The following is a 58,880-nucleotide window of genomic DNA, read 5'->3' on the forward strand; positions in this document are numbered from 1 at the left end:
GGGTGGGGGTCCTGAAAACGTGGGGAACCCCCCAGGGCAGCCTCCCACTGCGCAAGAAAGGGCCTCGTTGCCCCCCAGGAGCTCTCTCCAGGGCAGGGGCAGAGCGCAGTGCAGCTCTGAACCCACAGGGACCCAGGCTGGGCATGAAGGCCCTCGTGAATATAAGCTCGGGCGTGCGCACGTGCGCACGTGTAGTACAGTTCATGCAAGAGTGCACAGCGTTGGCGAGAACAGCGTGAGCGGAGTGAGTAAGGAGGGGGTGCTGCGGGAGCCACCGCCTCGCTCCAGACCCTGGGGCCCCAGCCCCGCTGGCCAGGGCTGCCATGGTTACAAGGTGGGGCTCGGGGGAAGAGGAGAAGGTCTGGAGCCCCCAGCTCTGTGAGCTTAAGTACGGACGCAATCCAGAGGACGATGAAGAAAGCACTGGAAAATAAAAATACGGTAACAGCAATAAAACTCAGGAGAAGGGTTGGAAGCCAAAGTCCAGAAGGTCTCACAGAAAGTAGAGGAAAGACACCGGGAGGAGGAAACAATGGCAGGACTAGAACAGCAAGTTCAATGTCCGAACACTAGGAGTTCCAAGGCAAGAGAACAGGCGAACTCAGAGTGAGGAGATAATAAAAATAAAAACAACAACAACAACGCCAGAGCCGAGGACTAGGGACCTCCCATGCCCAGCACAATACAGGCAGGCAGGGGCAGGATTCACGTGTCCAGCCAGAAGCACATTGGCATGACGGCTCAGCAGGAACCCCGGGAAGCCAAGAGACAAGCAAAGTCTGCAAAACTCTGAGGGAAATGACTCCTTACCGGGAACTCTGCACCCGCCCGGCCCGTCACCATCACGGAGCACAAAAGTGCCATGAAGACAAACATGCTGACCTTTGATTTCTTCCCTTTCTCAAAGCTCCTGGCAGATGGGCTCCCCCCAAGCAAGGAACTGAACCAAGGAAGAAGAGGCTGTGGGAGGAAGGAAACGGGACCCCAGCCCAGAAGGGGGTAAAGGGCATCTCTGGCTGGTGGTGAGAGAAGGTTTAGGGATCCTACGGGGTGCAGAGGGGAGCAGGCACTCAGAGCATGCTACAGGGAGGCCCTCGGGAAAGAGCAAGGGAGGGAGGGTAGGAAAGAAGAAAATAAATGATTTACTGTATTTGAACACATTAAGAAAGATTTTAAACTTCAAAGGTTTAAACATCAAAGAGCATAGAGTTACTCACAATTACATAGAAAACTAGGCAAATTTTTTAAACGAGGTAATTATTTTTTTAAAAAAAATTCAAAAGCTGAACCAGAAGATATCGGAGTACAATCGCGGCGAACATAGTACGCCAGCGTGGGGTGGGAAAACAGAGGGCAGGAGACTCCTGTGTTTCTCAACAAGCTTCATAATTACTATTTGACCTTTTAAATTATATACGTGTTTAAATTTCAGTTTTCAAAAAATGATTTGTTTAATTTAGACACGTAGATAAAAGGAAAAATATACTTCTGAATAATCGCAGAGAAAATCCCAACGGGAATTACAAGGAAAGCAACTGGACTGCTATACTTCAGCACACTCCTGGTCTTAGTCAAAGGGGCTCCAAAGGATATTTAAATCCTCACACATACATAGTAGAAAACAAGGAGTAAAGACTAAAGAAGCCCGACTTAGCAAAATGTATGAGCAAATGTTGCCTTGGCCAAGGGGTGGGTCCTTGGCCAGAGCGGCAGGGTGTCTTCCCAACCCCGCTCTGGCCCGGGGCAGATTCGAGTGAGATTCTGCCTGCAGTTAAGGGAAGGCTGGTGGGTGAGTCTCAGGGCAGGAGAGAAGTTACCCAGAGAGTTCCCTGTAAAGGGACTGAGCTGCCACCTAGGAGCCACTCCTGGAGGCAGACGCTCTGGGAGGCACTTCCGCTGCCCCCAGGCCTTCGGGGAAGTCGTGTGTCGGTGTGAGGTACTGCCCCTGGACGCAGGTGATGGAGAACCACCCGCCCCACCCTGAGCACCTGGCACATCTGAGCCCCCCGAGGGATCCGACGTCACGGGATGGCCGTGAATCCTCCGGCAAAGGCCTAGCTGCAAATGAGGGCCTGAGAGTATATCTGTGAACCGTGGCATGCCTTGGGGACAGCCAGAACTGTCCCCCGGAAAGGAATGCGGTGGGAGCATGCCAGCAGTCCACAGTGGAGGCCTGAGCTACTACTGTCCTTGGGGTCACAAGGAGAAGGGGAAGACTTTCACTTTGGGCCAAGATAGAGTGACAGGGACCAGAGATTCACACTCCCACAAGAACCAACTTCAAAATGCACCAAATATATGAAAGAGCTATGCACAGACACTGGATACCAGGCGGGAGAGGAGAGAGGTCATATGAGCCAGGCAACAAAGGAGGGGAGCCCCGCAGTCACCCCAGCTTGTACAAGGCCCAGAGAGAGAGAGCTTATGGGCCCAGCACGGGGAGGCGGTGCCCCGGGGGGAGGTCTCAGGTATGGCTGGACAGAGACACGGTTGTGGTTGCCAGTCTGGGAAAGCCAAGATTGCTCGGGTCTGCAGTGTCAGAGAGAAGAAAATGTGGCTCTGGGATCTGCCAGGGCTCCCCCTGAATCCTCAGCTGAGTGCAGACGGATGCACGGATGCACGAAGGAAAGCAAACCCTCTGCCCCGCCCCCCCCCCCCAAGGCCAGAGAAGGAGCCACATGGAAGGAGATAAGGGAAAGCCGCCTGCATTTCAAACCACGCTGGGAGCTAAAACAGACATGCACACACAACACCCATGTACTTAGCTGCGTTGCTCCGGGGAGCCAAAAGGTGGAAGCAGCACCAAAGTCCACGGTTGGGTGAAGGGATAAACAAACTGTGGTCCACCTGTACACTGGAACATTTCTCAGCCATAAGAAAAAGGGGGCAAGAAATTCTGACACCTGTTGCAACATGCATGAACCTTAAGGACATTATACTAAGTGAAATAAGCCAGTCACAAAAGGACAAATAATGTACGGTTCCATTTGTATGAGGTACTTAGGGACATCACATCACATCAATAGAGACATGAAATAGAAAGGGGGCGCAGGGGGAGAGGGAGGGAAGTTTGTGTTTAATAGGGCAGAGTTTCAGTTAGGGAAGATGAAAAGAGTTGAGACGGGATGGTGGTGCTGGTGGCGCAACACTGAATGTACTTAACGCTACTGAACAGTACACTTAAAAATGGTTAAAATGATAAATTTTATGTTATGTATATTTTCCCAGAATTTATTTTATTTTCCCCCCAGAATTTACTGTAAAAATACATGCTGAGAATGGCGTGTGTTCCCATTCATCAGAAGGAATCAGCCTTCACAAGACATGGGGTACGTACTCCTTGTTGGGGAAAACTTTACCCTAGAATAAAGGTGGAACCAGTCCTAACAAAGCTAAAGCGATCCTCAACAGGATCAGACACAATCAGCTTAACCATGTCCCAGAACAAAGCTCACAAACACTTACAGGATACAGAGTTACATAGCACCCAATAATGTGAATAAAATTCACAGTGTGTGCCAACCACTCAAAAATTACCAGGCATACACAGAAGCAGAAAGTCACACAATGGGGAGAAAAACCAATCCATAAAAATAGATACAGAAATGACGCAGATGGTAACATTAACAGGCAAGAACATTAAAACTATTTTCGTATTTATATTCCAATATGTTCAGGAAGATCTAGGAATGCGCGGATACATTAAGTAGAGCCACAAAACTATACAACAGACCCAATCTAACTTCCACAGATGGAAAATATAATGTCCAGGATGGAAATTACTCTCATGGAATTCATCACAAATTGGCCACTGCAGAAGCAGCAAGCATCTAGGTAGAAACAGAAACTATCCAAAATGAAACAGAGAGAAAACAAAATACTATAAACCATGAACAAAGCTCAAGTGGCCTAACGCACGCCACCTTAAGAAACTAGAAAAGCCAAGCAAATAAACCCAAAGTGAGGAGAAGGGAAAAAACAGATCAGAGTTGAAATCAGTTAAATAGAACACACACACACACAAAAAAAATAAAATCAATCAAGCCAAAAGCTGGTTCTTTCAGAAGATCAGTGAATGAATGAATGAATGAATGAACGAACAAACAAACCTCTAACCAACGTGACCAGGACAAGGAGAGAGAAAACACAAGGCACCAATATTAGGAATGGGAGAGGAGGCAGTACCACAGACCCTACAGCTGTTAAAAGGATGATAACGGGGTATCATGCATAAGTTCATAATCTGATAATTTAAGTAAACAAATTCCTGGGGAGACACAGATGGTGGAAACTCACCTGAGCAGGAACAGATAACCTGAATAGTCTGATTCTATTAAAGATATTGAAATTGCCGTTGAAAATATCCCAACAAAGCAAGCTCCAGGGACAGGGAAGTAGGGAAGGGAGGAGGGAGTCCCAAGCGGCCAGACGAATGCTGATGGGTGGCCAATGTGCCCACTACCTTGACTATGGTGAGGGCTTCGTGGGTGCGCACACATGTCCAAAGTCGTCAGACTGTACCCTTTGAAAGCATACATCGGTTATACTTCTATAAATGGGGAAAAATGAAGAGAAGGATGACCCCCCCAAGATGGGAGGGCTGGCGGTGTGCCCTCCATCCCCACAGTGGAAGCCCAGCAAGCCCACGGCGGCTGGCCCCAGACCCATGGCAGCGAGGATAGATCTGTTTCCCATGGGACTCCCATGGGACTCCCCAAGTCGCCGAGGGTGCGGAGAAGGTAAGAAGCCATCATCTGTTCCCCCTTCTCTGCCGAGAGGAGCTGCACAGCTAGGTGGAGGTACACTTGAGGGGCCAGGCATAAGCCCCCAGCAGGTGGCCCATGGGATAGGAGCTGGGGCTCACAGGCAGGTCCTGTCTGGGGGCTCCCACTCCCCAGGGGTGTAGCGGCCCGGGGCAGCTCCAAAAGCCATAGGTTCAGGGTCTCTCTCCCCTTCTTCCACCCCATTTCCCTTGAGGAGGTCTCCTACTTAAGACGGTTGTTCTCAGCCTCGGGACTCCACCAGAATCACCAGGGACCTCAGCAGGGATGCTGACTCCTTGGCCCATCCTATATCCACTGAGCCCACGCCTTGGGGTTCTTCACCAGCCCTCTCGGTGATTCAGCCTCATGGTGAAGCTTGAACACCACTGACTCAGAATACTGGTTTAGCTACTTTAATAGAGACCAAAATAACCATGGCTTTAACGAGACAGGGGTTTATTTCTCCGTGGAAAAAGACAGGCTGGTCAGTGGTGCAAGGAGCTAGGGTGCTGTGCCTCCCGAGCTGGTCCCAGGTGGAGCAACCAACTGTCTCAGCTTGCTCAGATGGGGGCGGGGGGAGGGGGGTCTCCTAGGCCATGAGACTCTCAGTGCTAAAACCAGAAAGTCCCAGGCAAACCAGGATGATTCTGTGGGCATTGTCCAGGGAGGCACTGCCATCCCCATGGCGGCCCTCTGCATAGCTAGAGCGGGCTCAGCACTAGAGGCCCGGTTCTGCGAGGAAAGGGGACAGACGAAGTGGGGGCAGACAGTGCCTCGTCCGTCACCTCGCTCTGGGCAGAGCCTCCCGCTAACCGCCCAGGGGGCCAAGTGTTCAGCCTACACATGGGGCTTCCATTACCAAAGAGAATGAATACTGGGACCCAAAGTAGGAGCTGCCTGTGTTCTTGGAGGCCCTCGGGGGACTGGGGGAGCCCATTGCCACCCGTGGGCCCCCCATGCCAACCTGCCCATCGTGAGGGAATGCCAGTCCCGGGATAAGCCCTCGCTCAGTCCCACACCAGCACCCCGGCAGTCTGGCTGCATTGTCTTGTGGGCAAGTCCCATGAGCTTGGCACCACCACCCCTCTTGGCAGGAGGAAGAGATGAGCGCTCTGAGAGGCAGGGGGGCCGGTCAAGGTCACTTGCTGGTGGGCAGCAGAGCTGGGATTGAGCTGAAGAGCTGAAGCCACAGACCTGGGGACTCTCAGTCTGTGTCGGGATCTGGGAGCAGAGGAGGGTCCTCCATCACTCCAACCCCTCAGCCCTCCAACCTTGGCCCTGCCCATGGCCAGGACCTCCTGCCGGACACGGGTGGCAGCCAGAGGACCAGTACAGGGCGAGGCTGCAAGCAGGCCTCCTCTCCTCAACCTGGTTCCGAGAGGCAGGAGGGAGGGTGTGTGGCCCAGGGGCCTGGCTCAGGGAGGTGGGAGAGGGTTTGCTGGGTCCTGGAGGGGTCTCCCCTGCTAAGAGAAGGCTGGTGCCGGCAGTGGGGCTTGCTGGGAGACCACAGGGCCAGGGGCAGGGCTGAGGCTGGACGCAGGGCCCAGGGTCACCCCCACCCACAACCTGGCCACCCCCACCCTCAACCATCCTCATTTCCGTTCTTCTGGGATTGGAAGGAAGAGGGAGGGGCCAGCATGAGGTCTGCGGAAGAAAGGACAGGCAGCCCCGGGACACGGTGAAGCTTTGAACACACATTTATTTTCATCCGTCTGCTACGTATGTACTCCTACCGTACAAAATGATTCCGAGCTACAGAATAGGGAACGCCCCATAAGAGCCCCCCACGCCCCAGACTCAGCAGGCGAGCCCATCTCACTTGGGCCAAGCCGATGGCCCAGGGAGAACGCTGTAGAATTAAGTCCCCACCAACTGATTGCGGTGGTCGGGGCCGGGGGCGGGGGGGGCCGCATCGCTGCTAAGAGCCTCCGGACTCCTCAGAGCAGGGTGGCCCCGGCCCCGAGCAGCTGCACTACTGAGCCGTGGCCACAGAGCAGCCTGCTGGGCAAAAGCAGAAGGCGCTGGCTGGACGGTGGACCCCCCTCCCAGGAACACAACCTCCTCCTCGGACCAGACAGCCAGGGGTCCTGCAGTCCGGGCGGGGGCCACAGCCTCCTGCAGCCAGCAACCCTCCACCTCACCTCTCCTGTCCTCACATCGACCCTGTGAGGGGAGGGGAAGGGCAAACCCCCCACCCCCATGTGCAGGTGGGGCTCAGTGAGAGCAGGTGACTGCCCAAGGCCACCCAGCAGGGCATTGCCTGGTGGACCTCAAACCCAGACCCAGGCTGCCCTGTAGCTCCTCTAAACACTGGGTGGAGAAAGCAAGGACCTGAGGGACAGCCCTCCCCCCGCCCCCGCCGCCTTGTCTTCTCTCCAGAGGGTGAGGCCAGACCAGTGGACCCGACGGGCCCCCCAGCAGGTCAGCCTCACCTCCCTGGCAGGAGGTGGGACTGCAAAGACCCTCCGCTCAGTCCTTCCCAGGGCGAGGCGCTCCCAGAGCTCGCGCTGCGCTGCCAGGCGCTCCCGCCAGGCCTCCCCTCCCACCTGGCCCGGCGGCCCGAGGCCCCCATCCCGGGTCTGCGGTGATCTCCACCGCCTGGAGTGTGGCCTCTCAACTCCCTCCCCACCGAGGTTCTGTCGGGCAGGTCCTTCCTCCGACCACACGCTCCTCGAGGCCTCTGCGCTCCGTCTACGAAGCCCAAGCTCCCGCAGCGCAGGCCCCAGCGCTCCCAGCGAGCCCGCCCGGCTCCCCCGACCCCGCTCCGGGGAAGCCGAGGGCCAGGCGCGCTCCTTCAGCCCGCGGGCCCGCCGTCAGGTCCCGGTGGGAGTTCGGCGGACTTTCGAGAGGGTGGGGCCCTCGGGCGCAGGAGCTCGGCGCGGGCTTCTCGGGGTAGGCCCCGTGCCAGGAGCGTGGGTCGGCCGGCGCGCCCGCACCCCGCGGGTCCCAGCGCCCGGCGCCGCCACGCCCTCCACCGCCCGGCTGCCCGGCCCCGGCGAGCGGGCGCTGGGACCCGCGGGGCTCAGGCCGGCCCGGGGCGCACGCAGCCGGGCGGTGGGCTCCTCCCAGATGGTGTGCCCCTGCCCCTGTCCCCGGGCCGCGCGTGGGACATGCTGTCGCTGTCGCCGCCAGGCCCGCCGGGTCTAGTGGTCCTAAACATTTCACAATTGCGCTACAGAACTGTTGAACTGTTAAGAACCACTGGACCCAGCGCGCCGGGTGAAGTCCGCGGTGGCCGCGCTGTGGAGAGAAAGCCCGGCCGCCCGGCCGCCCGGCCGCCCTGCCCGCGCCCCGCAGCCCCGCAGTCCTGCCTGCGCCCCGCCGGCCCTTCGCCGCACCAGCCCCATCCGCCGAGCCCCGCGAGCCCGGGCGCCCCGGCTGCGCGTCCCCTCGGCCCGCGCCACGCGCGGCCCAGCGGCTGCGTCCGTGCGGCCGCGGCGCCTTTTAAGCCATGCGGCCGCCCTCCCCCGCCGCCGGAATGCGACCGCGCCGCGCTGGCCCGACCGGTTTTTCCGGGCCGGGCGGCTCCCGGGCCGGCGGGTCGCGCGGCGGGTCGTCCGCGGCCCGGGTACCTGCTCGGCGCGCCCGCGCGGGGGTGGCCCTGACTCACCGGCCTCCCGGCCCCGCCCGGCGTCCCCGCCTCCAGCGCCCGGCCGGGGCGCACCTGGCGTCCCGGGCTCCGCGCTCTAGGCCCGGCGACCACACCCGCTCCGTCGGGCCTGGGACCCAAGCACCCAGACTCACCGCGGGGGGCGGCGGGGGGGTGACACCGGCCGAGCTGGTCCGCCGGGCGGCAGGGACAGGTGCGGCCCAGAGCCGGCAGGAGCCCCAGCCCGGGTGCACTCCCCGGGGGGGGGGGGGGTTAGGACGCGGGCTGGACACGCCCATCCCTGCCCCTCTCACTTCAAAGGGAACTTCGTGGGAGGGGGGAACAAAGAGAAAGTGAAACTAGACAGAAGGCCAGAGGGAGGGAGAGACAGAGAACACGCCTAGCCGGTTTCTGGTTCTCAGACCCTGGCTCCTCTCAGAGGGTAAGGAGGGTGGCCCGGAACCCTCACCCACCCCCAGGGCCCACTCTGGGAGCCGCATGCTGCCCCCCATCCCCCACACAGGCCAACAGCCCATGCCGTGCCCAACCCCCACCCTCAGCATGCGTCAGCCGAGCCCCATCGGCTCCGGCCTGCCCACTTAGTCACCTGAAGATGTTGGGGCCCGACCAGCCGCGGCCTCCAGGGACTCTTCTCGGAGGCTGCCCACTGGGGCAAATGGGGGCTAATAGGGGTTTCAGCTTTAGGAAAGCGCAAGTTTGGAGAGAGGTGTCTCTAAAGTCCCCAGCCCCCCTTCTGAGCCACTGATGTGGCTGGTCACAATCATTCAGCTAGGTTCAGTGTGGTTACACACACACACACACTCTCACACACACTCACACCCAGCCCCAAGGAGACCAGCGTCATCTTAGTCCAGGAGCCCCCACCAGGAGCCCCCACCCCCGTTGATCCCAAGCCAGGACACAGCCACCAAGTTATGATGGACACGAGGCATTTTCACACGTGTGTGGTTCACCTGTCACCACCCTGCCACGTGAGTGGCAGAGGTTTTATTCTTTGCATTTTGTAGTTGGAGAAACAGGCTCACCGAGGGGCCGTCACTTCTCAGAGGCCGAAAGCTCTCCGTGGGGGGAGCCAGGACTCCACACCCCGCACCCCTGCTGAGTCCGCAGGCCTGAGCGTCTGAGCGTGGGGATGGGATGGGGGGCACAGAGAAACAGGAGCGGACCTTGGGCACTTCTTCCCATCACCACGGCCACTGCCATCACCACGCGGGCCGGAAGAGCCCGGCTCTCCCATCCCCAGCGCCCTGGCACAGCCCCCGGTGCCCTCTCCTCATCCAGAGGCGGGTCCCTGTGGCCCAGATCCGAGGGGGCTGGGGAAGGAAGGGTGACAAGGACTAGAAGCTGTGGCTCCCACCTGAGGGGTGCCCCGCCAGGGAACTTCCTGCCGTGAAGTCAGGTGGGCTGTGGCTGGGAGCAGAGTGGCCTGGGGGCCCGACTGAAAGTCTGACTTTATGATGGAAAACACTGGGTAAACACAGATAGTGGCCCAAGTGAGAGAGAGAGAGAGAGAGAGGTTTCCCAGAGATAAGCCTGGGCTCCCAGTGATCTGAGAGGGGCCGCTGGGAGCCAGCCCTCACTCGATGTGAAATCAGTGGCTGTGAGCAGTGCAACTCTCCAAGGAGTCTGAGCCCTCAGAGACCCCAGGGGCTCAGGGCGCCTCCCACGTCTACCCAGCACTTGCCCTGCCCAGCCTTGCTCCCGCATCTCACGCCAGGCCCCGTGCCATGTCCCCTGGTGGCACCTTCCAGAGGCGAGGGGGCCGCCCCAGTGCCAGGCCCATGTGCCGACATGCAACCCTGAGCACGGGACTGGGCCTTAGTTTCTTCAGCTGTGAAATGGGAAAGATGCAGCAGTGCGCTCTCGGGAGTGTGACGGGGACGCACGCAGCCAGCACATGGCCCGTGAGCCTCCCACCCTGTCCCCGTGTGGCTGTTCCTCACATGGTGTGTGGGGGGGGCCTAGGGGACTGGCTCTTTAACCCCGTTGCTAATCTGTGATTCTCGGAGGAGCTGATTTACAGATGAAGACTGGCCTCTTTCCAGGAATACAAAATGGCTCTGCGGAAGTTTCCGGACATGCGCCCGTGACTTTCCACAGCTGTCCGAGACACATGCCCCGTCCAGGAGCTGCTCCTTGGAGGGCTGTGTCCCACAAGGGGGTGCAGGGGGCCTCCCCCTACCGCGAGCCCTGGTGGGGAGCTCCCCCCCACCTGCCTGGCTGTGGAAGCTTCTCACCCACTGTCAATAACCCACTTGGGGGAAAGCCAGGTGAACATGTGCTCTCCGTGGGACACCCAGCACGCAGGGGGACTTCTACCCCGGCAGGCTGACACCTGCTCTGGGAGGGTGCTGCCATGTGGGCTGATGTGAGCCACCTGCAGCTTTCACAATCTGGGGCTCCTTGGGGTCTGAGAGAAGTGCTGAGTACTGAGTGGCCTCGAGCAATAGGCTCTACCCCAACCCCTGGCAAGCAGAGCCCAAGGGGTGGGTGCTTCCAGGGAGCTGCGGGGTGTTGGGGACAGAGAAGACATGGCGGGGCGGGGGACGGGGTGCTCCGCCGCCGAGGAACCTGAGAGGCAGCCTCCTCCCTCCTTGCCTCCACCAGGCTTCTGGTCCTGCCCCCTGCCCCCCGCCAGCAGCCACCCCGCTGGCAAGCCCTGAGCCCCCCTCCTCCCCCACACCCCCCACTCATGGGGCCTTCATCAGGGTGTGGGGCAAAGGCTCCTCGGGCCCAGCCGTGCTCATGCAGTGCTCCCTGGTTGTGCAAGGCCAGGCACACCCGTGTCTGGGCGAGAATCTGGAAGGCTGCCAGCCAAGGTGCCAGCCCAGGCCTGGGAACCAGGCGGAGAAGCCTGGGGCTGCGGGTGGAGCCACCCCCGGCCCGGCCCACCTGGGAGAGGTCCCAGCTGCATAGTGGGTGCCAAGGGCAGGCTCTTGGGGGTTACACTCATGCCCAACATCTGCAGGGCCCATGCCCTCAGGCTGGGCCCGGCTCTCCCAAGCCTCCAACCCAGGGGCCAGACAGACAGATGGACAGACGGATGGGAGTCCTCACGTGGGCAGTGAAAGAGGTTCAAGGTGGTGGAGAACCTGGACGGAGGTATCCCCCCAGCCCCCCATGCCCCCTCTCCCTTCCCCCACACTCCTCATGCTCAGCAAAGAGGGCTCAGGAACTGTGTTAGGGTGGGTGGGGGGTGGCGATCGGGAAGCCTCTGGCCAGGTCAGGCCAGGCCCAGAGTCACATGGTGGCAGGCCTGAGCCCCGTGGTGCCCTCGCCCCACTGGACTGCTTATAGTTTGGACAGAGAACCAGCCAGGCGTCCAAACACCTGATTTCAGCCCCAGCCAGGCCTCTGACAAGGCTCGGGGCCGTCCGCCCGCCCACCGGGGCTGTCGCAACTAGGCACCTAGGGCCGGCACAGGTCCCCCCACTCATGCCTCCCCAGGTAGGGGCCATGGGCACAAGGGGGCCGGACTGAACCCTGCCCAGCAGGCAGCTGGCAACTGGGAGAGGCCGGGAGGACTGGAGAGACGGGACGGTCCGGTCTGTACAGGGGGAGTCAGGCAGAGGCAGGTGTGCGGCGGCGGGCGGGGGGAGGCGCTGCCTGGAGGGGGCTTCAAGCTTCGAGAAGGAGAAGGAGAAGGAGCAGACCACAGGAGTTAGGGCAGAGGCTGTCTGGAGGAGGGAGCAGCTTGTCTGAGCAAACACGGGGAGGCAGGACCGCCAGGGAGGGCCGCCCGGCTCACACACCGCCCTCATGCTGTCCCAGGAAGGATTGGCTGGGTGTCCCTCACCCCCAGGGCGCCCTTGGACCCAGAGCCTGGGCGCAAGTCCCTGCACACATGCCCACAGTCCTGGGACTCAGAAGGACCCACTGGAGCTGGGCTTAGGGACCTAGGGAGGGGTCCCCAGAGAGATTTTATTGCCACTCTGCCCAACAAAACCTTCAGGCTGAGTCTCGGAAACAGAGGGAAGCAGTCCCAGCAGCGGGGGCACATCGCAGTCAGAGCCATGGGGTGCCTGCGGTCCCTCCATCAGGTCACATTTACGCTGCAGCAGGACGGCTTCAGGTTAGACACCAGGCAGCACTTCCTGAAAATAGGACGTCTCCCAAGAGACCTCTCTCCTGTGGCACTGGTGGTGTATGAGGGAAGGGCAGACAGGCAAGCCCGGGCACCTCACCAGTGGGGCCCAGCCTTTCCTAGGGAGGCACCCAAGGACCTGAGCAAATCCAGCCAGACTGGAGAGTCTTCTGGACAGCCAGATGATGGGAGTGGGGGAAGGAGATGTGAGCTGGGGACCTGGCCCACCTGCCCTGGGAGGCAGTGGGGGAGCACCCGGCCCAGTGGGTCCCCATGCGGGGAGCTGGCCCCGTGGGGTGGGGCAGCATGGGCAGGTACACGCAGGAGAGGGATCTGAGGGCCCCTCCAGGCTCAAGGAACCTCTTGGCCGTAGCTGGGGCCTTCCAGTGCTGTGAGGAGGTGTGTCACAGAGTGGCCTGATAGGACAGAGTGTGGCAGGTGTGAGGTTAACCCTTCCTAGGGGAAGCCCTCCCCGACGGCTCCCTTCAGGCACTTTGCTGCTCACCCTACACAGTGCGTGCCCCACCTACAGAAAGAACTCTGCAGGCCTAACTGACTTTGACCCATCCTAGCCTTCTCTGGCTCTGACCCCAGGACTGGCCCTTAGACACATTCCCTAAGCCAGGGTCCAGTGTTATGGGGAAGCCTTCAGTCCTGCGTGGAGCAGAGGGACTTACTGGGCCTGGGGCCTGCGCACCAGCCCCACCCTGGAGCTTCTGCAGAAAGGTCACCACTTCCAGGTTCCCAGCTGCTTCTGCCTGTGGGAGGGAGCATGTGACCAGCAGCCAGGCCCCTGACCCCCCTCCCAACCTCCACCCACCAGGATACCTTCCGTGGCTCTTCCCACCCATGCCTGTGACTCCTTGTCCCCACAGCTCTGGGCGCAGGGAGGGGCCTGGGATGGGAAGGGAGAGGAGTGTGGGCATTGGGGCTGGGGGCGGGGAGGTGGAGGAGGGGAAGCCAATGGAACTGTCAGGAGGCCTTCCTGGAGGAGGTGGCCTAGGAGAGGGCAGCGGGGGCCCTGGAGCACTCACAACAAGCAGGGCACTGCGCCCGTCGTAGCCCGGGCAGCCCAGGTCAGCCCCCGCCTGCCACCATGACTGAAGGCCATCAAGGTCTGCTCTGGACGCCAGCCTGGGAGAGGGAGCGGAGGAGAGGAGTAACCGTCGGGGCCCCGGGGACATGTCACAAAGCCAGCCCCATGCAGCGCCCAGCACCGGCCCCGGACAGCGGGGCCGGAGTGCGGGATCCACTGGGGTCTGGCCAGTGGCCTGGAGTCTGGGTTCACCCAGCAGGGGTGACCGTGACTCAGGCCAAGGGCACAAGCATGCACGCACTCACCCAAGCATGCACACGCACGTGTGCACACCCCACAAGGAGTGCCTCCCTCCAGCTTCGTATTTCACAACACAGCCCTCCCCGGGCGGGGTCGCCAGCAGCAGGAGGGAAGTCTGCGGCAGGAGATGTGGAGGGGGGGGGGGCGCTGGATTTAGCAGGTGGCGTGGCGGCATGGCCGGCCTTGCCCAGAGGACCGGGGCCCACCTGCTCTAGAGAGGGAGGAGGGGGGCCCCCCGCAGGGTCCTGCTCACTCTCCCGCCCCTCTCAGAGGAACCCACTCCCCACACAGGGGCCGAGCAGGGAAAGGGACCCACCAGCTGTGCCGACTGGGGCTGGGGGCACCGGTGAGGGGGCTATGACTCCCTCCTGGTCAGGAAACAGCAGCATGAGCCCCCACAGGGGCACACTGTGATTTCTAGGGTGAATCATGCCGGATGGCACTGCCAGCCTCCCAAGCACTGGCCTTGCAGAGGGGCCCCCAGAGCCAGCCAGGCAGCTTGGGGTGGCTGCACCCTACCCCAGGCAGGGTCCTGGACGCCGTGGGACCTGGCAACCACCGCCCCTCTCGGCCTGTTTCCCCACCTGTCCATGGAGCCAACGAGGCCCGCCCACCGGGGCCGCACGACCCTGAACCAAGCCCGGAAGTCCCTCGAGAGCCAACGCCAGTGGTTGTGAGCAGGCCCCGCCCTCGCTTTCGAGGCCCTAACACCTCATCACAGCTGAAAGCCCACCTTCGCCTGCCGCCTGGGAAGGGTGGGGGCTGGGCTGGCCAGCAGGGCTTGTCCGCCTGGGGACACTGAAGGTCAGGGCGGGAGGGACCCCGCCCCACATCAGGGACTGGGACCACTGAGGCATAGGGGTTGGGGAGACGCTGGCAGTGGGGACAAGAGAGCCAGAACTTCGGGGTCTTCTTGTGAGCAGACAGTTCACCCACCCCTCACTCCCGGCCAGTCATCACCCACTCCCCAGGCTCAGGGGCTCTGCCTTTTCAGGGCTGCGGACCTAGGCTGCCTCCAGCAACCCCCAACCCCTGCAACCCCCAGTGCCCCAGCCTCGCCTCCTGGACAAGCCTCTCCTACCCTCCACCTCTCTCCACTCCCCACCTCGGCTCTCGGCCCCAGCCTGGGGGCAGCCGACAGGTGGCACGGAGGGACCCCAGTCAGAGCAGGAGTGGGGGGGGCCAGCGGACAGAGGAGGGAGCTGAGCTCTGCAGCCCCGGGCCTGTCCCCCGCCCAGCCCACTGCCGGAGACCCCCCCAGGACGCTCGACTCCCCGGTACCCCAGGCTCCCCAGGCCTGCCTGGGTGTCACTCAGGGCACCTGTGAGGTCAGAGTCCTGCTAGCACCGGGCGATGGTGGGCCAGGGCAGGATGGCCGCTGACCATGGCTCTGTTTACCCCATGACAGGGACCAGGCCCCCACTACTGCGAGGCCTGCACTGGGGAGGACACTCAGGAGCCCTGTCACCTCGCCAGAACGGGGGTCAGCTCCCCTCCCCCAGCCACCCCAACCTCCAGGGCGGACTCCAGCGGCCAGGCTGGCACACGGTGGGCTCGCCTCCTCTGGAGTCCGCCGCCCGGCTGGCGGTCCCTTCCCGAAGCCCCATGCCCGCCTCCCGCATCCTGGAAGGGCAGGTGCGCCTGCAGCCTCACCTGCACAGCTCTGTCCCCACGTCCTCCAGCTCCCGGGGGGACAGGCAGGCCCCAGCTGCCCTCAGCAGCTCAATGACACCCCGATGCCTGTCACGAGAAAACACGTGCTGACCGCCTGCCCAGGCAGCTACAGCTCAACACGGGGGGGTGCCTAGCCCCCCGGCCCCCTGCCCCTCCCAGCCCAGGCCAGGGCAATGCCCCTCCACACATCCAGGAGCCTTCCCGGGACATCCTGGGTCTGCAGGGCGAGGCCAGGTCTGAGGCACCCCAGCACGCGCCCCATGCTGGGGCATCAGCCCTGGCCGAGCCGCTCCAACACCCCCATCATGAAGCCTCTGCCACGGTCTCCCCCAGCCCCCATCCTGAGGGCCCAACACACTCCCATGGGCCCCTGGGGGCAGCCCGGCTCCATCACACACAGGGGCTCCAGCCAAGGTTGGGCCTGGGGAAACTGAGTCAGTTGGGCCCACGCTCTGCCCTTGGAGGTGGGGTGAGGATGAGACACTGGCGGGTGAACATGAGTGGGAGGGTCCCAGAGTGCGCCCTAACGTCTGGGTTTGCAGAGGCGGACTGGTCAGGGCCAAGTCTGGAGCCACCCACTGGGGGTGCGTGGTGGGGGCAGGGTCGGGGTGGAGGCTTGGGGAGTGGGGGCACGGGTGGGCAAGGCAAGGGAACAGACTGTGCAGGGGCAGACTCTCACAGCATAATGCTAACCAGGTCCCTTCCCCCGCAGCGTCCTTGTGCTGTGAACTGCATGGTCACCCCACTTTTAGGAAGCATGGGGAGGAGGGTGGGGCCCCCAGGCCTTGTCTTCCCCACCCCGAAGAGCCCTCCAGGGCACAGCAGGTCCAGCCCCGGGAGTGAGGCCAGGAGAGTGAGGCTGGGAGACCGGTTTGGGGGGAGCTGTTGTGCTTGGCGGGGGGGGGGGGGGGGTCAGGGATGAGGGGGTGGGACCGGGGTGGTGAGCTCATCACTCTCCACCCACGCCAAAGGACTCATACCTGGAATCTGCAGCCAGATCACTCCAGCCCTTCACCCCCACCCTGGGAACCCCCTGACCCTGTGCTCACAAGAGCAAGAGTCCAGCAAAGAGAGTGCTACCCATCATTCTCTTCACCGGGGCTGACATGCCCACCCCAGGGCGCACACCGCTGGGGCACCCAGGACTTGAGCCTGACAGTCTGGCCACCCCAGGTTCTCACACCCTCAGCCTCTCTCCATGAGACCTGCAAGCACTCACTGGCAGGCTGAGTGCCCCCAGGGAGAAATAGATCCCCAAGAAGAAGCGGGGGGCCTGGGGACTGCTGTAGACACTAAGTAAGCCAACAAAGGATTAAACACAAGAGCTGTGACCTCCCAGACACACACACGAGCTCTCACACCCATGTTCAGGTGCGCACGCACGCACACACTCTGTATCTGACACTGCTCCGGGCTTCCAGGTGGGCCACGGGGAAGGAGACACAGAGGGGTCCCACCCCACCCATGAGGTCTTCCCGGCAAGTTCCATGTCCCATAAGGTTAGAAGCCCCTAGAATATTGAACCAAGCTCCCTCCGAGCCCTGCCCACCTTGTGACCATCTGCTCTGAATTTCCACTGTTGGCCAGAGCCGGTAAGGCCCGGCCCTCGGAGAGATGCCAGCAGGACTGGGGGTGGGGGCTAGGAGACGGGCTGCCCCAGCAGAGGACAGGGGGCATCCTCAGGCCCCAGTGCCTGTCCTTCCAGCCCCCTGCTTGCTGGCTGCCCAGGCCCTGTGCCCAGCCGGGCTGGGGGCAGGTAAGGCTCTAGGAAGCAGAGTCCTTGGCCCCGCCCAGCTCTGCCGAGCAAGCTGGGTCACCACAGGCTAACCGGCAGCCGTGTCTCAGGCGGCTCTACGCAGGCCCACCCCACGTGGCGCCCCAGCCTGCACGCCCGCTGCGGTGCGCCCCAGGTACCTGCCCTTCACGGCCAGCAGCAGCGGGCTCAGTCCGTCCTCGTCCCGGGGGCCCACGTGCACCCCTCCCCGCAGCAGCATGCTGACCGCGCCGGCCTGGCCTCCCCGGGCGGCCGCGTGCAGAGGAGTTTGACCGTTAAAGTTCTCTAGGCTCAGGTCACTGCCCTGGGGTGACACAAAGGCCTGTCACCTGCTGAGGGAGGGCTGGGCAGGATCAGGGTGCACCCCGGGAGTGGGGCCTGGCACCGCCCCTGCGCGCCCCTCGGCGGCCGGCCAGCTGGCTGCCCGGCCTGGCAGAGCAGGGCCCCAGGGAAAGGCGTCCTGCCTGCCTCCCCCCACCCCCCCCGGGGACTGGCGTGGCTGGGGCTGGTCCCCAAGGAGGGGCGGGGGCCTCACCAGCTCCACAAGCACCTGCAACACCTCCAGGTTGCCCGCGTGGGCCGCAGCACAGGCCAGGCTCGGCATCAGAGCATCCCGTACGGCATCGGCCTCCTGGGTGGAGGACAACGGCACCCTGGGGTCTTCAGCACGTCTGCCCCCAGGGGACCCGAGACCACCGTCCGGCTCCGTCCTTCCCAACCGTGTGCCCCAGGGCACACCACCCACCCGCTGAGATCCAACTCCTCAGCCGTGGCCACCACCACTGAGGATGCAGAGACAGACTCACAACAAGGTGCCCACTTGGGGGAGCACAGGAAGGGGGGCTGGTCCCCTCACCTAGAAAGAAGGGCACTCCTCCCCGGACAGAGCTCCTACAGGCTGCTGCCCCCAGCCCCAGGGATGCCGTGGTCATCTAGGAGCTCCCCAAGATGCCAGAGGGCCGGGAATGCCAGCAGAGGCCCCGCAGGTGGCCCCACACGCGGCCCAGCCCACCCTCAGCCCCGCAGAGCCGGCGCGGCCTGACCACAAAGCGACTGCCCGTCGGCCTCATCCCTTGAGCTATCAGGCCCGACACAGCCACCGTAGTAACAGGCCACACATCCCAGCCTCTAGGTCCGACCGTGGCCTGCCCCTGGCACGTGGCAGTGAACATGACCGCAGCTGTCCATGGTGGATCCACCCACCCCACCCCGCAGGGGGGAAACTGCCACATATGGCGTGACCCCGGGGAGCACGGGGGTGCCAGGCCCCGGACGCCTCAGCCACAGGGGGCTGTGTAGTGGGGCACCGGGAGGCCCCCATCACTGCAGTGGGCCTAGCCCGGCCTCAACCCCAGACCCCAGACCCTGAAGTAGGACCTCAGCTCCCCTGCTGGGAGGGTGAAGGGGGAGTCCCAAGGGGCTGTACCCCGCAGGTGCAGGAAGACCCCAGCTCCCTCTCCTTCCAGCACCCAGGACAGACAGCGTGCCCACCCTGCGGGCTGCTCCCCCCTCACCGGCTGCATAGCACCTGGGGCCAAGACTGGCAGGCAGCAGGCCCAGCCCAGCCAAGCGCAGCTGCTGGATGCCCCTACGTGCCCCCCTGGTGATGGGGCCACATTCTGCCCGCTGTCCACGTGCTGCAAAGACTCCGCTCAACTGTCTCAGCTGCTCCCCAGGTGCTGCTCCCTACCTGAACGCTGAGTTCTCGCAAGTCATCCCTGCTGTGGACCCAAGCCCTCCACCTGGGCCGGGAACCAGGCCACGCCTGGCGGTCTCCTGCTCACGCTGGAATGGTGGCGGCCGTGGCTGGTGCCCAGCGTGTCTAGCGGGGAGCCGCCCCTCAGGGCCCCGTGCACACACCCCCACACACTGGGCAATACCTGGCTCAGAGTGAGGAGCTGGGCAATCCCCCGGCCCAGCGCACTGCAACTCAGTGAAGGCCGGTGCTCGGCCCCGGTGGGCAGCGTCATCTCCCCCCGAAGGTCCCTGGCCAGCAGCTGAGGGAGGAGAACACAGCAAGCCAGGGATGCTTGGAGCCCAGGAGTCCGACCAACCTCCCAGACCAGGCACCCCCAGGGCAGGCAGTGAGGGCTGCTCTGGGCCCGAAACCCCTCAGTTCAGGCTCCATCCCCCAGGCCCGAGCTTGACCCCAACCAGGTCCCTGCAGGCCCACCCCACCCTCCATCCCACCAGCCCCACGTCTCCCAAGGACCCCGTGGCCTCTGCCCGGGCTGGCTGCATCTGAGGCCCCCCAGGGAAGGCTGCAGGACAAGGGGCTATCCTGGGAGCAGTCTGAGGAGCCTCGGCCTGTGCCAGACCATGGCTCCCCGAGACAGTGGAAGAGTGGGTAGTCTGAGCTTGGGGCTAGCAAGGGGTGGAGGGAGCCCAGGCCCCAGAGCTGGTCCTCTCCCCCAACGGGGAGGCCCTGCACCCCTGCCCCCCTTCCAATCCAGGCACACACCCCACTGGGCTGGGCCCCACCGTCTGCCCAAGTCACACCCCTCGCCATGCCCTCAGTAGCCCCGTGACACGTGTCCCCACACCCACAGCCCGAGGGGCACCTCCTTCTTGCCGTCCAGGCTCAGCCCAGGCTGGCCCAGCACATAGGACAGCTTGGCCAGGGCGGCCTCCGATGTCATGTCGAAGCCGGAGACAATGCCCGCTCCTGCCATGGCCTGTGGGGAAAGGGGTACGGGCAGGAAATGGGGTGCAGGGTCACAGGGCCCGTGCCCTCCCCCTCCAGGGCCTGGTTCCCCGCCCCCACCATGCCAGCTGCGTAGTCAGAGGTCACGGAGCCCTGCAAGCAGTGAGTGCAGTTGACGATGACGAGGCCCCGCTCGGCTGCGGCCTGGAGCTCCCGCAGCAGGTCCAGCTTGGTGGGCCCGTTCCCCGAGCCGAAGGTCTCCATGACCACGCCCTTCAGGGGCGGCTGAAGGAAGGCCCGGACCTGTGGGGCCGAGACACGGGTGGGGGGGGGGGTCTTGGCCTCTTGCTCCAGCAGTGGGAACCCACAGGCTTGTCCCGCACCTTCGCTCAGCCACGGCATATGCAGCCCAGGCTGCTGTCCAAGTCCAGGATGTCCTGGCCCCGAGCAGGCCACATGGAGAGCCGTGAGGGTCTGCTCCCCACCTCGTTCTCCCGGAGAGACACCTGGTCCCCTTTCAAGACTTGAAGGCCGTGGTCGGTGTGGCCACGATCACAATGCCCCCTCCACACAGCTCCTAGCCCTGTGGCCCTCTGTCCAGCCCCTTCGCCCTGCCCTGTCTGAAACACAGCGGGGGATGCCCCCAGCAAGGCAGTATTTGGGGGAAGTGCCCCACAGCTGAACACACATATAGGGCTCTAAGTCAGCCAGGGGTGCCGCCCCCATATCCTGCCTGCCTACAAGGCTCCACTCGGTAAACAGATGACAGGGCCTTGGGTCCACCCACGGATGGGCCCCACGGAGGGACACAGCTTCCCAGCTCAGCAGTGCCCTGTGCCAGGCACCAGAAGGCCTGGCCCAGAGGGCCTATATCTGTCCATGACTCTGCCATACAGGTGAGAGCGCAAGGGCTGAGCCCCTGGCCCAGGGCAGGCCTTCAAGGCAGGCAGGAGCACCTCGCCACCTGGCAGTGTCCCCTGTGGGAGCTCTCACCCCTCACCAGAAGTGCTTCTCCAGCAAAGGCCAAAGGTGACTGCATACCTGTCCCTGGTAGACACGCAAGAATGGGGAGACTGGACACCAAGACCCACCGCAGGCCAAAGCTTGCCACCAGCAGGCCCTGCCCCCACAGCCCAGGAGCCCACGGAGATGGGCAACAGCCAGCCTCCAGCGTCTGTCCTCCTGTGGGGCCAGCTCCATGGCTCCTCATTTCCCCAGCTATAGGGCGTTCTGAAAATCTCATGAGAAACCAGCCTGGGACTTCACAGCCGCAGCATGATTTTCCCAGAACACGGCAGCCTCGTGCCGCAACCGCTGGCTACGGCAAATGTTAAGGCCTCCTCAGGCCAGGACTGGCCCGGTGGGGAGAGCGCTGCATACGGGCTCCCTGACCAGCCCCACCCCCCACCAGAGAGAGCTCCTGGGCCCTTATGTGCAGGACCAGTCCTCCCCCGATCAGGCCTCCCTTGAAAACCCCGGGGTCCCGCCTGAGAGCCAGCGTCCAGAGGCCTCCTGAGCCAGGCAGGCCACATAGTCCCACCCCAGAGCCCACAGAATGCCTCTCTGAGGGTCTCTGCCTTCGGAGGGGCCTGCGAGGAAAGGCCATCACAGATCCTCAGCCTGCGAAGGACCCAGAGCCCCCAAGGACAAGCGGGGGTGGGGGCCTGCGGTCCTGGTGCGTGTGGTCCTGGGGCTCCTCCCAGCGGGAGGAGCGTCCAGCAAAATCTTGGGTCCAGTCTCTGGGAAGGCCGTGCCTGTTCACTGGAACTAGAAGGCCCATCTTTCCGACCTGGCCTTCCGCAGGGCTGGGTCCGCCTCACTCACGCACCGTGTGCTGTGGAACACCTGTCCTAGGCCCAACCCGAGAGGAGTAGGGGGCACACGGTGAAAAGACGTCCCTGCCTGTCCCTAGTGCCCTCTGAGGGGATCAGATCCCAGTTCACAGACTGTGGCCCAGAGCTCAGGGGCAGCCCATGCCAAGTCCCACCCTATGTGTGGGGACGTCCCCGTGAAGCCACCTCTGTCCACATGCCCGGCTGGTCACAGTGCAGAAGTGTCCTCTGAGCTGAGGTGCCTGCAGGCCCAGCTCCCTGCAGCCCAGCAGTGCCTCTGAGGCCGGCACCCAGCCCCCTGCACTTGACCCTAGCGATGCCCAGCCTGCTGTAGCTCAGACACCCTCTATGTGAGGGGCCACACGGCATCTGAGCCCAATTCACGAGGCAGGACAGAGTCAGGCGTTGTGCCCCCCCCCATGGCAGCTGGTGGCTGAGGGGTCACCAGCAGGGAGCAAACAGAGGCCCGCCAGGGCAGCCACAAGAAAGAGCAGTCTCGGGGCCATAGCCCATCGACCCCCATCGGCCCCGGCAGAGCCCTGGACCAGGCGCCATGAGTCCACCGGCATCCGGCATCTGCAGGGTCAAGCCCACGTTGCAAAGAGGCTAAGATGGGCCCTGAAGCCTCAGCTGAGGAGGCAAGGGAGGGGCTGGAGGTCCTGGGGACATGTGCGGGTTCAGCCCCAAAAGGGTCAGCCTTGGCCGTTGACAGCTGAGGGGCTTCGTGCAGTCGCTGTCCCTGCGTGCCCAGGCCTGCGGTGGGGTGGGTGATGGGAGGGGCAGGATGGCCAGGCGGGCACCGGGGAGCCACGGGGTGCGTGGAAAGCGTGCGGGACGTGCAGGGCTGGGGCGGGTCCCTACCAGCGCCGCGGGGATCCCGGGGTAGAGGCGCAGCAGGCCCACGTCCCGTTCCATGCTGCTGTGCACCACCAGCGGATCCTTCCCTCGGGCCTTCCTCACCAGCTCCCGGTTGACTGTGAGGGCAGAGGCGCACGTGTGGGACGTGTGGGCCACTGCTCAGCCGGGACCCCTGCCGGGCTCCTCCAGCCCCGCTCCCGACGCAACTCCCGCCCGCCCTCAGCTCCCAGGTCCTCAGAGGGGTGCAGCCCCAGCCTGTGCCTGGAGCCCAGGGCACAAGCAGGACCCCTCAGGGACAGGGGCGCCTGAGTCTAGCAGACTGCACAGAAGTGTGCAGGGACCGCACGGAAGTGTGCAGGGACCGCACGGAAGTGTGCAGGGAAGGTGGAGGAAAGGCGTTCCAGGAGCAAGAACAGAGCGCCCGCGGCCCTGGAAGCACGCCTGCAGAGCCACACGCGGTGTGCCGTCCTGGGTCCCGGGAGAAGTCTGTCCAGCCAGCCTCGCCTGCCCCTGACCCACCTCGCCCACAGCCCCGCAAGTCAAAGAATGAAAGAGAAGATGAAGAAACGAGCAAGTTTTCCGGAGCCCTCAGCTCTGGGGAAAGAAAGCCTCCCTCTGATTCACCCCAAAGTCTCAGAGGCCTACCCCCCACACCCTGTGTAAAGTGGAGGGCCAGATATTCGGGGTCCCAGAAGGCCAGTGTCCCCAGGGGTCAGAAGGTCACTGCTCTGCCAGGACCAGGCCAGCACAGCCCCCCCCCCTACCTTCTTGCATCACTCTTGGAGGTGGGGCTGGGCAGCAGGCCTCACCTCCGAGCCCTGAGGACCCCCGAGCCCAGCACAGAACCCCATTCTCTCAATCCCGGGCACAGCCCCGATGGGGGCAGTGGCCGGGTGTTGATGGCCCCACTGGCACTGACCATTAGAGCCTATCTGAGGTAGCGGGTACCATATCCAGCACAGGGAAACTGAGGCCCAGAGTGGGGAAGGGCCACTGAGGCTGTCCATCCAGTGTGTAGAGCCAGGAGAATAGTGGGGAGGGGCGTCTCCAGGACCCTGGTCCAGGGTTCCTCCCTACCCTCACCCTGGGGTGGGGGGGTGGAAGCCTCCAGGCCTCCTGCTATTGCCACCAGAGCAATTCATGGGAGATAATAAACCAGGGAACATTCCGGACACACGCTGCCCTCTCGTGCTGCATCCGAGGGAGTGCCGGGGGATGGGGAGCAGGAGGGGGCCTGCAGCATCCATCAGCAGTGAGAGGCATCCTTTAATTTAGGGCCGTGTGCCCCATCTGGGCGTGCAGATAAGCCAGCAAGGGGGGGGGCTGCTGCCAGCTGCAGGAGTTATGGCCACAGAGGGGGGTTTGCAGAGACAAAGAGAGCCCACGACCCCCTCCCTGCATGCTTGGACCATGCCCCTGACAGCCCATGGAGCTGCAGGTCCTGCCGCCCCCCCGGAGCCGAGAGAGGAAGCAGGGATGGCAGCCTGGGGCGCACCGAGCCCGGGCCAGCTCCCCGCGCAGACCCCCGACCCTCACTGTGGGAGACCAAGCCGCCCTCCGCACAGAAGGCCCCTGGGACCTTCTGTGTGTCCCCACAGCCCCTCTTGACCCCCAAGCCTCCGTCTGTGACAGCCTCACAAAGGGAAGTAGTAACACGAGAGGGTGGCTCCGGCTGGGCCACCCCCAACAGGAGAGTAGGGGAGCCCCTGCTAGCCCAGGCACTGTCCACCCCCCTCCGCCCTGGCCCCTCCCCAGTGCCCCCCCACCCCCACCCCCCGCCAGCCAGCCACATCCTGGGCAAAGCCTGGCATTACTCAGCACCACATGCCTAACCGGCCTGGGGGCCTGACAGCCACTGGGGCAGGCCAGGCCAAATGTTCCCACACTCCGCAGGGCACCAGGCACCCGCCAGCAGGTAGCCATCCTTCTGGGGTCCCCAGCCCGGCGCTCCAGGGGTGGCCTCTCCCCTCAGGGCCGGCCTCAGCCCTGCACGCACAAGCTGCCCTGTGGCCTGCCTGGGCCCGGAGCAGCACAGACAGAGCCCTGCTGTCCACACGGAGTGGCTCTGCGCCTGCCAGCCCGGTGCATCCCCAGAAGCTCCGCTCCTGAGCCCCGGATGAAGCGTGACTCAGTCCCCACCGGGGAGAGCCAGGCCTGCAGAGCAGCCGCCCAACCCTTCCTTCCTCAGCCGGCCGGCACCAGGGAGGGAGGGCCTGAGCACTGCCAGCCCCCATGGCAAGGAAGCCGATCTGCCTGCCCGCCCCGGCGCATGCACCACCTCCCTCAGCAAGCAGGTGGAGCCCCACCTGGGCCCTGGAGCCCTGGGCATGTGGCCTGTCTTACAAGTCCTGGTGGGCACCTGGAGATAGGGGGGTGGGGGCAGGATAAGACCATCAGAATGGGAGTCAGGGCTTGCGCTGAGCCAACACCTTGCCATGTGGCCCTCCCCGCCTCCATGGCCCACCCTCTGGTCTCCTGCTGCCCTGGCCTGCCGCGGCCCCACAACTGCCCGGCAGAGGACCCAGGGGTCAGCCAGGTCCTGTGTATCGCCATGCGGGCATTCCCACATCTGTGTGTCCTGTGCGGATCCAAAGGCACTGGGGGCTTTCAGAGTTACATGATCAGCCTGCCCATCACCTGCTCTCCACGGATAGCCCAGCCGTGCCGGCCAGAGCACCTCCCTGCTGAGTCCCCATCAGCAGCCTTCCCAGAAAGGCTCCTGCCCTGCACCCCTGCCTGGCCCGGCCTGGCGCTCCCGAGACCCTGCCTGTGCCGGAGCATCCCAGGAAACTCCTGGCCCTGGGAAGTCAAGGCCCACCCACAGCCCCCTCCTCCCTTGGTCTTGATCTGTTCCTCTTTCTGGGGGCATGGAGGCTGCTGCACCAGGAGACCCCAAAGGGCTCTTCCAGTGCCCGTCTCCTGGAACAGCCCCCACGGGCCCGGGCCCCGGGCGGAAGCCAGCAGTCCAAGCAGAAGAGCCACCTTGGTCTTGCTGGTGCTGGGTTCCCGAGCCCCAAGTCCCGCAGAAGCAGCTCCGCCTCCCCATGCCGTGGTGGGCCCACCTGGAGCAGGGCTGCGAAGCCCTGAAGTTCCCCAGAGGAAGGCTGGTCCTGCCAGGCCCTGCAACGCCCCGCCCCCCACAGGGTCTCTGGGACTGGATCCCACAGCTGGTGGGGTGGGGACAGATGCCCAGGCCAACATAAGGCGCAGGACCTCCCAGCTCAGTCAGGAAATGACACCGGGCAGACGTGGGGGCTGCCCTCAGTCACCAGGGAGTGGGAGTGGAGGAGCTGGTTATGCCCACTGTGGACCCAGAGTAAAGCCAGGACACACTGGGGACATGGCAGGAGGGCAGACATCCCAGGTGGAGAGATGGCAGCCCTGGGAATGACTCCCCCCTCGGGTCAGTGAGGCCCGAGCTCCAGGCCAGCAGTCCTGGCTGAGAGCAAGGTCAGAGGCAGGGAAGGGAAGGGGCTCCCTAGGGGCTGGGCTGCCTGCCAGGTCCAGGAGGCAGAGGACTCCCGGGAAGTCCCAGGGAGGACATCACAACACAGGAACCACATCCCCCTGGGTGTGTGGCAGGGTCACAGATGGTCACAGAGAGGGACTCCTGGGCTCAGGGTCACGTGGCTGGGGGGAGGGGGTGGGGACACATGAAGGGCAGGTCCCCCAAACCTGCTCCTCCTCTGGGTCAATCCCCAGGGCCTGAGCTGGGGCTACCTGCTGGGACACCCCCCCCCACCTTGGTGGCCCACGCAGGCCACCCTCTTGGAGCAGCCCCTGACTTGGCAGCCCAGGGCAGAACAGAGCCCTGTGCTCGTTCCCAATTTAGGGGGATGCTCCTCAACCCCAGACACAGTTTCCCAGCCCGAGCTCTCTGCACAAACCCCAGGGCAGGAGCCCTGGTCTGCTGGCCCTGCTCCCTGCCGGGCTTACTTGTGACGTCGGTACCCACAACGGCCAGAGGGGGCAGGTTGGGGGAGCAGAAGGCCGCGAACCTGCGCGAGTCCACCTTGGTCACTCGGTTGCCCCGAAACAGCTGATTCTGGAAGAACAGGCAGACCTGCAGGGGAGGGCAGAGGCAGTGGTTCAGCCCTGGGGAGCCCCTGTGCCCTCCAGCTCCCCCCCTGCCATCCGCAGAGCACCCACTGCAAATGGCCCACAGACATTACAGATGGCTGCCCCAGCAGCACACCTGCCCACCCTGCCCCCCACCCCGCAGGGGCCTGGGGAGAGTTGGGCCCTGCCACCCCTCCCTTCCCACCTGCCCACTGTCCCCACCCCTGCTTCCCAGGGAGCCCCTGTGAACTCAGCCCAAGGGTGTAGAGAGAGACCCCTCCCTCCCCACAGGGGCGGGGTCCCAGCAGCCCTGCTCCAGAGCTCAGGGGTGGGGGTTCTAGCTCTGCCCGTGTCTTCCAGCCACTCTCGAGCTGTTCTCCTGGGGAGGGGCGGGGGGCACAGTGGCAGGGAGACAGTGGGCACCGCACTTTGGGGATGCCCCCCCATGGGGGGTGCCCACCTCCCAGCACGGGCTCCCCTGCAATGTGAGGGGGTCTTGTAAGGTCTCCCCCATGCCCCCACACGAAGGGGGAGTGCTGAATGGGGAAAGACAGCTCCGCAACTGTACTCGGTACAGTCTACTTCTATAGAAACTTCCACGAACACCTACAGATAACGTGAACACGTCTATTATAAGATACATAATCTGCGGGCGCCTGGCTGGCTCAGTAGGTGAAGCATCTGCCTGAGGCTCAGGTCATGATCCCGGGGTCCTGGCTGGGGCTGCCTGCTCAGCGGGGAGCCTGTTTCCCCCTCTGCCCCTCCCCCCACTCGGGCACATATGTTCCCTCTCTCAAATAATAAATAAAATCTTAAAAAAAGCGAGATACACAATCTGGAAGAAAACACAGCACATGCTGTTAACAGCAGCTTCTCCGGGAAGTGAAACGTGGGTGGCTTTGTTTCCTTCCGCTTTATTTTCCGCGTTTCTCTATGGTGACAGCGTATGTCACTCGTGAGGCGCAAGGCACATCTTTAAAACCCCACCTGACTCTTCCCCCGCATGTCCCACCTGAGAGCCCACCCCAGCCCCTTGCCTGCGCTCCTGAGGACAGGCCCCCCCGCCCCCCACTCCAGGGAGGGGGAGGGTACCTCAGGGATCACGTACTGGCTGGCCATGAGCAGGGCCCCCAGCAGGTTCTCCCGGCCATCATTCCACAGGGCATGGATGGGCACCTGGGGGGAGGCATGAAGAGAGGGACAAAGACAGGGCAGCTGGACAAGGCTGACGGCAGGCCACGGGCCCACCCCGGGATAGCAGAGTGGGCACCGGCAGGACCCAGGCGCCGCCCAGCCTGGCCGGCCAGCGCCAAACAACAAACACTGCCTCAGGGAGCCGCGGGACTGGAAAGAGGCCCAGGGTCTGGCCTGGGTCCCCCAGAGTGCTGACTCACCCTGTGGCCTCGGGAAGGCCCTCGTGCCCACCAGCCGGCCTGGGACATTACCTGGGCGCCAGTGAGGATGACGGTTTTCTGCAGGTTCTCCAGCACGAAGGAGAGCACAGAGGCTGCAAAGGCCATGGTGTCCGTGCCGTGGATGACCACAAAGCCGTCGTACTGCCCATAGTGTCTCTGCGGAGGCAGCAAGCTTAGGCAGGCCTCCTCCCAGGGATGGGCCTCTTCCCGGGGACAGGTGGCTAGCCGGTCCCCTCCAGGCAAAGAGAGGAAAGGGTCCCAGATGCAAAGGGAGGGAGCCGGGGAGGCACTGGTGGGATCTTGGTCACTGCTGGCCAGGAGGACACTCTCTGGAAAGCAAGTCCCTGCCTGGAGTCCCACTCACTCCTCCCTGCTCTCCCCACACCCAGGACAGCTTCCTTTCCTGACTGCACGACACCCACGGGCCTGGGGGAGATGGGGGTCTCCGGACATTCCCCTAGGATCAGAAGGTCTGCTCTAGACTTCTGGCCAGCTTCTCCCCCAAATGATGCCCAGTCAGGGCTCCCGAGAGCACTGGTCAGTTGGAGGACTACACCAGAACTCAGCTCAGGACTCCTGGAGGGCCCCTTGCTGTGTGACCCCTGCCTCCAGGGCAGGTGTCTGCAGGGGTGAGTGAGCCTGTGAGCCCATGGCCCAGCGGGAGGGCCAGGCGTGGACACAGCAAAGGGCACAAGGCACAGCTGGTGCTGGGAGCTGGCAGGTGATCTGGGAGGCTGGCTGGAACAGAATATGGCAGGAGGGCAGGACGCTGGCGGGCAAACATGGGGAAGAGTCCTTCCAGGCTGCAAAGGCTAGAAGGCCTCCCAGGCGTGCTGGCCATCTCTGCAAGAACATCCTCTGGCCACCACCTAGAGGGCAGCCAAGGGCACAATTCTGGGAACCAAACGGGCCAGCCCCTCCTGAGGGGACCATCCTTGGCAGCCCACTGAAAGACCCAGCCAGGCTGTACCTGGAACTGAGGCTGCTGAGCTGTGTGGCGGGCTGGGGCACCCTCTGCTGGCCACACGGGGCACTGCTACAGGCTGGGTCACCAGGGCCCCGAAGGCCCTTTGAGTCTGCACGTGGCTGGACACTGAGGCCAGGAGCAGTCCTGGGAGCTCAGCAAAGCTGTCAGGCCCCGAGCAGAGGGCGCTGCTGGCCGCACACCAGGGAGACTGCCCCAGACTGTGGCCACGGACATGCCCACTGTCAGCCAGTGGGCCCATTCAGGGACTTAAGGACCAAGCCCAGGACCACGTATTGTCCTGCTCACAGTAAGAGGGGATGCGGCCCAGGCGCTGCTCTCCCCCCAGGGCAGAAGATCACAGGCATGTAGCTGGGGCCAGCCCCCAGCTGCAGAGAAGGGGAGCCTGTGTGATGAGCCTCTGAGGCTTCTTAAGGGAGGCAAGTGAGAACTGGGCCTGGAGAAGGTGGTAGAGGCAAGTGGGGGAGGGAGGGGTGGGGGGCAGTCAGGTAACGGGGCCAGGCCTGTGCGTGAGGGGGGTGGTGATGATGAGGCTGGGCAGAATAGAGAGGAAGGCTGACGGAGGGGTGCTCTGGCAGCAGGGAAACGAGACCTGCACACGGTTCTGTGCCTTTTATGGGCCCCAAATCCACTAAGTCCCTACCTTCGGGGTGGGGTGAACAGAGAAGGGTGGGCCAAGCACAGTGGGCCTTCCCTGTCAACCTTCAGGGAAGCGGCGAGCATCCCAGCCCAGGATACTAACCAGGACGGCTGGCCAGGACATTTCCTCACCAGGGAAGTGGACATGGCCCTCACTGCCCACCCTCTGCTTGCACGGGGGAAAGGACCTCAGGAGCTTTGCAGCTGAGGTGTAACCCGAGGGTCCAACACTCTCCTGAAGCTGCCATTTCCTGATGCTCCCAAGTCTTGGGCCAGGCAGGTCGACCCCACCACCACAGACCCCAGGGCCGTGCTTCTGCAGCACTGGCCCGGCCCAGCCCACCAGCCCCGCCCACACTCAGCCCCGCCCACACACTCCCAGCCCCGCCCAGGACCCACAGCCCCACCCACTCTCGGCCCCACCGCACGCCCCGTCCCCACCCCAACCCCAGCCCCGCCCACACTCCCCAACTACCTCGATGGTCTGGGCAATCTGAACCCACTCAGTGATGGTCATGTCACTGGAGTCAAAGAGGGGCTGGCACTCCAGCACCGTGTAAGTGACTCTCTGCGCGGGGCTGGCGGGCCTGCGGGGGGCAGAACAAGGGCTCCTGCTCTGCCCCTTCTTCCCCTGCCGGCTCCGTTCCCCCCACCCTGCTGACCCCTGCACCCAGGGACTTCTCCGTGGGCTCTGCCTCTCTCTCAGCATCCCCAGTACAGGGCCTGGCCTCCCTTCCCCCGGAGTCCCCAGGCACAGGGACCTTGGTCCTCAGGGGGGTCGAGGATGGGCCAGGACCGGCTGCCATCTCTGAGAGGGAGGCTGGGCCTGGCCCTCGGTGGAGATGACCTTGGGAGGAGAATCTCTGGCAGGAGGGAGCTCAGGGGCCAGGATGCCTGACAGCCGTGACGGGCACCAGGCAGACTTGGCCAAGAACTGAGGAACAGAGGGACCTTACACTAGGGGGAGGCAGGGACACCTGGGACACCTGGGGCACCCGGGGCCAGCCCCTGCCTCTCCTGACGGGCTTGCGTCCACACGTGGCTGGGGACAGCCAAGGTGGTGGGAGTCCGAGGCCCCCTGGAAAGGGGGCTGTTGGTCAGCTCTAAAGCCATGAAAGCATCAGAGGACATTAGTGACCACAGCCTGCTCCACAGACCGTGCAGGTGCCATCCCGTCTCAGGACAGCTCTACCCCGACGACGGCCGGTCGTCATCCCCACCTGGGACCCCACGGAGCCCACACTCACGGCAGCACCAGCGTGTCCTCAGGAAGGCCACAGGCCCGGGCGTGCTCTTCATCATGGAACATGGGCAGTGTCCTCAAGACAGCGGCTAGGCCACTCCCAGGGACGAGCACTGTAGGCAGAATCCGGGTTGGGGGCAGTGTGGGGTCAGGGGCCCACAGCCACTGCCGACTCCTATAACCGCTGGCTCCTCCCTCCTCAGGACATTTACCCAACATGCTGGGGGCCAGGCCCGGGCAGGAGCCAGGGGTTTGGGGGGGACAGGGGCCGGTGCCCTGGGGAGGATGGGCAGCTGTTCTGCATCTGGACCTGGTAGCTTCCTGCGGTGGAGCCAGTGTGACAACTCCAGAGGCCCTGCCAGGGGCTCCGGCCACTCTATCGAGGACCAGTTCACCCCGTCTCCCACCTTTTCTCACAATGCAGCCCAACACACCCACGCTTCCTCCCCCACTTCCTAGAATGCCCACAGTAACAACAGTCTGCAGACATACTGTGGGCTCTGTCTGCAAGCCCTTGACCCATCCCCCTTCCAACCCAGCACGTGCTGCACCCCAGCTCAGGTCACCACCTCCAGGAAGCCCTCCTTGATGTCCAGGCCCAGCTGCCCTCACTCCCTCACCAGACTGCGTGCGACCCCTGCACAACACAGCGCAGGCCCTCTGCCTGCAGACTCCATGTCCCAGAAACATGCATCTAAGGCACTGGGCAGAAATAGTGGTGTGTTTTAGGAAAACCCTGAAAGGTTACAGGTGTGTTTCCTAGAAACAAGCCTTGGCAGAGGCTCCCAGGCATCAAGGTCCTGGCCTTCTTCTCCACCCTGCTCGCTACCAGCACCATGACCTTGGACAGGTCAGCTAACTTCTCCGGGCATCTCCCACAGGCCTGGCTGTGCTGCGCCCCTGGACACGGTGACGAGGACAACGGGGTCCCCCTCCTCGAGAAACATCCTTACTGAAACAAGTAAGACCTTCCAGACCAGGGGCGGCGGCCGCTCCTGGCCTTCACGGTCTAGCAGGCATATCTGTGCCCCGCTGCTGCTCAGCTGATTAAAACAGCACCCCTTCCTCACCTCCCACTTGCGGAGGGTTCAGGTGTCAGCCGGGCTGTGACCTCACCGGCGGTGTGGGTGGGCGTTTTCGGTTTCCCGCGGCTGCTTAACACATGACCCCAAACAGGTAGGGAACGGAAGCAGCACCACTTTATCACGCAGCGTCTGTGGGTCAGAAGCCTGGCCAACTCAGGGTCCACATTCCTCACCCACTTGCTTTGCTCAGGCTGTCTCCCCGCCCCCAAACCCCCTCCATACAACCACCTGCTAAATCCCGGGCCCCAGCTCCCGCCAGCCCCCTGGCCAGCACGGGCACACTGGCCCCATGGCTGTTCGTGGATGTTTGTGGTGCCACCTCCCCAGCCAGAGGGGAGCCCCAGGGGAGCATTTTGAACAACACTGCCCCACCCCCCCGCATGCAGCCCCAGCAGGAGCTGCACGCACATTTGCTGCAGGAGTAAACCATACGGGCGAGAAGCATCATGACAACGGGGCTGAGCACACAGACGGGACATCAGCACACAACTGCCGGCCTGGCCACACTCCCAAGATACCCGAAGCATGACCAGGACGTGTGCCTGCCTCCATGACGGTCCAGACTCAGCAGCCCTGCCAGCATCGTGGACAGAACTTCAGATCCCGGGCACGGAGCAAGGCTCACAGCCACCCCGCCATCCTGCCGCCAAGCTCCCCCACCCCAGCCGCAGCAGGGTGAAAAGCACTCCCCAGAGGTGTCCACGTCCTGATCCCCAGGACCTGTGAGTGCGGCCTGAATGCAAAGCCTTCGCAGGTGTGATGGAGTTAAGGGTCTGGAGGTGGGAACATGACCCTGGATTACGCAAGTAATCCCATGTCCTTTTCAGAGGAAGCAGAGGGAGACGAGACACGTGGAGGGGCAGCCACATAAGGAGCAGGCAGGGAGAGGCACGGAGACTGCTGCGCTGTGGCCCCAGCCAAGGAAGTGGGAAGGACAGACCCTCACTGCCCGAGGTCGGACGCCTGCCTACAGCACCGGTGGGGGCGGGGGAGCACACGCCTGCTCAGCTGTGGGAACCACCCCGGGAAACTCACACGGCCACTGTCCGCTGCAGCTCCTTGTGGTGGGTGGCGCAGGGGTGTCTGCAAAGCTGGGGATCCATGTGCAGGGCAGGTGAAGTGGGGATCCACTTGGTTTGGGTTTCATGGGACAGGCATACCTTGTGGCTGGTCACCTCCACCCACAGCCAGGCCGTTGCTAGCCGCTGGGAGGGGCAGCGGCTGCCAGGGACCAGGGACGTTTTGCTGCCGCAGGTGAGGAGGGGCAGGACCACAGTTCCCTCCCCCGCCCCAAGGACAGGAGCCCGCTGTGCCCACCCAGGGAGCACGTGGGCAGCACAGGCCAAAGTAGCCCAAGAAAAGGCAATGTTCTCCTGTTCTGTTCTCTGCAAAATCCTGCCACGGCGTTGTCATACCAAAACGGCAATGGGAAACACGCAGCCAAAAGAGTTGTAGGTGGGGGGGGGGGGGCAGCCACGAGAGAGTGTCAGCAAGTTAATGAACAAAACAGTTTTCTGGGTTTTGTGACATTCTTGGCTTTTTAAAAAACTGGTGATTTGTTATGATTTCCTTAATCATTCCAAGTAAATGTCCACTTTCACACTGAACTCTGATTCTGTAAATTGTATTATTTTTCTCAACGAGCCCCGCCCCCCACACCGGGCCCCTATAAAACCAGACCATGGCCGTCCTTGGGCCACGGAGACAGGCAGCCACTGGCAGAGGATGCCACTCAGCTCCTGCCAGACCCCTCTTCCGTAAGGGACGGTTTGCGCCCTAGGACCACAGGTCCCCCTGGAACCACCTATAGCCTGGGCTCCCAAACTGGGAACTTGTGAGCATGTGAAATCATGTTCAGGAAAGAGTTCCAGGCCGAGCGCTCCGGTGCCACTCTGGTGACCAAAAGGCTGTGGACGTCACCCCTGCCGACAGGGCTGGGCTGCAGAATCCGCCCCCGCCGCGACCCTCCGGGCTGTCCCGACACCTGCAGATGCCTGGCCCCAAAGCTCTGCTCGCCCTGCTGTGTGCGCAAGTGCCTGCAGGGGTGGGTGGGGGCAGGGAGGGGCTCCTGGGTTCCTCGGCCTGCAGGAGGAGGCCCCTGATGCTGCTCAGCCTTGGGCTCGGGGTTAGCATCTGACTTGCCTTTCATGATGCCCCTTGACCTGTGACATCTTTGCTGAACTCAGAGACGGGACGGGTCAAGGGGTGTCCCTAGCTGCCGCGGCCTCCACCCCCCGCTTGCTGTCCTGACCTTTGGCAGGGCTCGGACACGTGGCGCCGTGTGCCAGGCAGGCCACTGTTTGCCAGATGCAGAAACGCCAACAGTGACGATCCCAACAGCTTCGCTGTGGCTGGCCTGCGCCCTCGCCGCCCCTCGCCGCCCCTCGCCGCCTTCCCGAGGCTGGAGCCCCGTCAGCAGCGCCGGGCAAGTTAATCATTGATGCTGATCCAGATCAGAGCTCCAGGGAATGGCCTGGAGTCCCGAGTTCAACAGCCCCAGCGGGGCTGGGAGAGGACAGGGGCCTGGCTCCTCCGTCCATCCCCACCTTGTTCTTGCCCTGGCCTGGGGCTGCCCTGGTCCCTGGACACCTTTCCACGCCACACACACTTTTAGACAAAAAAAGCCAGCAGGAGACGCATATCCCTCAAGAACACAGAGAGCCAGTCATGCACTAGAGCAGGCCCCAGGACCCTCTGGTCTCAAGGGCCGGGGGTCAGGGTTTGCATGATGCTAGAGCGACAGCAGGGACCAGATCCCACGCCTCTTCCTCCTTTGTCCTCTGGGGCTTAAGCCACGGGCTCCCTGAAGAAGTGGGAGGGCTGGCAGCTGCTGTGGGGACAAAGCCAGCCTCACAAAGGCAGAGCCCTCAGCCAGGAACCCAGGAGAGGCGCCCCTGCCCTGGGGCCGGAGCTCAGAAGACCCGCGTCCTTGCCGGCTGGGACTGGCTGACCACTCTGAGCTGCTCCGAGCACAAGAAGGTGCCTGCCGACCTCACCTCCACCAGGCCAGAAGGCCCCAGGGCCATAGCAGGCTCCGAGGCTTCTGGAAGATTCTTTCCCGTCTGGAAGCCGACCCTCCCCCGCCACAGCCTATCTTTCTTGAGTCAGGGTCTCTAGCTCACCTTCTGAACACATGAGTTTGCAGCCCCTCTGAGAGAAGCAGCAGCACCCGTGGGAGCAAGCCCCGGGGCTGCCCCGGAGAGCCAGGGCAGGGAAGCACAGCTCCGTGCTGGCGGGGGAGGGTCGGAGTCCACCTGTCCCTGCAGCCCAGACCCTTGGGAACTATGTGTTGAGCTCAACAGAATCGCAGCTGGCCACGTGCCATGCCTGGAGGGGCAGCGTACGGGGTGGGCTCAGGGCAGCTTCTCTCTCTGGGCCCAGCCTCCCCCCACCCCGGCCCCTCCCACTCCGTCCCACCTCGGTCCAGCCCCTGGGCCCTCCTGCCCTGGCAGCACCCCCAGCCCTGCATCTCCTCAGCACGAGGCCCCTGTGACCTCCATCACGTGCTGTTGCTGGTTCGATTCAGCCCCTCTCTGGCCTGGGGGGCCGAGTGACCACAGCCACACCCTGCAGGTGGAGTGTCCACTGGGGCCTCCAGGCTTCAGAAGGTCACCCACCAACTAACTGGGTGGGAGAGGCGGAGGGCACAGACACAGCGGGCAGGCTCCCGGCAGCCCAGGGGGGGCCCGTGCCGGGGTGGGTGGACAGCCACAGGCCCCGTGCCTGAGCCCCTTCAGGACGGGGCTCCCTCTACACAGGCCTGAGTCCTGCAGCCCAGAACGGGGGTGGGGCCTCAAGGAACGTGCGAAGCGACCACTGGTGTCGCACAGGGGACAGAGGATGGAAAAGCAGCTGCCGGAGCCCCCAAGAAAGCGCCAGGGGTGTCGGAGCCGCTGCTCCCATGAGGCGGAGGGTTCGTGCTGGCCCGCCTGGACATCACGGAACCAGGAGGGGCCTTTGTGGAAGCTGCGTGCAGCTCCCCACCCTCCCGGGAACGCCAGAACATTCTGGATGCTGGTGTGCTGCCCTCCTCTCCCCACCCCGTCGGGTCCCCCGCGGCAGGTGCTCAGCCCCCGCTGCCCGCATCCCTGCCGGGGGTGGCCTGCGAGCTCCAGCCCCCAGGCCCAGCCCCCCACCCCCAGCAGCAGCCACTGCCACAGGGGCAGAGACAAAATGTACAACTTGCCCAAAGCCGCCTGCTGCCCCCCACACTCCCCCAAAGTGTGTTGCCTGCAGCTGCCAGGGACCCTGAAGCTGGGAGCCACCTTGGGGACGGGGCGGGGTCACGCACCTGCCCACCACCTCGTTTGTCCGGGACGGGGCAGAAGCCGCGGGGCCCCGTGGGGCCCCCATGCCTCCGCGCTGAGGGGTGCCGGCAACAGCGCAGGGAAGAGGCGCTGAGCGCGGCCCCAGAGGGCTCCCAGTGCCCGGGCCAAGACCTGAAAAAGGTCACTGGGCATGAGAACGACCCCATCCCCCCCAGGCCGCAGACTTACCGCCGTGCTCGCTCCGCATGCCGATAGTGCCGCCGGTGTAGACGGCCAGCAGCCGCCGCTCGGGCCCCAGCGCGCGCGCCATGCGATCTCGGGACCAAAGGACCGAGGGGACCGAGGGGAGGTGGCGGGCGCGCCGAGGGCAGCCCGGGGAGGGGCGGGCGTCCACCTGCCTGGGGACAGTGCTTGCGGCGGGGAGACGCGGAGAGCTAGGTGTGCCCCAGGAGGTGGCGGGTCCGTCCGGGGGCGGGGCCTGTGGGGCGGGGGCGGGGCCTGAGCGGCCCCGGGCTATCCGACATCCGACCCGCGCGGTGGCCCGGGGTGCTGGAGTGGCTGGGACATGTGACACAAAAGCCACGTGCCTTACGGTTGGCCTGCAGGACCCCAGCGCAGAGTGGGGGCCGCCCTCCCCTCCCAGGCGGCGCCCACACAAGCCGGTGCTCTAGCAAAGCCAGCGCCCGTTGACCACACCAGCGGTGCACTCCTCGAGGGTGGTGGGGGAGGGGACAGGCATTGACCCCCCCGCCGCCCACTCACATAGGTCCAGGAAGAGGGCGGGAGGGGACCTCTCCAGGGCTAGACCCCCTCCCTCCCCACACGCAGCCCTGGAGGGCAGGGAGGGCTCCGGAGCAGGCTTCTCTCTCATGCTGGATTCGAGGCGGCCAGGACCCCGACCGCCGTGGGTCGGGGGGAACTGCGTTGTCTCCACGCGGAGCCCTCCGCCTGATTCCCATTCCAGGGAAGCTACTTTGATAACTGCCAACAATGCAAAAGTAATTCCTGTTTAAGCACAAGCCGGTGAATTCTGTCCCGTCCGCTCAGGCTGGGGGTTTCAAGGGCAGAAACAGAGCCGCCGTCCTGGAGGCTGAAGCCCGAGATCAAGGCGTCCACGCTGGTTTCCCCAGGCCTCTCCTCCGTGCCCGCATCCCCCTGCCTGACTCCTGGGTCCAGATCTCTTCTTAGGACACCAGCCACCCTGGATTCAGACCTAAGGTCCTTATTTTACCCTCATCCCCTCTTTAAAGGCCTGTCTCCAAATACAGTCACCTTCTGAGGGGCTGGGGGTCAGGGTTCACCACGTTAATGTGGGAGGGACACAGTTCAGCCCCTCCCCCCGAAAATCTGGTTTTCCTCTGTTGCTGGTTCCTGTCACTGCTCTGGGTCTGTTGTGTCTGTTCTTGGGCAGCTGCTCTGGGCTGTCCTGATACCTGCCGGGGCCCCTCGCTGTGGGGTGAGGGATCTTCCTGGTCACCCTTTCGGGAAGCCACCCCTTAGCCCACCCACCAGCACCCTGGACATCCCAGTAAAGGGAGTTAGAGGCCAGCAGGCCTTCTCCGGTGATCTCCCAGTGGCGGCCTCTCTTCTCAGGTTCGGGGGTCAACTACGGGAGCACCGGGGCTGTGACGGTCTGCGGACGCCCGTCAGGCCTCGGGCCTCAGCCGCTCTGCCGCTCTTCCCTGCTGTTCTTTCATAAGTTTGGCTACGGCTACCGACATTTTCACGGCTGTTAGCCATTTTTTTAAGCAAATTTTATGGGGTTTTTTTGAGGATTTTTAAAGAGTGTGAGGTGGGGGAGGAGCAGAGAGAGAGGGAGAATCTCAAGCAGACTCCCCGCTGAGCACCAAACCCAATGTCGGGCTCGATCTCATAACCCCGAGACCACGACCTGAGCCGAAATCAAGAGTCGGATGCTTAACCGACTGAGCCAGCGAGGCGCCCCATAAACCATTTTTGTGGCATGTACGAAGGCCCGCTGTGGGCCTGTCCAGGCACTGGGGACTTGGCCCCGGTGCTCCTGGAGCTCCCTTTCCAGTGCAGGGGCAGCATCTGGGGTGACAAGTGCTGTGGGGAAAAATAAGGCAACGGTGTAACAGAAGGGACTGTTCCTGAGAGGGTGGCAAGGGATCATCTGATGAGCCGACATGGGAGCAGTCTGCAGGGCATGCTGCACGGAGAGGGCCAGGCCCCAGGGCCCGAGGCAGGAAGGAGCTTGGGGAGTCTGCACAATGCCCAGGAGGTCAAGGGAGGGCCCTCTGAGAGAGGGGACACTAGCTAAGGGGATTCAGGGCCAGGTAAGGACTTAGGATGGTTTGTCTTGAACTCTGCTGTGTGGACAGAGGCAGACCAGGGGTCATAAGGACCATCAGGAGGCCAAGAGGTCAGGGGCCAGGGGCTGAGGAGTGAGGTCATCCTGGGAGCACGTTCTGAAGCCTGGGTGTGAGGCAAAGACTAGAGTGGACAACGCAAGTTTTGGCCAGAGCTTCCTGCTAGATGGGGACCGAGTTCTTGACCGCGTAGGGCAAACCTGGGGCAGAGATGTGGGGGGGCCAGGAGGCAGTGAGCGGCGCTGGGCGCACTGTGTTTGGCACGGCACTTGGACGGCCCAGAAGAAACGAAAGCCGTACCTTCTGGAGTCACCAACACAGGGATAGCATTTAAAGTCATGACAAGGTTGCCTAGAAGCAGAAGCAGGGACCCCAAGGCCCAGCCTGCACCTGGCTTTCCAGCTACAGAGGCCAGGGAAAGGGGAGAAGCCAGGAGAGCCAGGGGTGAAGGTGGGGGATCTGTACACCAAGGCCCAGGGTTTGAGTGTGGCAGCTCAGGGGCTGACTGCACTGAGCAAGATGGAGGCTCTGGGCAACCTGACCCCCACCACGGAGCAGAGGGGACAGACGCCCCACCAGAGAGCTGGCTTTGATGGGCCCCTGAGCTCCCCGCTGCTGGAGGAACCATTCTCCCATGGGGACTTGGGCTCCCTGGCTCTGTGGTTAGGGGACAATGTCTGTGGCCCCCTCCCTGGGGTGGGGAACTGCTCCAGGATCCCCCAAGTCTCCATGACGTCAAGACTGGGAGCTGAGGCTGGAGGATCTGGACAGGCCCATCGATTCTCACCAAGGTCACCGTCCGCCTGTATCTCTCTCTCAAACTGTTCAAAGGAGCATTGTTGCTTAGGCCCCGGGGCCCAGAGTGCCTGTAGCACACTCTTTTCTCTCTCACGTCCCATGCACACCTTCGCTGGCACCACTCCCTCCACACAGAGTGGGGGCGCTCAGGTCAGAACCCCCCCAGAGCAGGACCTAAAGCTCCCCCACGGTCGCGATGTGCCCTGCTGTGCAGCCCCGTCTGTCGTGCCCCCGTCTGCTCCACATGCTCCTGCTCATCTTCTAGAGCGCGCTTCTCAACATGCAGCCCCAGTCCGGCAGCCTCACCGGCACCTTTGGGAAATGCCAACCGCTGGGCCCCTCCCCAGGCCTCCTGACTCACAAACTCTGGGGGCGCAGGGGTCCATGCTGCGCACATACCCTCCAGAGGGTTCTGATGCAAGCACAAGCTGGAGAACCCCGGGCTAGAGCAGCGGCCAGCCCCCAGGGACTCGGGGCCAAGTGAGGCCCACCTGGTTTTATAAATGAAGTCTACGGGAGCAGGAATGCCTCCTCACTTTGCTATGGTGTGTGGGAGAGGCCAGGAAAGGACCACGGAGCCGGGCCCCAGTGGCCATGCTGCGGGTAATGAGCCAGGTGGGGACTCTAGGGAACCCCTCGGACTCAGTCTGTGCCCTCAAGCCACTTGTGGGCGCAGGCTTATGTCCCCCGGGTGCCCCCCACCTTGAGGTTGGGGGCCTCGGTGGGTCGGAGCAGTAGCCGGAGCACCCGGCGGCTCCAGGCCAGCAAGGTCTCGGCAAGCTGCAGCCACAGGCAGGCACACTGGGCGCCGCCATGCAGCTTCTGCTGATGGCGGCAGGCCGTGGAAGGACACCCCTCAGGGCCCCCCGGCCCAGCGCTGCTAATGCAGAGGGCACAGCCCCTCCAGCCCCTCCGGTTTCCGATGGGCACTTGAACAGACTCATGTGCAGTGTGCTGCCAGCCAGCCCCGTCAGGAGCCCCTACGAATGCTGCTGTGGTCCTTGTTCCCCACCCGGGGGGCACACGAGGATGTCCCCCACTTGCCCAGTGAGGGAGGGACAGCACGTGAGCTGCCACGGCAGCTGTACGGAAGCAGGCTGGCCTGGACCAGGCTGCCGTGGAAAGCGAGGCTGGCCGGGCGACAGGAGGCTCGCGGGGAATGAGGTGCCCTGGGACACAGGGCAAAGATCCAATCCCAGCCCCAAACTCAGCATGACACCAGAGACTTAGCACGGCCCCCCACCCCAGCCCCTGCAGACACAGCATACCCGCTCCTCCCCGCAACCTGAGCTCATTGGTGGGAGATGCAAGACGCAATGCAGGTGGGGAGCGGCTCCCCAGACTCACCAACCAGGGGCGGGTCTCCTGCCGCCCCTGCACCGCGGGGCCACCTGGGCCATCCCCCATGACCTCGGTCTGCTGCAGAGAAGGGCAGCGGTGAGGTGGGCAGAGGCGGGAGGAGTCTGGGTGCGAGTTCTGCCACCACTCCTCCCCACGGGGCACCGGCCACCAGGCCACACCCTTCTGAGCTGTACACAGAGGACCCTGCAGGGTCAAGAGGGGGCCTTCAGTACCACGTAAGTCTTGGCGACAGCCCCTCGACAAACGCAAAGTGTCCGGGTTATTCTCGGTACGGACGTCCTGCCCCTCCAGCAGGCCCAGCGGCACAAACAGCGCCGAGGGCGAGCCCAGAGTCAGCGCGTGAGACTAGACGTATGCCTGATCTCACAGAGGGACACGCGTGTGGCGAGGGTCTGAAAATACTGAGCCGATTCTCCCCCCCCTCCCATGAGTCAAGCCCCCTGCGGTGGGACCCCCCACCCCCCTGCGCTCTACACGCTCAGGTTTGAGGCTCAGTCACGCACTGAGCCGCGGCAGAGCCTTCACAGGGATCGCTGCAACAGGACAGAATCCAGAGGCAAAGGCTCAGGCACTAGCAGGTTGCCGTGTGACACCTGTCACGGGCCAGGCCTCCCCCCGCCCCCACCCAGCAGCCATGTGAGCCAGTGGTGTGCAGCACGTCCATTAGGAAGTGCTCTTGGGAGGAGGCCTGTAGGGGAGAGAGGAGAGTGGCTTGCAGTCCCCTCCCAGAAGATCTCAGCCAGCCCTGGTGCCTCGGGGACGACCTTCAGAGCCTCCAGAGTCAGAGTGAAGGTGCCTTCCAGCCCCGTGTGGATCAGTCACTGGACGCACATGTCCCCTGGAACACGGCGTGATCTTGGGTGGGGTGGTGCGGTGCTATTTCTGCAACAAAAATTCCCAAAGATGACTGCCCACTGAGGGCCGTCTTCCAGCAGCCCCCGGTAGCTGGGGGGAACATCTGTCACTCCTGAGGGGGCCCGACAGGTGCGTGGCATGGCGCTCGCACCATCCAGCAGGACAGGGACGTCCTCAACACTCGAACCAGACGCTCACGTGGAGAAAATAACCTTGCCCCTTATGTCACCGCACACAGAAGTGAACTTGATATGGATCCTAAGCCCAAACGTAAATGCTAAAACTATAATATTTACAGAAGAAAACACTAAAGGTTTTCTTTGTGACCTGGGATTAGGCAAAGTTTCTTAGTTAAGGAAACAAGGTGCGAACCATAAAACTTTTACAATGATAAAATAAACCTCATCAGAATCCCAAACTGCTATTCATCTAAAGACACTGTTTAAAAATGAATCCACCACATATAGAAACCCAAAATGGGTTAGAGACCTCCACGTAAGGCCCAAAACTACAAAACTCCTAGAAGCAAACACAGGGGAGAAGCGTCAGGACAATGGACTTGGCAGTGAGTTCCTGGAGGCGACACCCAAGCACAGGCAACAAAGGACAAGAGAGGCGGGACGGCATCCAGCCTACAAACTGTGTGCATCGAAGGGCACGGTCCACAGAGTGAAGCAGCAGCCTACGGAATCACGGAAAACACTGGCAAATCGCCTGACAGGGGGTTAAATATCCACAACATATAAAGAATTCTTCCAACTCAACAATAAAAAAATCAAATAACTCAAAAAATTGGCAAAGAACTCGAATGGACATTTGTCCAAAGACTATATACAAAAGGCCAATAAACGTATGAGAAGATGGTGCACCTCACTCATCGCCAGGGGCACACAAATGAAGACCACAAGGAGGTAGGACCTCACGTCTGTTAAGATGGCTACTATTAAAACAAGCAGAAATCCACAAATGTTGGTGAGAACATGGAGAAACTGGAACCCTTAGATGGTGGTGGTGGGATTACAAAACGGTATGGTCACCATGTAAAAAAGTATGGCGGCTCCTCAAGTAATTAAAAATAGAACTACCACAAGACCTATCAATCGCACTTCTAGGTATTTATCCAAAGGCATTAAATGCAGTGTCTTGAAAAGAGAGGTGCGTGTTTCAGGCTCACGAACACGCTCAGGGCAGCGCCACCCACAGCAGCCGCAAGCTGGAAGCGAGCTGGTGTTCTTGGCGGGTGAGGCACGAGCACGATGTGGCCAGGCCACACAACGGAACGCCACTCGGCCGTACAAAGGAAGCAAGTCCTGACATGGCGGCAACAGGGATGGACCTCGAGGACGCGAGGCTGCATGAAATAAACCCATCACAGGAACGAGACATACTGCATGACTGTTCTGTCGGAGGGATCCAGGGTCATCACAGTCACAGAGGCAGAACGACAACGGTGGGCCCGGGAAAGGGGGCTGTTCAGTGGGGACAGAGTTTCAGGTCTGCAAGATGACAAAGTTCGGGAGATCTGTTTTACAAGAATGTGAATGTACTTAACACTGAAAAATGGTTAAAATGGCAAATTCTATGTGTCTTTTTACCACAGTAAGATGAGCAGGCAGGGATAGACTAGGAGAAAACGTTCATAAAACACGTAATCTGACAAAGGACTTTAATAAACAAGACGTGTGGAATAATCAACCCCTACAACTCTGTAACCAAAACGCAAACACCTCAAATGGTGCACAAGCCCCGCCTGCTACTCACAGAGGTAGACGCAGGTAAAATGTAATCTGAAGGGTTCACAGTAAACGAGGGCTAGCTACTAAAGGGGCGAACGAAACTCTAGGGAATGCAGGAAGAGAAGGGACACGGGAGGCCCCGTTCACCGCCCCAGGAGGAGCTCCAGACCTCTTTGGAGAGGGTGTGGTGGAGGCGCCCAAGGGCCTGAGGGGCGCGGGTGAGAGGAGCAGGAGACCACCTGCTGAAGCCCCCTCCAGCGGCCAGCCACCCCTGGCTCCTTCCCTGTCCCTGCCCCCGGCGCCCTCTGCTGGCAGGGCCTAGCGCCGCACCGGCTGGGGAAGCCCAGGGTCTGGCTCTGGCCACCAAGGACGGCAGGGAAGCGGGGTCCGGAGCTCAGAGAAAAAGGCCACAGCCAAAGGGAGAGTGTGTTACAGTCACTTTGGAACGTGTGGTCGTTTCTTACCAAGGTCAGACCAGCAGCCCCTCCACGACCCAATGACACCACCACTCCCAGAAAGATCCAAGAGGCATGGAGACCCATATCTATGAAGACTTGCTCGCAGCAGCTTGATTCACAATGGGCCCACGTGAGCACTGGACACACGCTCACCAGTCGGAGGATGAAGAAATCAGTGTATTTAAGCAACGGAAAATAAAAGGACAAATCACGGACTGACACGACCCACGAACGGACCTCTGGAGCATTACAGAGGGGTGCACGCCACAGGCTTCCGTCTCTATCAACTTGCACAGCATTCACCACTCGTCCCCAGTGAGATGGTCACTCCCTCTGCGCCCTTCCCTGCAGGTAAACTAGACCGCGGACACCCCTAGCCGGGGGTAAGGAACCTCCAATTGCGAGCTATGTGGGAGCAGAGCGACACAGAAGCGCCCGTGGCAGGGTCTTAACTGATACCACCTCAAGTCAAGTCATTCATAGCCAACCTGAACGGATACACAAGCAACAGCACTTGTCTCCCTCTCCAAGGTGCTTACAAAAATGCTCCCCCAAAAAGCTGGAAGAAGTTCTGTTTTGTTATCATTTCTCATCAGTTTCCAACTGCACTTTTGTTTGCATCTATGTGGCATGCGTGCTACGACTGGTGCAAGCGGGCACGCAGACGAGCAAGGGTTGCCTGCAGTTCTGAGAGCGACCACCAGGTGGCGGTGCTTCCTGCCGATGGAGTCCCCCTGCGTGGAGAAAGCAAATGACTTTATCTTTAGCTTGCACCCAGAAGCCTTACCCAGGCTCACTGTGCCTGTTTGCATAAACAATGTGGTTTATGCCAAACTGGGAGTCTGGAGTTTTGGTACAGGTTGGGCAGAGGGTGCCTATGTGAGCAGCCTCCAATAAAACCCCTGGGCACTGAGACTCTGATGAGATTCTCAGGTAGACACTATTTCACAACACATTCGACGTGTTCAGTGGGAGAGGACTCAGACATTTGCACCTGCTTTTTCTGGATTTCACCCATGTGCCTATTCCCTCTGCTGATTTTACTGTGTCCTTTCACTGTAATATATCTTGGCTGTGAGGACAACTATACATTGAGTCCTGTGAGTCCTTCTAGTGAATGACCAAACCTGGAGGTGGTCTTAGGGACCCCAACACATCATATCAGCAAAAATAGCTTTACCTCTTCTCTAATGTTATACCACTTATTTTCTCTTTCTAGAGTCTTGCTGTATTTGTTTGAACCTTCAAGTCATTTTAAGCAGTAGGGATAGTGGACTTCCCTAATTTTAACTGACATGGTTTCAATGTTTTGTCATTTAAGAGAACATTTGCTTTTGATTTTGGTTTTCATCACTTTTTTTTTTTCTAGAGAGTTCACACGTGTGTGCACGGGGGTGGGAAGGAATAGGCAGAGGAAGAAGAAGAGAATCTCAAGTAGGCTCCCACCCACCTCGGAGCAGACAGGGGGCTTGACGTCACCACCCTGAGATCATGGCCTAAACCAACATCGAGAGTCAGATGCTTAACTTACTGAGCCACCCAGGCACCCCAAGGTTTTCATTACTTTTAAGTAAAACTGGTCCCCCAACAGCAGAGTTCAAGTACCCGTCACCCTGTGTATTAACTGAGTAATTGCACCGGGTACAGACTGTGGTGAGCTCTCCAGCCTGCAAATCACTACCTACATCACAGCCATGAGTCATCATCAGTGACCATCTGGCACTTCTTTCGAAGTCCGCGGGTCACCGGTCACCACGCACATTACTCAGTTCCCACGCAGCCGGCAGTCGGTAGCCGCGCCGCCTTCCATGAATACACTTGCTATTTTGCACAAGTGCATCCGTGAAGCTGAGACTTGGCCAGAAGGTGAGAGCGGCGAGGAGCAGGAAGTGTTAACCCTGGAGGTCACACTCGGATGCACCAGCAGTGGGGTCCCAGAGGAAAGCGCTGCAGAGGAGCGGGGACATGAGGAGCCTGGCGAAGCTGGGTCTAGAAGGACCATGTCCCGAGGTAGGGACGCCGTGAAAACTTCACGCTGGAGGAGTCCTCGGAGACGCTTCCCATCGCTCCAAGTGCAGAGGCCACACCAGAAGCTGATCTCAACCCAGGAGGGACCGTGACAGCTGACCGAGGCATGGGAAAGATGCTCGCTGCACATCCTAGGTGATACCACGGGACAGAGAAGCTACGGAGTTTTTCACGGAGAGCTAAGACAATTCTCAACGTTTCTACTCCTTTAAATTAATGTACTAAATAGTTGTACTACTTTTTTCTCATTCTATATATTTATAACTGGCAGTGGGGGAGGGTCTTCATTATTTTGACAAGACCTTTTAAGATTATGGAACAATCTGTTCTCCTGGCTCTGCAGCTCCAGCTCGAGCCATCCTGTGGTCCTGCCCCATCACATGGAGCAGGAGAGGCCTGGAGCTTCCCCTACTTCTGTTTGACCACATTGCTTTCCCTTAGTGCAGGAATGGGTGCTCGACCTCATGAATTGTTCTTCAGGACCCACTAAACAGACCCATCTGACTTGCCCATTGTGTTGGACTTGGTTGCCAGTTCTTGATAGGAAGCCGTGCTTACATTCCTGGAATAGGCTTTGCTTCCTCAGTAATTTTTTTGAACATCACTGGATTCTATTCACTAATAACTTAGTTTTTTCCATCTTCACTTTATAAATGGGCATCGTGTGGTTTTCTGCCACTGATACCACCTTCAGCAGACCTGGCATCTAGCACTAGCTTCTTATAATGAATGGAAGGTACTTCCTGTGTTGTGGCTTGGGACAGGTTATCCAGTGTTTGCTCTGTTCTCTAGAACCTGTGAACCCAGCTGAAGCCAGGCCATTTTCCAGTGGTGGAATTTTATTGCTTGTAACCTGTTCTGTTCCATTTCTTATTTTCTCTTAGACTTGTGAAGGGCTGATCTATTTTTATGGAACCAGCTTTTGGATCTATTTATCCTGATTAATTTTTATTTTCTGATATTTTATCTTTAATATGTTTCTCTTCCCAGCAACTTGTTTTTCTCTAATTGCTTAAGAATACTTAGTTCCTCCATGAGACGATGGACTCCGAAAAAGAAACTGAGGGTTCTAGAGGGGAGGGGGTTGGGGGGATGGGTCAGCCTGGTGATGGGTATTAAGGAGGGCACGTTCTGCGTGGAGCACTGGGTGTTACGCACAAACAATGAATCATGGAACACTACATCCAAAACTAACGATGTATGGTGATTAACATAATAAAAAATAAAAATAAAAAAAACAGAATACTTCGTTCCTTTTACTTTTAGTCTGAGCAACCCACAGGTTTTAGTACCCTTTCAGTGCCTTCCTGATAGTCTGTAATTATTCTTTTAAATCCCCTTTGACCTAAGAGTTATCTAAGGGCATTTCCTCTTTCGAATTTCCAAGCAGATAAAATTGGGAAAGGAGGGACCTGCTGTTTATTATTTATTTCCCATTTAATGGATAATGACCAAAAAGTTTGACCTTTAAAATCCCCTCACTTACAAAATGTGTTTCTTTGTGGTCAAGCATGCAATCTATTCTTGTGAACGTTTCACAAACATAAGGAAAAGGATTCTTTCAATTTGAGGGATGTTGGACTATATAATTGCATTCCCATCTCCTAACTGACCAGGGGGAAATTTCAGAAGTGACCAGATCACCCATTATCACCCATTGTCACTGTATTTTTATGTAATTCTCTCTGCATTTCTAAAAGTTTATTTAAGTAGGCTCCACACCCAGCATGGAGCCCAACATGGGGCTTGAACTCAAGACCCTGAGAACAAGTCCTGAGCTGAGACAAGACCTGAGCTGAGATCAAGAGTCTGACACTTAACCGACTGAGCCACCCAAGGTGCCCCTAAAAGAATTTTGCTTTCGTCATCTCATCACTATGCTGCTTTGGTGCACGTGTATCCCTAACATACCATAATTCTGCCTTCAACGTCACATGCCGTTCCTTGTTATCTGGCACTCTTGACCTTCCACCTCACCTCAGCAGATATTAGCAGTGCCAGCTTCAGCTTCCCTTGTTGGCAGGTCCCGGCGTCGTTGCTTGCCTTTACTCTCTACTGCACGGCTTTGGTGTTTCTGGTAGACAGCACAGAGCTGGGCTTATTTTTCAGCCCTATTTGACAGTCTGTCTTCTGGAGGGAAAATTCACTCTCTCTAATAACGAACATATTTGCCTCTGTTCACCTCACCTTTATGTTACTTTATGTTCATTATGCACAATTATTCCCTACTCCTTCTCCCTATTTCCTTAAGTGCAACTTCCCGTATCTCTCCCATTTGCTGGACGTTCTGATTCAGGGCTCTGCCCCTTCCCCATGCTCGTGATCACCGCTGCCTTGTGAAGACCAGTTCCCAAGTATTTCCCACACCGTGTTTTCTTCCCTTTATACCCTTAGTGCTGGAAGACATGAGACCTATGGAACATTCACTTCAATGATCTGATCCTTATTTCACAAAGAAATAGGAGGAGTGGACAGGAGGGGAGGAAAAACAGAAGCCACTGAGAAGCCAGTTAGGATGCTATCGGTTGGAGATGCTGGTGGCCATGGAGATGGTGACAGGTGACAGATTTTCAGATGTGTTTTGGAAATTTAAATCTGCAAAGGCTTCTACATGGAGTATGTGAAAACATAAAACAGTTCAGCCCGCATGTGTGAACTGCTGCATCACAGACCTCTCCCTCCACCCAGACCCCTCCCCTGACCAAGGACACCTCATGGCTTCTCACATGTCACTCACCAAGCACAGGTGCTTCCCCTGCTCCAATTCTGTTTTTTTTTTTCCTCCTGGCAAATACCACTGACCCAGTTACTTAACAAGCCCTGAAGACCACCCCAGAAAACTGCTCACCACTCACTTCTGGTCAGTAACCATTTTTTTTTTTTTAAGATTTTATTTATTTGAGAGAAAGAACGTATGGAGAGGGGGAGGAGCAGAGGGAGAGGCAGACTCCCTGCTGAACCAGGAGGCCGATGCAGAGGCCGATGCAGAGCCCGATCCCAGGACCCTGCGATCAGGACCTGAGCCGAAGGCAGATGCTTAACCGACTGAGCCACCCAGGCGCCCCTCAGTGACCTGTTCTATCAAGTCCACCTCCACCAGAGTTTTTAAAATCCACTCTTCTCTCCCCAGCTCCACAGACTGAATTCAGGCCAGGTCGCTGCTTGCCTCCCTCCCAGAAAGCACCCCCTCCTGCCCTGCTACCTGTTCTGCCAATCTGGCCTCTGGAATGGAATAAAGGAACCTCAGCATGGAGTTAGAAGGGCCTCAGGAGGCCGGCAGGAGCAGCGCTCCCGCCCCACCCCCGTCACTGACCACTGCAGACCCAACAGGAACAGCCCCCTTGCTCACGGATACTATGTTACCATCCCAGCAAGAGGAAGGAAGGTTTCCTCCTCCCCCGGCAACAGCCCAGCCAATGAGAGACAGTCCCGGCCCAGCCAATGGGAGACAGTCCAGGCTCAGCCAATGACAGATGGCCCAGCCTAGCCAATGAGAAACCTCTATACTTTGAGCTCTCAGTTTACTCCAATAGACTTTCCGTTTACAACAGCCCCTCTCCCCGCCCCCATAAAAGAGCCTCCTCTGCTTTATTCTCAGGACTTGCCCTGTCTGTGGTTTTTCGGTAGCTTGCTTGTCCTCAGTTGAAATTCTCTGTTGTTCCCAGATAAATTCATCTTTTGCTGGTGAGATAACTGGCAGCTTTATTTTCAAGGTTAACAGGTCTCATCACCTTCTGCTCCTGCTGGTTCCTATCTCTTCTGCACCCTGAAGCCAGGAACGGCCTAAAGCTCGAACGTGATGTCATTTGCCCTGCTGGGATCTGCCTCCATGATAAAATCCCACGCTTCTCTCTAACCCAGCCACTGTCTACTGTCATTATGTCACACAGAAATCCAAACTGATCCAGCTTATAAAGAGCAGAATCTGGGGCGCCTGGGTGGCTCAGTCGGTGAAGCGTCTGCCTTCAGCTCAGGCCATGATCCTGGAGTCCCAGGATCGAGCCCTGCATCGGGCTCCCTGCTCAGCAGGCAGTCTGCTTCTCCCTCTGACCATCTCCCCTCTCATGTTCTCTCTCTCAAATAAAATCTTTAAAAAAGAGCAGAATCTATTATGAGGCTGCTGAAACATATCATGGAACCCACCCAGGGGCAGGACCGTGAGAATCAATGACTCAAATGTCCATCAAGCCTCCCTGCTCCTCCTGTCTCTGCTTCTCTGGGCACGGTGGCTCCAGCCATCCCTCTGGCCTTCTCAGCACAGCTCCACACTTACTGGTTTCAGCCAAAACAGGGAAGGGGGGGGGAGAGAAGAGGGAGAAGGGCCTGACACTCTAACTTCCAATTTAAAAACCTGAAGGGTGCACTGTTCCAGTGCAGGCAGGTGCCACAACCTGGATCAGCACCAGCTCCACTCTTCAGGTGGCGTAAGAGGAGAAGCAAATACTCAGAACGGGGTGTTCAGTATCTGGAATTCTCAGAATGGAGGACGTGGTGGTAATGAGCAGACAAAACATTAAATGCTCCCAGCTTCTTCAGTCTCCCCTCTGGCCAATTTTCCTCCCTTTGCTCCTAGGCCCCAGCCTTTCTGGGCCATTTTTCCTCTGACAAGCAGGTTCTCAGCAGGGCTCCAATGCTCTGTCCCTGCCCCAACCTCCTTTGTCACCTGACTCTCCACGTTCCCTCAGAGCTCAGCTGAAATGCCACACCTAAGGAAACTTCCAAAGCAAACCTCCCCATACACCCCACCTCCTCTGGGTCAAGGCCAGGCCCTCCGTAAGAGTTCCTGCCACACTGTCTACCTCTAGGACAGCACAGATCATGTCCCTTCTCAATGGTCTGTCTCCCCACGATATCGTGGGTTCTTCTAGGCAGAAAGCCTCTTATTTCTGTTTTAGCTCTAGCACCCTATATACCTAGGACCAGTAGGTACTCAACTGTTTTTAGAAAGCTGTCCTTTTCTAACATTATTTACGTTGGCAATGATTTATTTCTGCACTTCACTGTGAACTGCCATGACCCTGTAATCCATCCTACATTTAACAAGCCACAGTTACATCTCAGTATCTCGCTCTGACATCTCCACAGCAACGAGCCCTGTGACAGAGGAGAAGGGGGCTCTGCCAACTGCCTTGAGGGAAGTACACCAAGGCACACGGGTCAGAGCCACAGGCCATCCTGGTCAAAGGGCCTGGGATACGGAAGATCACCTCCCTGTTTTGTGTGCCCTGGACGCCTCCTCTCCTCTCCTGACAGTTGAGGGCAGGCCCTCCCGTGCAGACAATCCCCTCCCCAAGCTGGTGTGGGTTCTATTCAAACTGTATTTGAATACCATTCAGGTGTCAAGTATTTCAGATCCAGAAGTGAACAAAACACAGATCTGACCCTCAAGAGACCTATAAATACAATATGAAAACTCCTCTCTTAGGAAGCTTAGCACTTACTCAGAAGATGGGTCATTTAACTATAACCCATAAAAAGCAATCTAAAAATGACTGCAGCATAAATGAACTATTAATTCTGGTGGCATAAACAAATGTGGGGTTCACAGGAAGAGATCCTCAATTCTGTCCCACTCTTCAAAAACCTCACTACTAAGTTTAGACCATCAACATCAAAAACAATCAAAAGCAACCTCAGGCCACAGCAGGAGGCACATCCAGTGAAGCCCCAAACCCACGTCCATCAGCACCGACGTCCCAGTCCCCAGGCCTCCGCACTCTTGAAGACGGTCCGTGATGGCGGGTACACGGAGACCAGAAGGACTTTATTGCCCGTGGAGTGACAGCACGGACAATCAAGGGCGGGACACCACGTGCTCATGGTGTATGACCCTGTGAGGGTGCTATCTCAGCTTGCTACTACTTTGTCGAGGATTTCTACGTTGAAATTCCTAAGAGCTTTTGGTCTGTACTTTTCTTGTGGTGTCTTTGGCTCTGGTGTCCGGGTAATGCTGGCCTCGTGCAATGTGCCAGGAAGTGCTCTCTCCTCTTCATTTTTGGAAGAGTCCGAGTAGGGTTAGTGTCACTGCTTCGCTCATGTCTCCGAGAACACGTGGTAGTGGAGCCCCCTGTGCCTGAACTCTCCTTTGGTGGGAGGTTTTGATTATTCAATCTCTTTCCTGTTAGAGGTTGGCTGAGCTTCCCTCTTTCTTCCTGACTCAGTTTTAGCGACTTGTATGTTTCTGAAAAGCTGTTATCTAATCTGCTTGTGTGTAACTGTCCACAGTATTATCTCATAATACTTTTCATTTCTGTAAGACTGGCAGTAAGGACCTTGGTTTCATTTCTGATTTGTTATTTGTGTCTTCTGTTTTCTCCTTGGCAAGCTAAAGGCTGAACCCCTGCCTAACTCCACATACAAACATTAGCTCAAAATGGATCGGTGACTTAATATAAAAGCAGAACCAATAAAACATTTAGAAGACAAAAGAGGAGCAAATCTTCACGATCTCAGATTTGAAAACAGAGTCTTCAACACCAAAAGCATGAACAACCAGAAGAATGGCTAAACTGGACCTCATCAGAATTAAATCCTTTTGTGCATCCAAGGACACTAACAAGAGTACAGGGACACAACCCTGGGGCTCCTGGGTGGCTCAGTTGGTTAAGCGTCTGCCTTCAGCTCAGGTCATGATCCCAGGGTCCTGGGATCGAGCTCCGCATCGGGCTCCCTGCTCAGCGGGAGGCCTGCTTCTCCCTCTCCCACTCCCCCTGCTGGTGTTCCCTCTCTCGTTGTGTCTCTGTCAAATAAATAAATAAAATCTTAAAAAAAGAGTTCAGGGACACAACCTCCAGAATGGGAGAAAATATTTACAGATCACGTACCTGATAAGGATTTACTATCCAGAATATATTAAAAACCCCTACAACTCAAAAAGGCAACCCAATTAAAAAACCAGCAAAAGACCTGAAGAGGCATTTCTCCAAATAAGGTATACGAGTAGCCAACAAGCACATGAGAAGATGCTCAATAGCACTGGTCAGTATGGGAATACAAATGAAAACCACAATCCGATACTATTTCATGCCCACCAAGATGGCTTAAATCTAAAACAAAACAAAACAAGAAACCACCAAGTCTGGGCGAGGACATGGGAGCAACAGGACCCCACATACAGCGGACAGGAATGTAAAATGGTGCAGCCACTGTGGAAAATAGTTTGGTGGCTCCTCAAAAAGTTCAACACAGAATCGACTACCTGACTTAGCCATTCTGGTCCTAGGTATTGTGAAAAGGAGCCCAGAAGACCTCACTTGAAATGGAGGTGGGAAGGCTTGAAGGGGAAGCCGCCCCGCACACCCATGGAGTCCCGCAGCAGCAGGAAGAAGGAAGATGTCCTCACGGCCCAGCCTGAGCCAAAGAGAAGCCGCGCACCTGCAGCTCTCGTGCCCCTGCAGGGCACTTCGGCTCTGAGCAGCCCCTCCCAACTCCCCTTTTTTCTCTACACAAGAATGCTCCTTTGCTCTCCAGACTTGCCTATGGTTCACCATAGCTTGCTTGTCCCAAACTGCTATTCCTTTACTATTTCCAAATAAACTCATTGTGCTGGTATAATACTTGCCTGTTTTATTTAAGGTTGATGGTAAGTGCCCAAGAGAAATGAAAATGTGTGTCCACACTAAAGCTTGTACACAAATGTTTACAGAAGCATTATTCATTATAGCCAAAGATGGAAACAACCCAAATGTCCACCAACAGAAAAATAAGTAGACCAGCTGTGGTACAGACATTTAACAGAATATTACCTAGACTTGAAAAGGAACAAAGTACTGACACATGCTGCCACTTGGATAAACCTTGAAAACATTACACTGAGTGAAAGAAACCAAAGATCCCATGTTGTAGAATTCCTTTTACATAATACATGCAGAAGAGGGACACCCACAGAGCCAGAGGCAGATGAGCGGTTACCAGGGGAGGGGAGAAAGAAGTGGGGAGAAGGAGCAAAGGGAATGACTGCTTAATGGGTATGGGGTTTCTTCCTGGGTAACAAAAACATTCTGAAACTAGAGAGACAGTATTCCACACGACATTGTGAATACACTAAATGCCACTAAATCATACCCTTTAAAATGGTTAATTGTAAGGTGTGTGATTTCCCCCTCTACTTAAAGAAAAGGGACAGAGAAAGATCCATCACGGTAACACAAATCAAAAGAAACCGGAAGGGGGCGCCTGGGTGGTTCAGATGGTTAAGCGTCTGCCTTCCGCTCAGGTCATGATCCCAGGGTCCTGGGATCGAGCCCCATGTCCTGTTCCTGGCTCAGCGGGGAGCCTGCTTCTCCCTCTGCCTCTACCCCTCCCCCTGTTCGTGCTCTATCTCTGTGTCTCAAATGAATAAATAAAATCTTAAAAAAAAAAAAGAGGGGCACCTGGGTGGCTCAGTCGGTTAAGCGTCTGCTTTCAGCTCAGGTCATGATTCCAGGGTCCTGGGATCGAGCCCCATGTCTGGCTCTTGGTTCAGCCAGGAGTCTGCTTCTCCCTCTCCCCCTGCTCATACTCTTTCTCAAATAAATGAGTAAAATCTTTAAAAAAAGAAACGGAAAGGAAAGGAACATAAAGGAACGGAAAGGAAAGGAAAGGGGAAAGGAAAGGAATCAGAAGAGCTAAATTAATTTCAGACAAGCAGACTTCAGAAAGAGGAGACTTAGCAGGGATAAGGAAGGGCAACAGGACAAGAAAGCATGATGGGGGCTCAATGTGCGTGCACCTAACAAGCAGAGTGTCAAAACACATGAGGCAAAAACTGATGAAACTGCGAGGAGAAATAGATGAATCCACGGTCACAGTTGGGGACTTCAACATATTCCTACAAGTAACTGACGAATCCAGCGCACGGACAGTCAGCAAGGATACAGCACCACCAGTCAACTGGATCTAACGGACATTTCCAGGCCACTTCACCCAACAACAGCACAATACACGTTCTTTTCAAGCTCACATGGAACATTCACCAGGATAGACTATATTCTGAGACACAAAACACACCTTAATACATTTAATAGAAATCACACAAAATATGCTCTCGGACCACAGTAGAATCAATAGACAGAAATCAGTAACAGAAAAACAGTTGGAAAATCCCACAATACAGGCACACCTCATTTTATTGTGCTTTGCTTTCCTGTACTTTGCAGATACTGTGTTTTCTACAAACTGAAGGTTCGCAGCACCCTTGCCTCCAGCATATCTGTGAGCACCATTTCTCCAACAGCATCTGCTCACTTTGTGTCTGTGTCGCATGTTAGGAATTCTAACAATATTTCAAACTTTTCCATTATACTGTATGTGTTATGGTGACGTATTGATCAGTGTTTACGACTTGCTAAAAGCTCAGATGACGGTTAGCATTTTTTAGCAATACAGTATTTTTAAGGTCTGACATGATTTCCTTAAACATATTATTGCACTATGGACTTCACCATAAAAGAAAAATGACTAAATTAAGTATTAAAATGAAAAAATTTCACGGTTCAAAATACACCATTAGAAAATGTAAAGGCAAGCCAGATTGGAAAAAAATACGTACAAAATGTACATCGCTGACAAAGAATTTGTACCCAGAGTATCTAACAAACTCATTCAACTCAACTTGCCCCCCTATACCACAGCAGCAATATGAACATGCCTGGGAGACCAAAGGAAGTCCGCAGAACCATGGTTCCCCAGTGAGCCAGGACACAGGTCCTGCCAGCAGACCCCAGTGTCAGAGCCTAACTGTCAACTTCAACATAAGCTGGCCACAACAGGCAAACGTTTCTTGGTGCAGCAGGAAAGAACACAAACAGTGCAAGGTTAGAGGCAATTAGACAAATTAAAAATGGGGAAAATATCTGGAACAGATACTTCACAAGAAATGCAAATAACAGTCACACAAAAAATGCTCAACACCAGGGCACCTGGGTGGCTCAGTCAGTTAAAAGTCTGACTCTTGGTTTTGGCTCAGATCATGATCTCAGGGTCGTGGGATCGAGCCCCGCATTGGGTTCACGCACTCTCAGAACCTGCTTAAGATTGTCCCCCTCTCCCTCTGCCCCGCCCGTTGCTCCTACTCTCTCTCAAATAATCTCTAAAAAAAAAGATGCTCAACATCAGTATTCCTCAGAGGAACACAATTAAAATCACGATGGGACACTACTACCCACCATTTCAAAGACTAAAACTCAAAGGCTGCAGGCCCAAGCACTGGGGGAGCGTGGGGCAATGGAAACGCCCATACACTGCAGGCAGACATGCAGACTGGTGCAGCCAGTCCGGAAAACTCTTGAGAAACTTCTTTTAAAGATTAATTGTATATTTACCATGTGACCCTAAGTATTTACCCTAGAGGAATAAAGTATGTGTCCTCACAGAGATTAATACACAAACATTCATCGCCACTTTATTCATAATTAACCCAAACCTGAAAACAACCCAGATAACCATCAAGAGGTAAATGGATCAATACAACATACAAGGTCTGAATCTCAAAAACATGCTGAGTGAAGACATCCGGACACATGGAAGATAGCCTGTACAAGCCCCTCACGTGAAATTCTAGAAAGGGGAAATGTGTTCCATAGCGGTGGTTCTCAACCAGTGTGGCGATGTCCAGAGACACTTCTGCTGTCACAACTGGAGGGGTTATTACTTACATCTGGTAGGTAGAGGCCAGAGGTGTTGCTGAAAAAGCACATGATGACCCCCTGTGTGATCATGGCGAAGAGCCATCTGGCCCAAAAGGGCCACAGTGAGAGACCCAGTTCTCTAGCGACAGAAGGCAGTTCGGTGGTGGCCATGGGCAGCAGCGGGAGTGGGGAACTATCTACAAAGGAGGAAGTCCAAGGGAACTTCTGGGGGTGATGGAAATGCTCATTACCTGAATTCTGATGGTGGTCTAATGCATGTGGACAACTGTCAAAAGTCAAACTGCGCACTTAAAATGGGTGCAGTTTGTTGTATGTAAATTTTACCTCAATAAAGTTAATTTACAAAATGAAACCATCAGGGCACTAGAAGCAAGCATGGGGGGATATTTCCAATAGACTCAAAACGTGGGTCTTTTTAGAAGACAAAGAAGATTCATACATTTGACTACATAAAAATGAAAGGCTAGATTTCACACGGTAAAAGGAAAACATGATAAAGTCAAATGACAAATGGGAAAATACTAGTAACTGGGATCACAAAGAGATGACTTCCTCACTACAAAAACGTGACATCTAACACAAAGAAAGCTTGGCTAAAGATACAAACAGTCCCAGTGATAGGAAAAACCAATGGCCCTGGTGTATAAAGATGCTGGCCTCACTCATAAAGATACATTCAAAGTAAAATGACTAACCTGACAGAAATGGTATCTCCTGCCATTACACTGTGGTAGGGCGGGTATGGGGAACAGGAGCACCCCCATGTCGCTAGTGGGAGTACATGTGCACTGGTACCAACTGGACAGAAGGCAGCGTGGCAACATCTGAATGTTGCTAACTACTACTACTAACTGAATTCTTTTTTTCGTTTTATTTATTTTTCTGAAAGAGAGAGAGAGAGAGAACAAAGCAGGGGGAGGGGCAGAGGGAGAAGCAGGCTCCCTGCAGAGCAGGGAGCCCGATGCCAGGCTCGATCCCAGGACCCCTGTGATCATGACCTGAGCCGAAGGCAGACGCTTAATGACTGAGCCACCCAGGTGCCCCTACTAACTGAATTCTTTACTAAATGCCCTTTAACCCAGCAATTCTTACTTTAGGAATTTGTTATGTAAATGTACAAGGATATTCACTGCCAACACTATATAAAACGGCAAGAGTAGAAACTATCCAAATGTCCACTGTGACGTTACAAAATTAATGATGAGACAGCCATAAAACTATATATACCATGAAGCAGTTAAAAAGCATGTGTAGAGCTCTGGAAATATGATCCACAACAAATATTAAGTGGAAACACTGAGGTATAGATCAGCAACCTCGCTGTGCAAACACCCAGGAAAATAGACTAAGCCCGCATCCGTATGACAAAGAGACAATCTCTGGAAAACTGGATTAGCTTCTAGGGCCGCCGTAACAAAGCCCCATACATCAGGGCTTATAAAATAACAGAAATATATTCTCTCTGGGTTCTAGAAGCCATAGGGCTGAAATCAAGGTGTCGGCAGGACACATCCCTCCAGTCTCTGCCTCTGTCCTCACATAGCTTCTACCATCTCCTCTGTGTGTCTCTTCTAAGGACACACGCCACTGGCTTAAAGGGCCCACCCTAAATCCAGGATGATGATCCCATCTCAAGATCCTTAACCTAACCATACCTTCAAAGTGGCTTCAAAGGAAAACCACACCTTATTTCCCAAGTAAGGTCACATTTACAGGAGATTCGGGGGGTTAGGACACGGACATAGCTTTTGAGAGGGCACAATTTGGCCCACAGCTCTGGTGGCCCTGAGAACGGTCTTCTCTGGGCTTTCTCGAATCTGACCCCGCTGGTGTCTGTTCTCCCATTGGCACAGAGCCCAGCATCGGTGCCAGTGTCCCCCTGGGCCTCGGCTGCAGAGGGCTCACCCTCTCTCAGCCAATCGAGGCATGGTACCGTCTCGCTCAAAACCCTCAGAGAGAAAATATTTGCAAATGACGTATCAGATAAAGGACTAGTATCCAGGGCGCCTGGGTGGCTCAGTTGGTTGAGCGAATGCCTTCGGCTCAGGTCATGATCCTGGAGTCCCGGGATTGAGTCCCACATCAGGCTCCCTGTTCAGCAGGGAGTCTGCTTCTCCCTCTGACCCTCCCCCCCTCATGCTCTATCTCATTCTCTCTCTCAAATAAACAAATCTTTAAAAAAAAAAAAAAGATTCTCTCAATCTTAAAAAAAAAGGACTAGTATCCAAAATCTATAAAGAACTTATCAAACTCAAACCCCCAAAAAATAACCTAGTTAAGAAATGGGCAGAAGAGGAGCGCCTGGGTGGCTCAGTCGTTAAGCGTCTGCCTTCGGCTCAGGTCATGATCTCAGGGTCCTGGGCTCAAGCCCTGCGTTGGGCTCCCTGCTTGGCGGGAAGCCTGCTTCTCTCTCTTC

General features: G+C 58.7%; 1 protein-coding gene across 1 annotated transcript; it reads right to left on the reverse strand.

The window, feature by feature from the left end:
- Positions 1-12,446: 12,446 nt before the first annotated feature.
- On the reverse strand, positions 12,447-36,579 carry ASPG (asparaginase). The gene is made up of 16 exons (XM_028100461.1): positions 36,498-36,579; positions 30,921-31,029; positions 30,149-30,260; positions 28,080-28,205; positions 27,727-27,810; positions 26,512-26,638; positions 22,579-22,691; positions 20,006-20,188; positions 19,803-19,916; positions 19,122-19,238; positions 17,777-17,872; positions 17,382-17,545; positions 15,447-15,533; positions 13,492-13,591; positions 13,135-13,215; positions 12,447-12,467 (listed from the first exon to the last, which is right to left on the reverse strand). The coding sequence occupies exons 1-16, from the start codon at positions 36,577-36,579 to the stop codon at positions 12,447-12,449; spliced, it is 1,716 nt and encodes a 571-aa protein (XP_027956262.1).
- Between the last annotated feature and the right edge of the window lie 22,301 nt (positions 36,580-58,880).

Source organism: Eumetopias jubatus, unplaced genomic scaffold (assembly GCF_037043125.1).
Source record: "Eumetopias jubatus isolate StellerSeaLion01/CBP00866 unplaced genomic scaffold, mEumJub1_p1.0 scaffold_7, whole genome shotgun sequence".
In the NCBI taxonomy this organism is placed as follows: Eukaryota; Metazoa; Chordata; class Mammalia; order Carnivora; family Otariidae; genus Eumetopias; species Eumetopias jubatus.

Bases quoted from the DNA above. Each gene is read 5' to 3' on its own strand.
- ASPG (XM_028100461.1), bottom strand. From the start codon at position 36,579: ATGGCGCGCGCGCTGGGGCCCGAGCGGCGGCTGCTGGCCGTCTACACC. The intron at 31,030-36,497 runs GTAAGTCTGCGG...TTCTGCCTACAG, and splicing joins CATGCGGAGCGAGCACGGCG to TGCTCGTCCCTGGGAGTGGC. The intron at 19,239-19,802 runs GTGCCCCTCGGG...CTCCTCCCTCAG, and splicing joins GCCTGGACGGCAAGAAGGAG to CTGCTGGCCAGGGACCTTCG.